The following is a 70,950-nucleotide window of genomic DNA, read 5'->3' as shown; positions in this document are numbered from 1 at the left end:
TCTATACAGGTGTGCACCACTTAATGACATGGATACGTTCTCCAATCCCCATTGTTATGCAATTAGTTTGTTAAGTGAACGTTCAGCCCAATCTAGTGCCTTGTTGTGTAAACAGATGCTCCCTGCCAGACACTTGCTGGCTGCACAGGCTACTGGAGATAGAGTACCTTTTCTTTGCATTAAGAGCCTCTTTGTTTTGCTTTGACCACCCTCATTTATGTGGTCTATCATTAAGCAGAAGGTTGTTCAGCAGCACACACATGGATGGATGGATGGATGGATGGATGGATGGATGGATGGACAGCCATCCATCTATCCATCCATTTTGCTGAGATATGTCCAAAGAGAGAAAAAAGGGCAGGAAAGGTTGGGAAAGCGTGTATAAGACCTGGCCCATGCAGAGATCCAACCCTTCCCTCCCCACCGCTGCCCAACCCCAGTCCTGCCCAAACCACCTTCTGCCCTTCGCCTTCTCTCCCCACTTACAACATGCCTTTGCCACCAACCTACCAGCACCAAGGGAGGCCTCCGGAGCTGCTGCTTTGAACACAGCACACGGGCCCATTTTGCAGCAGTGGCCCAGCAGAGGCGGCCTGAAGCATGCAAAAGCAACCCAGCATTCAGCAGGAACACTAATACAAAGTCACAGGTACCCAACTTGTCTTTTCTGAATATTTTTAATGCAGCACTTAACACCTTTTCTCGTATGCTTTCAGAGTGTTTTGAAAGAAAGGCAGTTCAACTGTGAGCCCATTTTAAACCATGGTGCAGAAGGTAGGTGATATTGAATTATAGCACAATCGTATCTAAAGGTCCTTACTAGAGGCTATGTAATGGGAAATACATTATTCAACCACTGGAAAACCAGCCATCCACAAAAAAAAAAAATGGTTTCAATCAGCAACATTACCTGAGTGCCCAATCCTAATGGCCAGTTGCACTACTGGAACTCACACCTGAGTGTGGCTATGGAGGGAATATCATGATGAGCTCCTCCACTTCAAAATGCAATACTATACCACTGTGAATACTACTGTACATGAATTATAGGATCCTTTTGTAGGGAGACTGACTGATTGTATGTGGAGCTGGGGATAAACTGAGAACAAATACTATAGAGAAATCTCTTAGTTAGACCTTTGAATTGTTTGAGAAGAGGAAGAGGTAAGTGAAGGCCAAAGTAAGAAAAACTTCAGAATGCCACCTCAGACCAAAATATACTAGGCCCGATCCAGATGTAACCCTGCTAACTGGGTAAGAGGCACTTATTCAAGTGGGCGCTCCTCTTTTATTTAGCAGGGGGAGAGTAAACTGGCCCTCCTCACTCCAGCAGTGTCTTTTCTAGAGGCTGTCTGCTGGTTCTTCTGCATCTTTTTTTAAATTTTGAGCCTTTTTGGGACAGGGAGACATTTTCATTTTCTCTGTAAACCACTTGTGAACTTTTCATTGAAAATCGGTATATAAATGTTGTTGTTGTTGTTGTTGTTGTTGTTGTTGTTGTTGTTGTTGTTGTTGTTGTTAATAATAATAATAATAATAATAATAATAATAATAATAATAATAATAATAATAATAATAATGTAACTTGAGGGCCTGGAAACAGTGATGCATGCTGGGAATTTCCTCTTCTTAAAAGCTCTCCTGTTCTTTTCAATTGATGCACTTGTTCTATTTGCACTGAGCTAATGTAGCCGTTGAAACAAATGGGTCGTCCAGTTACATAGCAGTACCAAATGTACCATTTAGCACATAAAGAACTCTGGAGCATAACCATAAGACACCTGTGTGAGCAAAGCACAGATTACAGATTATGAGGCCAAATTACACCGGACAAAAATGTATTTAACAGTTTCCCAATGTGCCTTTTCTCAAAACAAAAAGCAGCCAGTGGAATCTGTGACCTTGAGTAGAGAAATGATAAGGTGGGAAAAGAGAGTGACTGCTTAAACTTTTTCCTTCTTGTGATTTTCAATTCAAAATCACTCCCTCTACCAAGGTGCTTTTCCACCTCTAAGGGAAAAGAATCCTGCATGTTTCCCCCATCAGTGAAAAAGCAGCTGGAGGAAGGCAAAAATGACAGGAGGAGAAGGGATGACACAACCCCCATCACCCCATTTCTCCTGATTATTCTAGCATTTCCCTCTGGCTGAATGTCAAGGGAAAAAGCAACATTGGGAGACTGTTACCTGCATCTTCCACTACTTTGGCCCTATGGGACATCATGTGCAGAAGCTTATCAGTATTATATGACTTCCAGCATTACAAGTCCCACTTAGGGTGCAGCGATGTGGTGAACTTCAACATATAAACATGGCTTCGCATAAGCAGATTAACATGTGGAGCCCCTGCCCTCACTGTCTGTCTGAAGTGGTTGGAGTCCTAAGGCAAAGCCAGCCACTGGGCTCCCCATGATGCCCAGTCACCCCTTGAAGACGTATTGGGCCCCTCCTACCACTGCCACTAGTACGGAGGGCTCAGGTGTGCCGAGCCAGGGGTGGACACAGGCACATGCAAGCCCACAATTTAATTCTCCGAAACTCACTGCCCGGTCAGTAGACCCTGCTGCATCCTGTTGGAGAGACAGTCACAGAGCTCTCCATCAGGTAAGGGAAATTTTGTTTCCTTGCCCAGAGCTAAGCCTCTGAAGCCACATTAGGTCTACTCAGACTTGTGCCAGCTATTTTGCTGGTGCAAGTCCATGTGAACCTGAGAAGGTGGATCAAGTCTGGAAAAAGGGGTAGGATTTTGGTGGCATGGCTGCTGCTATTATCACCCCATTCCCAGCCTCAACAGACCCCCTCTCCAAGTGGAATTTCAAACATGGGAAAAGAAGACCAACAAAAGATAAAAGGAATGTTTGTTCTTCAGCTCACATTCACATCTCCCATGTCTCTCTGCAGGTTGATTCTGACCCAGGCAGACACATGCAGAACCAAAGCGCTGTGGAAGAGTTCATCTTGTTGGGATTCCAAGGACAACCTGCCCTCCTCTTCACTGCCTTCCTGACCATTTATCTGGCTATTCTACTGGGCAATGGTCTGATTCTGGTGGTGACAACATGTGACTCGGCCCTACGTACCCCCATGTATTTCTTTCTGCGCAACCTATCAGGGCTGGAGATATGTTATACTTCAGTTCTCCTTCCCAAGATGATGGCCAATCTGGTAACAGGGGACCTCACCATTTCCCTGCAAGCTTGTGCTACTCAGATGTTCTTTATTCTTTTTCTGGGTGCAACAGAGTGTTTCCTGCTGGCAGCCATGGCCTATGACCGCTATCTTGCTATCTGTCTGCCTCTCCGGTACATGATGATCATGAACCACAGGGTACGTGCGAGGCTGGTGGCTGGCTCCTTTGCCATCAGCTTCCCTGTGCAGCTGGTGCAAATTGGCCTCATCTTTTCTTTGCCTTTTTGTGGTCCCAATGTGATTGATGACTTCTTCTGTGACATTCCACCAGTACTCAACCTTGCATGTGCAGACCTGTTTCTCAATGAGCTGGCCGTCTACCTGGAGAATGTCCTCTTTGTTATAGTCCCCTTTTTCCTCATCCTGGCCTCCTATGTGTACATCACCAGAACCATCCTTCGTATGCCATCTAAGACTGGCAGGCAAAAGGCCTTTTCCACCTGCTCATCCCATATCACTGTGGTTAGTCTCTTCTACGGCTCTGCAATGCTCGTGTATCTGCAACCCAAGACTCCTGACAAGGTGGTCTCTCTGCTTTATACAATCATCATTCCTCTCTGTAATCCCCTCATCTATACCCTGAGGAACAGAGAAGTGAAGGCTGCTCTCAGTAGGCTGTTTGGAAGGAAACCATCCTTTGAAGTGTCCTCAGAGATAACCTGATACATCAAAGAAACTATCCCCTGTCCCCCCCTTAAACATCGTTAACCTTCCTGGGATCCAAGCCATTATAGTCCAAGATAGGAATCCTGGAAGGACCAATATGTGCCACTATGCAGTGGATGAAGTTTCCCCCCCCCCCTTTATCTTGATGAAAATGAACATTCATGTCACTATTTTATTTTTAATATAGTAGACTTGATGTTATCATGGTGTATGACTGCATTTGGGGAAATGTTACAGACCTTGTACTTTTAACAAGCTACTATGTATATTCTTTTAACAATGATAGTAAATGGGACTTACTCCTGGGTAAGTGTGGGTAGGATTGTAGCCTAGGATTGCTAAAGATTTTCCTGCTTGATGATGTCACTTCTGGTCATGACATCACTTCCGGCAGGTCCTGACAGAGTCTCATTCTAAAAAGTGGGTCTCCATGCTAAATGTGTGAGAACCACTGGCCTGCAGCCAAGGGGAGATGTGGAGTCCAGCAGATCAGAGAGAGAAAGCCACTGTTTGGGGGAGGGGGGATTCACCTTAACCTGCTTGTGTTCCTTGCCTGTGATGAATTCAGAACTGTGACCAATGCCACAGGAGAGGCACTTGTTGGGGAAAGGATACAGAATCAGAGAAGTTGAATCAGGAAAGTCAGTGGAAAGGTGATATCCCATTCTCAGGCGCTGATAGGTCATTTCCTGTTCAGGGGATGTCTAATCACTGGTTCATTAATAAAAAAAAAATTACAACAATTACACAACTCCTCTAAAAAAATTACACCAAATTAAAATGAACAATTAAAAAGGCTTCCATGAAAAAAACAGAAGCTACATCATTAAAGAGGTGAGTGTAGTAATGCTGTACTGAGGGCATTATAGGGCATATCAAAGGGGTGTGTGTTACAAACTTCTTACTTACTGAGATCCCCTGCCCCACCCACCCTGAAATTAGTGTCATTTCCTCTCTAGTAATTTGCATCCTTCCTCAGACAAGTTCTTTTTCTCTCTTTCACAACTCAGAAAGCTAGGGAGAAAGGAGAGGTGAAATACAAACTTCAACAGGAATCTTACACCCCAGCACAACAATGAGAAAGAAAACCACTAATTTGTTACAGAGCGACACAGCCAGGAAGTGGAGAGGGGAAGGAGAGAATTTGCTGGAACTGTGACTGGAGAAAAGACTAAAGTTCCACAACAATAGTACCTGCCAGGGCTCTTGTGCTCCTTTTTTTCCAAAAATGTCAGAATAAATTAGGTCCCAAAGGGAACAAATGAAGAAAGGAAGGAAAAAAAAAACAGGACAACTACAATTTGTTGCTGTCATGTCAGCACCCATTAAATCCCAACAACATTGCATATACGCCTGAGGGATCAGATGTGTACACCTGAGGGCCAGGCAAAAATGGGTTAAAAGAGTATGGTCAAGAGATGGCAGTTCCAAAGCAAAGTGCTTGTTTGAAAACACCATTAGTCTGATGAGAGGACAACCCATGTGCAGTAGAATTTTGCAGGCACCACCCACTGTTTCGAGCCTATTTTCACATTTCCAACTTTTCCCAGCTATAGGAACTAGAAACTGAAATATTGTTTTAATTTATTGCAAAGCTCCTTATTTTGCTTGGAAATCTTGGCTTTCCCTCTCTCCCTCCTCCCCTGCCATCACAAGCTCATTTTCTTCCTATATGTGCCACAGTCTTCTTTCAAGACAGCATTAGAGCAATCAATAATAGGAGTCTCCAGAGTTGGAACTTGCCTTCAGGCCATGCTTGGAGACTCAAACCCTCAGGTCACCTTAGAGCAACAGTTTCCTCATCTATGCCCAAATACACAGGCAGTATCCTGAAAGTTGTACCCACCAAACTTCTAACCATGCAATAATTCTCACCTCCCCCCCTGAATACTGAATCCTGTTGGCTTTCAGTAAGAGAGTCCTAGTAAACATGACTTTGGGTGTTAGTAATCTAGAACAGAATTTCTCAATGTTTGTCCACAACCGTATCACTTCACATGGTCCACTTCTACCACCAGAAGTAACCAGCAATGACATAATCGCCAGTTACTTCTATGTTGGGAGGCCAGACGCGATGCAACAAACACCAGTTAAAGGCTCAGGGTGGATGGGAGGGCTTTTTCGAATGTGGAAAAGCATGCTTTGCAGCTCTGCCTGCCAAGTCTCCTACCTCTGTTAGTTGTGTCGTGTTCCTGGTGTCACTGCTGGGCTATATGGGTCACATAAGTAGCACCAGACACCACCTCAAGTACTGGTGGTACTTGTACTACTGGTTGAGAAACACTGACCTAGAATGTATACCTATTTTGTGAGGCTGTTCCCTTTTCTCTCTTTTGATGGTGCCTGCTCTTTCACGGTCCTCAGAGGGTGGTGCTGTTCTTCAGTTGTCTGGCTCAAGCAGTTTCCATGTGACAACTGCTCCATATCACAGGTGCACTGCATGGAGGAGTTTTCCATGCGGATTTGCTCTGCACCAATACGTATAGAGTGATACATAATGTACATTAAATATTGTATTGGACAATAAACAGCAGAGGATGGAAGATGGTGACTCTCTCCCTGCAAACAACTTCTCTCTTTCAAAAATCAAGGTTGAAAAGAAATGGGTGGAATAAAACAAGGGCAGGGGAAAACTTTGGTGATTCAATGTGCAGTACAGTCATTTATTTTGAAGATTCAGGGCTTGAAAATGCATCAAAGCACAAAACACAAGCCTTTGGTGTTAAAATATCCGAATAAAACCACAAAACAGCACATTTGGGGGTAAAAATATCTGAATAGAGCCACAAAACACCACATTTTGGGGTTAAAATATCCAAATAAAGCCACAAAACACCGCATTCTGGTGTTAAAATATCAGAATAAAATCACAAAACACTGCATTTTAGTGCTAAAATATCCAAATGAAACCACAAAACACCACATTCTGGGGTTAAAATATCTGAATAAAATCACCAATACAGCAGGGGACTGGACCAGATGACCTTGTGAGTCCCTTCCAGCTCTGACTCAAAATAGGAAGCAGGGCAAGAGAGCCAAAGTTGCTTCCCAGGAAGAAAGGGTACATTATGAGGCAGCTCACAAAAGATGGCAGTTGCCCATCAGCCCAGGTGCTGGCACAGAGACTTTCAGTTGTGCTCAAGGAAGGAAAGTGGGGAAGAAGCCTGGAAAGGGAAGAGAGCTCACTAAGGGACCTTCTTTTGTGACTTGATGGTCCTTGATGGCTCAGCCCTGGCCCTAAATGGATGCTGCTGTTGTTTTGTATCCTGCCCAGGGGAGTGGCAACAAGCTCTGGAGGCCGGTTTCTCCACTAGCAAAGACTCCTTGACTAAGTTCAGCCACGGAATTGGAGGGTTGGAGCCATGGGCAGCTAGGGTTGGGAATCTTTTTGGGGCACACTGACTTTGTTTATTTTAAGTCAGGAAGCTCACAGGATGTGGCTTGTGCTTACATGTTCAAATGTGCTATGTAAGCAAGGTGAGGCTGCTCATCGACACAGTCTGGTTTGGGGTTTTGCCATCATATACACATAGGTATATGTTTGTTATCTACTGTTGCTTCAATTAAGGGACAAGCTGACCTCTTCATTATTACATTGTTGTTGTCTTATATAATTGCCTATTGTTGCTTTAATTAAAGTGCTGTATTAGCTATTTTAGACAAGAAGTATAAATGCAGAATGAGCCAAAACTGCCTTGGGTTTGCTTTCAGAAGGCTGCAGTAGGCAAAGGGCACAGAGAGCATCCTTGGAGCACATGACCCAAAATACAGTTGGAAATGATGTGAAAGAACTTGCTTTGCTTGATAAGGAATAGTTGGGACTGATATCTCTTTTAATATTGGAATTTTGACATGCAAGGATCATTGCCTGCATGCGGAAATGGGTGATGAGTGGGAACTCTCCACTGGCTCTATGGACTGCAGGTGAGAGATTGTGGTCAGAGGAGCCAGGAGGTCCCAAGAAATGGAGTGAGGAAAGCTAATGGAGGCTGGGAAATTGAGGTGCCAACAACACTCTCCCAGCCCCCTGGTGCAATCCATCTTCTGCTAGGGATCCATTTTGTTGCTGCTGAAAATGTATGTGATAGAGCGAGAGAGCCTAACAAATTAACGGAGAGAGCTTCTATATCCCAGTCCAGCACTCCTTCCATGAGTTGGTCTGTGCTATGTGGTGAACATAAGAGCCAAGGTTGGTTGGTTTTGTTTTTAAATAAACCATCACATTCTAGACCAGAGAGACGTCTCCATTTGTCAGACTGGGTGCCAAAAATAGTCTTTCTCCAAGTTCTTATTGGTTTCTTCAAAACTGAGATAATAATGGTAAGGTGCTGACCCAGGGGAGCCTATATTCTGTTCTTTTTCTGAATTTGAAGACAGGGGAGTGACTTTTGTCTCTCGTGAGCAAGGTCATTGAATGGCAATGACCAGCTAAGTTTGAGTGCGGGAATTCCTAACTGTCTTCATGCTGCTGTCTCAAATTGCCATTTACACACTTGGGCACTGTGGAAGAAGCACAACCTGAAGGACTGCCAAAATAATCTCTCTCTTTTTTTTTTCCCATACACAAGAGTCCTCTAAGGTGCATTGTGCACAATCGATTCATTGTGGTTGACCTGCAGCATCATGTTTCATTTGTTGCGAGCTGTCCACCCTGTCTGGGGCAAATGATGACTCCAGATAAGGAAGCTTCATACAGTCAGTGCCCTACAATTTTAGGAACCTCTCCAGTTGTTTTTTTAAAATGTGTTTTTCCCTCTTCAAGGATTTGTTCGAAGACATGTTTTTCTGTACTGACACACACAGCTACCCTCACTGTTGGCAGCAACAATTTCCTCACAGTTCATAATTTGTATGTGGGTGGGATGTTGTACTTAACGACTCAACAGTATCCTTACTCAGAATCAAAAATGATGCAAACGTGTTTCGCTATTGGGTAGGGGTGGCCAAATGCTATAGCCATTTGCTATAGGGTGAGGGTGGTCAAACCCTTGCTATAGGGCAAGGGTGGCATGTGGCTCACAGCTCCTGAGCCACACGTGGCTCTTTGACATATAACGCCATTAGTTATTTGATTTTTCTCTGTAAACCGCTTTGTGAACTTTCGTTGAAAAGCGGTATTTAAATACTGTTAATAATGATGATGATGATGATGATGATGATGATGATGATGATGATGATGTGTGGCTCACAGAAATATGTTGACTGAGCTCCTTTTTTGTATCATAATTAATATACAAAGTAAATAAAAAATTTTATAATAATTTATGGGGTATCAATTGAGAGTGCACTGGATTAAAATGAAATTTAATGTTAATGGTGAATAAATATATATAAGAATCTTAATGCTTCTTAAAAATTGTGGTTCAGAAACCTCTCTTGTGGCTCTCAAACATCTGAACTGGCTTACCTCGATGGTCTTATATTTTTCCCCAGCATAAACAGATGCTATATTGTAAGTGCTCCTGGTGGAAGTGTGGGGACGGAGGATGTTAAGTACCAATATTGGCAAAGGATGGAGAACAGACCTCAAATAAGTGATAACAGACTGGGGCTGTTGACAGGGAAGTACCAAATATGGTGTGCAATGAGAAGTATTGTTCCCTTCAATATACCAATAATGAGGCAATTGCTATTGCCTTAGATTACAATGAATGCAAAAACTTGCATTCCAATGGCGTGTTCCTGCTACACTACTAAAACTGCTTGCATTTCGTATTCCTGTTCAAAGACTCTCATGTCAGTTACCTTATGCGTGGTTATCTATGTCAAAAAGGCTTCTAACTTCATCTTAGAAGGCTTCCAAGTCCATCTGTTATATTAACCCAATTGCTATTTCTCTTACAAACCATTTTTATTTAATTTGTTTTGGTGGTTGTTATATTTTAAGTCTGCACCACTGGTGAACATGTCACCTCACAGAGTTACATAGGTAGATCCCTTCTCCCGAGGAGTATACAATGAAAAAAAAAATTAGGACACTGAGTTTTCAGCTGCACTGAGTTTCTGCTTCCTGCCCAAATGTGCCCAGTGGCTTCCCCTCATTACTCTGAGGAATGTGGTTCTTCAGGCACCTTGGTGTCTTCACTGCAAATGTGCTGAGGTGTTCCTTCTGGGTGGTTGCCACTTTTCCAGCCCACAAACTCTTTCCTTCCTCCTGTGTGTTTTCCCCCTGCACAATTTGCATCAACATCACCTTTTCAAGGTGACTAGTCCAATCTGTGTTCCAGCTGGGAAGGGAAAGCATTGCATAAAGAACTAATTATAGAGTGTATGGACTGGAAAACCTCAAGTGATTGATCCAGGTTGGACCTGCTGGGAAGGGAAGAGGTGTTAAGTGTTAGAAGGGAGGGGGAGAGTAGAGTAATCATCAAAAGCAACCCCTTCCTATATTAAGAATATCCCATCACCCAGGCTCCTTGCTATCAACAAAAACATATAGAGGCGTGGAGGCTGGTAAAGGTTTCAACAGAAGTATTTTACTCACAGTTCAAAGTTGCTTACATAATTCACCTGAAGTTACCAGAGGTCCTACTACTTTAGAACAGAGAACCCTAGAGCTGTTCCCTTTGTGTGGAAGTCTGGTGAGGTTGGCCCGGTGGGCATGGAGCCCTAACACAGCACATCCTTCTCCTGAGATGGTCTGAAGAGAAGAGAGAATGTGAGAAGGAGGGGAGGAAGGAAATAGTGTTAAGGACTCCCATCTCCTGCAAGAACCACTGAGGAGCGGTTGAAGAGTCCTGCAGGCAGTGTTGTATTCAAATCCCACCATTAAGTGCCCAACAAGGTATGTGGTGGAAGGAACTGTTATCTTTGGTATGCCAAAGAGCAGACAGCAAAGCCAAGAGACTGCCTTAGATTACTATGAATGCAAAATTTACACTTCTTGGCATGTTCTCTCTAGGAGTACAAAGCCTGCATGCATATTTGCATTATATTCTTGTGCAATGGCTATCATGTGAGTGTCTCCATGAGCATTGCTCCAGAGAAGGAAAAACATTAGAGATGAGGACAGTCCTCATCTTCAAAGAGCATTTTCAGTGGCTACTTCATGGCAGTATGTTGGCAACCTTCAGACTCAGAAGACTATGGTATCGCGCTCTGGATGGTGGTTCTGGCACAGCGTCTAGTGTGGCTGAAAAGGCCGATTCGGGAGTGACAATCCCTTCCACACTGGAAGCAAGTGTAGTGTGTCCCTGGTCTGTCTCCCTGGCTGTGGGCCTTCCTTCTTTGCCTCTTTGCCTCAGACTGTTGGACAAGTGTCTCTTTAAACTGGGAAAGGCCATGCTGCACAGCCTGCCTCCAAGCGAGCCGCTCAGAGGCCAGGGTTTCCCACTTGTTGAGGTCCACTCCTAAGGCCTTCAGATCCCTCTTGCAGATGTCTTTGTATCGCAGCTGTAGTCTACCTGTAGGGCGCTTTCCTTGCACGAGTTCACCATAGAGGAGATCCTTTGGGATCCCATCCATTCTCACAACATGACCGAGCCAACGCAGGCGTCTCTGTTTCAGCAGTGCATACATGCTAGGGATTCCAGCTTGTTCCAGGACTGTGTTGTTTGGAACTTTGTCCTGCCAGGTGATGCCAAGGATGCGTCGGAAGCAGCGCATGTGGAATGCATTCAGTTTCCTCTCCTGTTGTGAGCGAAGAGTCCATGACTCGCTGCAGTACAGAAGTGTACTCAGGACGCAAGCTCTGTAGACCTGGTTCTTGGAATGTTCCGTCAGCTTCTTGTTGGACCAGACTCTCTTTGTGAGTCTGGAAAACGTGGTAGCTGCTTTACCGATGCATTTGTTTAGCTCGGAATCGAGAGAAAGAGTGTCGGAGATCGTTGAGCCAAGGTACACAAAGTCATGGACAACCTCCAGTTCATGCGCAGAGATTGTAATGCAGGGAGGTGAGTCCACATCCTGAACCATGACAGTAACAGGCTGTCATGGCAGTAACAGGCTCTAGAAAGGTCCTGTGGCATCCCAAAGATGATCAAATGTATGCTTATGTGGAAATAAATTTGTTACACTTTAAGGCAGCAATTTTGAACCTTTTTTCATCTCAGGGCACACTGACAAGGTGCTAAAATTTTCAAGGCACACCATCATCTTTTTTATTATTGACAAGGTACACCAAGTTGCTGGTCGGGGGGGCTAACATCCTCCAATGGCCCTAATAATAAAAGACCCTCCCCCAAATTCCCATGGCACACTTGCAGATCATTCACAGTTGAAAATCACTGCTTTAAGATGCCACAGGACTCTTTGTCATTTGCACCTGCAGTGTGAATCTGGCTTAGCTGGTATGCTAGTACAAACATAACATATCAGCAACTCAAACATCAGATCAGCAAATTCTTATGCTCAGAATATTGGTCTGCCCTCACCAAGCCAGGTGATGTGAACTCACCTTTAATTTAAAAACAAAAACAAAAAACTATAGACATAAGCATCCATCTATATATGCACTCATCCTTCACTTTTCCTCCTCACCAAAAATCACAAACCTCTTGGGTGACCAAACATTAATTAAGGGCTCAAATCTCCTAGTTCCTTATTCATTCACAGCTATAGTGGCAATGACTGGAGTAGGGGTAGCATATCGTAAATAACTTGTGCAAAAATGAAGCAGTTGGTTAGACTTAGTGCTTGGATGTCTGGTGAGGAACAGTCTTCCAGTAAGGGTTTATCCCTTGCAGTGTCCCGCCTAGGACTTTACTTGGGGATGCAAAATCCTCAATTATTTTTGACACAACTTGTAGTGGCAAAGAAAATATATAAAATTTTCAACTTACTCCAGTTCAGAGAGAATTTCCAGGACAACTTACAGCACAATCCTTTGCATGTCTACTTAGATGTAAGTCCCACTGAATTCAGTGGGACTTACTCCCAGGTAGGTGTGTATAGGATTACAGCCTTACTGAGCAGCAACAGCAGCAATCCTAAGCATAAATTTGAAGGGAGCAATCCCATTGCACTTAATGGTACTTATTTCTGGGGAGGCATACTTAAGATCTCACTCATGGGGAAGGGCACTGCAGGATTTTAATGGAGGTGTAACACTATACAAAGTGCCATGTGGAATCTGTGGTTAATTTGGCTTCCAGCTGATTTTGCATGAGCAATGTCTCTGCAGCACTAAAGGGCTCTAAGGAAAGAAACCAGGAGAGGAAGCAGAAGGGGAACAGAACTGGACATCAGAAGATAGGCACTATCATGGATGGCTTCATTCTCTGCTATCGTGTGTTGAATCCAGTCCGTGTAGGAGGCGACTCGGGTATAGACTCCAGGACGGTTAGGCTCTGAACAACCTAATCCAAAGCTGACCACTCCAGCCAGGAACCAAGTGCCATTGTGCTTGCAGGCAAGGGGTCCCCCGGAGTCACCCTAAGAGGTAAACAGGAAGGAAACAAAGACTGTCACTCTTCGGAGAACACTGTGTTGGAGCAATGAGTCATAGCCAACGAAAGTTTGTCATGTTTAAGCATTACTGAAATCGACGAGACAAATTAGTTAATGACTCTCATTAACCTTAACGACGCTTCGTCAGAATTCACTTTCTCTGGATATACCCCAATGTGCCTTAATGACTAAAGGGGTATAACCAGCCCAAGTCTCTTGATGCCTGACAAGTCAAATGCTGCCTCCCTTTACTGGATGATGTGCCAGCTGCTGTTCCTCCCACACTCTAGTGTTCCCCTCCACACTTCCTCTTCCTCCTTGTCCTGCTCTATTTTCCAATCCAGGGATAAGATAAGAGAGAAGGAGAAAGAGGAACAGTGGAGGAAAGCAGACAGGCAGGGATGGGTATCCCTCACCAATCTGCTGCCTGGGGTGACATGCAGCGGCACTGGTACAACTTCCACTACATCCCAAAGGAGAGTTTGGGCTGCTGAAGGTCTCCTTGGGGTAAATGGACATTTGTCCCCTTGCCCCAGCACCCGCTATGGGTCAACTCAGACCTGCACCTGCTCAGTTGCTGGTGCAAGTCCACGTTGACCTGGGAAGGTGGATCAGGCCTGAGAAGAGGGTCAGGATTCAGCATGTGCTGCTGCCTCTGATCCTGCCCTCCTCCCCACCCTGTTCTGCCCACCCTTCCTCCATCCTTCTACCTTCTGCACAGGCTTACCTGCTCTGGTGGGTCTCCAGCAACCCACCTGTGCATGCAGGAAGGCTCTGGCCTTCCTGCTGATGCTCCAGCAGGGCACACATAAAGCATGGAACATACTTTATGGCTGCTTTGCAGCAGCCAGCACCAACAGAACACACATTCCATTAGGATTGGGCTGTGAGTCATGGATGGGTCAGCCCTGGGTATAAATCCACCTGTAATTCTTCCATCTAAGGAAAACCAATTACAAATAAAAATTACGGGTGTCTACAATGTCATTTAAAAACATGAACCCCCCCATATACCCTGTGTGTGTGTGTGTGTGTGTGTGTGTGTGTGTGTGTGTGTGTGTTGTTCAGAGGCAAAATTGAAGGACAGGGCACATAGTATAAGCTGTCCTGTAAAGAAACAATGGAATAAAAATATATAACAGTTTTAAAAAGGAAGGGCTCCAAAAGAACCACAGGAACCAAAAAGGTTTGTTACCTGTATTGGTCTTAAAGGAGGAGCCAGTTGTATTTTCCAGCTCTTCCCATTTTAACCTTGTTATCTGCAAGTCAAAATCAGTCATGCTGTTTTAGTTTGGCTGATTTTGTTTGGCCATTTTAGAGGTAAGGTGAAGACTGGAAAAAGATATAGACTGAAGAAGGGCTTACCAGAATGATGACATAAAATCTGTGGACCCAGCTGCCTTTCAGAATCCTGAAGTCAGCTGTCAATGTCTTCTGATAACACAGGGCCCAAGCCAGCTTTCCAGCATCAATACAGCCATGCCAACAGGGCGTACACTGCATCTTGTGTAGGGGGGACAGTCATGGAGTCCTCCTCACAGTGAGAGAACACTTCTCCCCTTACCTTGGGGCTGCATTGTGGCTACATCAGCATTGGAAAATTGGATAAGATTGGGCTCATAATCTCCAAAATGAGGTGCAATCATGATTCATGCCAATTGTATTGTCTGACAGCCTACGATTGTGGATCATGTTTTGAAGTAGTAGTTTATTGTATGTTTCACCTCAGTATTACCTCCAATTAGATTAGATTATACTGCTTCATCACAGCTTATGCTGGGCTGGTTATAGTCTGTAATTCAGGATCTAACCAAGATCCTGAGAATCACACAGGAATCACACAGGAATCCTATATCTATATAGGATTCTTGCTGTTCCAAGCCATGCTGATTTCTGGAGCTGAGCTGGTGTAATTTGCTCAAGGCCAAAAATGTTGAGATGTTTCTTCAGATTTGTAGGCGCTGCTCCAAGTTATTATTATTATCATTATTAAAAATATTGATATACTGTACTGCTTTTCAAGCAAAGTGGTATGCAAAGTGATTACATAACAAAATAAGTATTTTGTGGTTATAGTGTTATGTGATTATATATGTATTTTTGATTCTGTGTATAGTCACTCTTTAAAAAGCTCAAAGAGTTTTTTTTTTGTTTTTTACCAAACTTTGGGCTCTGTGGTTTTTGTTCTTTGTGGGATGAAAATATTTAAAATATCAGGATTATACTTTGTCAGCCTGGCCAGGAATGAAGGTCTGTCTTTGTAGGGCATGATCTGAAAGCCAGGGCTAATGTATCCTTTTCAAAAATACACTAGGTGCATTGCTGTTATGTCCAAAAACAGCTCAAGGGAGTGAAGTCTCTTTTGGATAAGCGAAATTTTGAGATGTCATCTAATACAGAAACAAAGAAATTTGGTTTCTCAACAGTAGTATGTTCCAGGACTGATTCCAAGTCCTGGGTTAGCCCTGATCAGTCTTAATCCTCAGCCCCCCTGTAATCCTAGTTGTAAACTGCTTTCCACCACGACCCTGTCAGCCACAATATTCCCTCTGACAGTCCCCCCCCCAATCCACCACTCCGACCCACATTTCTTACCTGGCAAGAGTCCTTCTTTCCTTCTGCAAACCCAGCACAGATCATGTCATTATAGATCAGTCTGTAGCCGCCTGGCAGAGTCTCGGTTTCAGAATCGGAGTCATTATGATACATGGTGTCACACTCATCCACGTCTATGATTGGCACTTCCACCTTCCGGAGGGTCCGACTGAGAAAGGAGGCTGGTATAAGGAACGTGAAGCATTGAGATCAATCATAGGCCCAGAATCACTTGGTACAGATTAGTTATCCTCGTATAGTCCTGAACAAAATTAGGGCCAAATCCTGCTCAATTTTCAAGTGCTGGTGCAGCCACTCCAATGGGGCGTGTGCTGCGTCTTGTGGTGGTGGGGCAGTCACAGAGGCCTCCTCAAGGTATGGAAACATTTGTTCCCTTACCTCAAGGCTGCATTGCAGCTGCTCTGGTGCTGGAAAGTTGGATGGGATCGGGCCCTTAATGATGAAGAGCCTTGCCAGTGGCGTAGCTAAGGAGGTGCAGGGAGTAGCAGTTGCATCGGGCAATAAGCTTTAGGGGGGCAATAAGCTGAGCTTGATACTAGTGGCCAAAATTGTGAAAAAAATTGGTATGTACAAAGAATGCCATCATATAATATATCACTGGAAAGTTAATTTAATGCAGACTGCAATGAAACAAACCTCATTAGAATATCTGTATTCTATCAAACGTTAGGGCCAATGAACCAGAAAATGAAAACATAACTGCCTTATGGAACAAAAAGTGGATTTCCTTAACTCAGAAGTGACCTATGAAACTGATTGTTCTGAGAGCAAATGAAATGTTATTATGATACAGCATGGAACCAATAAGGTGTTAATATGAGTCAGCTCTCATTTTCATGTATCATAATACAGTTACCCTGCTAACTGGGTAAAGAGGCACTTTTTCAAGTGGTGCTCCTCTTATATTTAGCAGGGGGAGAATAACTGTCCTCTTCACCCCAGCACAGTGTCTCTAACCCTGCGGTTTTCAAACTCTCTGGGAGTTTGAAACCCGCAGTAAGTCTTTGTGGGGGCGGGGGGGAGGCAGCAGGGGGAAGGCAGCAACGCGATCCCCAGGATTGCGTCGCTCAGGGGGCTGCAGGGACTGGGATACACTCACCAGTCCCTGCAGCAGCCGTCCCTGTGTGCGGGGAGCCCTGTGTGAGCACCTGCAGGGCGCCCCAGATCAGGGAAAGGGAGAGTGGAGGGATCTGCTCTGCCTCCACCAAAGCAGAAGCGGAGCGCGATCGCCCCACTCTCCCTTTCCCTGACCTGGGGCGCCCTGCAGGAGCTCGCGCAGGGCTCCCCGCACACAGGGACGGCTGCTGCAGGGACTGGAGGGTGCACCCCAGTCCCTGCAGCACCGTCAGGAGGGAAAGCGGAGCGAGCGTGCTCCGGTTCCGGTTTTGCGGAGCAGGGCGCGATTACTCTGCTTTCACTTTTCCTGACCTGGGAAGCCCAGCCAAAGGTTGTGCAGGGCTCCCTGCACTCCTGGGAGGCTGCAGGAGGCTTGGGCAAGTGCACACAAGCCCCTGCAGCCCCCCTGAGCGGCGTGATCCTGTGGATCACGCCGCTGCCTTCCCCGCAGAGGCCAGGACCCACAGGCTGGGGCGTCGCGATGCCCCAGTTTGAATACCACTGCTCTAACCAATAAGGGGAATACTTTTTATTTATTACTTAGGGCGCAATGCTAACAGCCCTGGGTCGGCACAAGTCCCATGCATCAGCCCAGAAGGATTGCAAACGTGCCATAAGGCATGTTTGCGCCTCCTTGAGAGTCTGCTGGGCTGGCTCATGGATGCACACCAGTCTGCAGAGGCTGAATCTAGCCTCCACGCTGACTCCGCTAGGGAGCCTTGTGTTGGTTGAGCTATGCCAGATCCCAATCCCCATTCCCAAGTTGCATGGAGTGGCTTCAAGCTACCCCTTGAGGTGGCGCAAGTCTGAGGAGACCCATAAGGGCTGTAGTGGCTTACTCAGGGGTCAGGGGAAGAGTTTCCCCTTACCTTTGGCTGAGCCACTTTGGAGCCCTATCTTGCACTGGATACAGTGCAGGCCTCCTGACCTACCTGTTCCAGTACAAGATGGGATTGCATTGCACATGAATTAAATTTGATTTTGTCATGGGGAGGGGGTCTACAAAATCTTATTTGACCCCGGGTAGCAGATAGATACCTTAACTATGCCACTGGCTGGGGGGAGGCAGCAGAGCAAGTGAATGGCAAGCTTCAGGGGGGAACAGGAAGGTTTCCCCCTGATTTTCACTTTTTAAAACGCCTGGGTATGACATCACTTGTGGTTGTGACATCACTTCCGAGACACCATTTTGAACTTGCAACAGGCTACATGATCATTAGCTACGCCACTGAGCCTTGCAATACTCTTTATTGTTTTTGCTGCAAAAGGTTCACATGGCTAAACCCTCTGAAAATTAATGATGTCTCGGAAAGTCGTAATTGCCGGATTCAGAATAAAGATTCCAGCTTGGATTATGTGGCTGTATTCTGAATTGAGCACCCTTTCCACCAAAAACGTATTTTCCAGCTCAAAATTTAAAAAGGAGATTTCCATGTTTGGTGTCCGTTTTTATCCATGGGGGATTCATTCCAGGACCCCACCCCCACCCCGATATGGTAAGGGAAACTGTGGATATAGGATTTCCAGGCACTTCCTCTTTGATAAGCAAACAGGAAGTGTCTTTCAGAGGCCGCTGGGAGGCCTTCTAAGGCCTGCAGAAGCCTCCACGGACATGGTATTCGTTAATTCCAGGGGGTCACACTGTACTGAGCTCCTTGTGAGTCATAAGGAGGCTAATAGGGCTTTAACTCTTTCTGGCAGGAATGGGAATCCCTCCCAGGGCAAAGAGCAGGCAAGGGAGAACAATCATTCTGGGGGCACAAGCTAAAACCCACTTCACTCCACATCACAGTGTGAATCCTGATCACCCTCCCAGCTGCTTTTTAGCAAACTTAAAGTAAGCACATGAAGGTGTGAGGCAATTAACTATGCATGTAGTTTGACCGGAGCCAACTTGGCCCCTAGCCCCATAGAAAGATTTTTATTAAGGTTTACTAATAAGGTCTCTTACTTTGTTTGCATTTTAAAGTGATTGTTAGCCACCTTGGGTGCCCTTCGGGGAGAAAGGCGGACTACAAATCTAATAAATACAAAAATAAATATTTGCCATGCAGGGATATATTCCCAACCCCTTAGAGAGCTTAACGCTGTCCCTATCGCCCCATTCATCCTTCACCCCTTTTCCCTGTCACCCAGACCCCCCAAAGCAAGACCACATCCATAAATACACACCTGAGCTAACACAGCATCAAACTTCTTCTTACCTTCCGAGTAGGAACGGCCCCAGCCAGTAACCCAGCATGCCATCCCCACGGGGGAGGGGTCAGTGTCCAAAGAACTGGGCAGGCAGATTGGCAGGATGGTTCGGGAGAAAGTTACAGGCTCCTCCAGCTGCACCAGTGCAATATCAGCACTGAGGCCATCTCCAGCGTAATGTGGGTGCACGATGATCTTACTGATGTCGGATGAGACCATGCTGGGTGCCGGATTGGGGAGCTCATACTCCCCCAGGTTTACCTTGTACTGCTCTGGATCCAGTGGCCTGTGGGAGTCAAGGAGAAATCAGTATCTTCTGCAGTGGGGAAGTCCTGAGCATAAGTCCTTCCTCACTTCTGAAGTTCAATAGGCTGTCTTTGGAAAGACGCAATCTCTGAGCTTAAACTTCCTCGCGGGGTTGTGTTAGGACACTTACATGGATTAATAATTGTCAAACATTTTGTGTGCTCAAAAACATTTAAATTTGAGTGTTCCTATTCAACTTGACTCAGAAGGCAGTCCCACTTATTTCAGCGGGATTTACTGAAATTTACTGATTTGCTTCCACAGAAGCATGCTTAGAAATTTTGCTTTAAACTCATACATTCTATAGTGAAATGTTTATGGAGTGTACAATGAGCTCAAATGTCCATTGAGCTATACAGTATTTATATAGTATTTCTATTTAAAGTGTTCAGATACCGCTTAGCATTAGGGTCATGGTTTAGAGCAGGGGTCTACAAACCCCAGTCAGGGGGCCAGATGTGGCCTGCAGCAAGCCTCTATTTGGACCGCAGGCAGCCTCTGGTCTCCTGCAAGCCTCTGATCCACTTGACCAAACACAACCAGAGCTGTGCTGGTCATGTCCAGAGGGTGTACTGTGGGCCTAAAAACATGACTTCCTGGTTCTCCTGAAAAATTGTAAGTAATTTTTTGTGCCCTCTGAAGGCCTTAGAAGGCATTCTGGGGGTCAGGGAAATGCTCAGAAAATGCTTCAGGTGTTTTCTGTGATGTACTGGTTCTGAGATATTTACTCCTGTATATTTAAGTAAGCTGTTTGGGAGGTGTAGAATGGGAGTCCATTTAAGTGTGTGCTGTATTTCTGTTAGTGCTTGGAGAAATCCTTGAAATTTGAGCCCATTCATTCATTTATTCATTCATCTTTCATCTCTAATGTATTAAATTTTATATTCTAAAAAAAATTTTCTGGCCCTTGACACTGTGCCAGATATTTGATGTGGCCCTCTGGCCATAATGTTTGGAGACTCCTGGTTTAGAGTGCTTCACATGCATTCTCCCAGGAATGCGTACAACAATCTTTTAACTTAGGTTAGTATTATTATTTGAACAGGGAATTTCCTGGCTCATAGCAGATGCTTTCAACCACTGCACTAACACAGCTAAGGCATAAGGCTAAGACAATTGATGCACCAAAATAGCAAGGAAGTGCTGATTCAGTTGCCAGCACAGTATCATTAACTCTGCATTTTATGCGATGCACAGTTGTAATAATAATAGCAATACATTTGCTTTTCTATTGTCCTTTATTAAACTGTGCAATTTACTTACATTATCTCAGTAATCAAACAGGTATCTCCGGAATGGAGATAAAAAGATAAAATTCAATCCCATTGGCTGCTCCTTAATTGAAGCACACATTTCAGGTCACAGAAACCTGAGCTGATTCACTGTTTACTAATTATGTAATTTTGGCATTAGCAGCCTGCTAAGGAATTGGTCTGTTGTTGAATTACACAGGAATCTGTGTCATGATGCTATCCTTTGGTCTCACCTAGTGGTGGACCAGGGCCTACAATCCCTCTGAGGTCTGCTCAGATAATGTCTCCTCAGCCCAAATCCCTTTTCTACTCACCCTTCAAAGCAATGAGCAGCTGTCACCACCCACTGGGAACTGATGAGGCTTCCACCACAAATGTGTAGCCTGTTTTCTCGTAGACTGATTTGCCACGGCCATTCTGCTTCCACGGACCTGCTCCCCCCAACTATCCGGGGGGAGTGCATTTTCGGCCGGCCACAACCTAAAGAGGAGCAAGAGAATAATAAGATATGGATGCAAGGGTGATAAAGCTGGTGAACATCAGCATGTTCATGCATTCTTTGCCATTCCATAACGATTGCTAGCCCCACATAATGTTCCATCTAAATATGCTTATCACTCAAGATCTACACCAGAGCCCCCTCTGCTGTGGAGCACATTCCTGCACGCACAAACACACCAACATATTCTACTATGTTTATGTGAAACTGCAAATTTGACCTAGGTGAGGGAGAATGGGTGTAAGACTAGAAACAAAATGAAAAAAAACACAGATGCAACAGAGGGATTAAAGCGACCAATTGTCTTCAATTCATTCACTAGATAAACAGATTGTAAAAAAAAATGCTCTCTATCCATTTCAAAATCAGATTAGAATCTGAATTACTTAGCAGGCCTAAAATTTGAATTGTGAAATTTACTTAACAAATCAGATTTTTTTAAAAAAATTTATTTGCAAAGCCATATTATCAATCATAATATGATACACCGCAGCAAATGTGGTGGAATGATAGATAACTGGATAACTGGACAAATAACTGGATCATCTGATCAAATAAAGGGATGGATGGATGGATGGATGGATGATAAGGAGAGGGAGGAAGGAAGAGAAAGACAGAGACCTGGGGAGAATGAATGCATGTAGAAAAGAGTGCCTACTTGGAAAAAAAGGTAAGAATGGATTGAGAAGTATAATAGAAGTAACACAATTAAGAGATGGTTGGATGAAGGAATCTCTGAGTTGAATGTGCTGTTTGATCCATTATCATGTTGTCAACATTACATTATTGTCAACAGAAAACCACATTGTGATAATTGCTTCTCTGTGTTAGGTAGGAGCCTCAGAGGCACGTGAATGGGTGTTTTCAATTTCTGCTCCACAACTTTGGAATTCTCATCCTCTTGTGGGTTCAGGTGAGCCAGAACCTGAGCATCTTCTAGAGATGATGTCAGTCTCTGCCAGATAGATCTTTTTTATGTTTTTAATTTCTTTTCGAGCATGTACCGATGTTGGCACCTACCCTGATTCTAAAGGATGGGGTGGATCATAAATATAAATAATTAAATTAGAACAAATTAAGCATAACTCATGGCTGTTGTGGACAAAAAGAGAGAAAGAGATGTGGAAGGGATGTGGGTGGATGGGTGTGGATACGGCTGATTTAAAAGAGCAATAGCTAGATACAGGAGTGTAATAAAAGCTGAGGTGAACACAGTGACATAGGTAAATGGCAGCACAATTCTGTTTATGTTTACTCACATGCAAGTCTTATTACCTTTAGGGCGCAATCCTAACCCCTTATGTCAGTGCTTTCCAGCACTGGCATAGCGACGCCAATGGGACATGTAATATATATATAATATATAATATACAGTATTTATATACCGCCTTTCTTGGTCTTTATTCAAGGCGGTTTACACAGGCAGGCTTATTAAATCCACGCAGGGATTTTTACAAATTGAAAGAAGGTTCTCTCTTTCATGTACTGCATTCTATAGCTGGGTGTCACTCACGGAGGCCTCCTCAAAGTAAGGGAATGTTTGTTCCCTTACCTCAGAGCTGCATTGCCCTTATGTCAGTGCTGGAAATTACTGACATAAAGAGTTAGGATTGCACCCTTAGTGGAGCTTGCTCCCAAAAGTATGCAAGAGAGTTATGTGAATGGAAATTGACATTTGTGGACAAATTGAGAATACAAGGAATGCTTCTGCTTAGAGGTACCTTGGGCTCTCAGGTGTGCTCAGTCAATGCTTCTAAGACCCTCAAGTTGCACAGCATCTATACAAAGTCCACCCTGATCCCCACCTCTCTCTCTCTCTCTCTCTCTCTCTCACACACACACACACACACACACACACAGAGAGATATGGTGGCAGAGGGAGATACTGGTAACCATACTTAAGAATCACTTTTAAGTGGTCATGAAAACATTTTTGGGGTCTCTCTCCTGAGGCTTCTGCTTTCTTCCCCTGTTTCTACAGCACATATAGATATATCCATTTTCAGGCTGATGAAACTGAGTAGTTCCAACTGCACCACCACCATATTTTCAGAGATAGAGAGAGAGACTTGGGTATTAAATTATGAAAGAACTTCTCAGAAGTGCAGAGAGATACAATATTGGTAACTGTTTGTTCAAGACCTACGCCCCACTTTAAGGTCCAGGGGACCTTTCTCATGTGTCTGTTCTCACCTTTTGGGGACAAACTGCTTTCAGCACCTGCAAGAAGAAAGGAGATGAGTCAGAAAGGCCAAATGGGAGGCTGTGGGGACCAAGAAGATGGCCATCAAACCACATGGCTTTGCACTGATCCTGATTCAGCAAGCAGGTTTGGTAATGAGCCCACAGGAATCACAAACATGGGCAGAGACAATCTGCAAGATCTGGGATGTGGCAGATCAACCCAGGCCACGAAACACCACAGTGGGATGCCAAAATGAGATTCCTTATCAAGTCAAGTTTAATTTGTAAAATGCTTTTCTGTCCCAGTGACACCCAACCCAGCTTAAAACAGCAAATCATAAAGGGCGAAAAACCCTAAAGTAGCAAAATAAATGACTCAGCAATGATTCAGACAACAACAAACATCAGATAATAGTTCCAAAACAAACATCAGCATTCCAACTGTCCATCCCTGCAATGGATCTGTCTCTGAAGTGCGACAGCCAGCAACTTCACTCACTGTAGCATTGCATTACAGAAACGGGAACAGAGCGGTAACCCAAGCCTCCCATGGGCCACAAAGAAGCACAAACTGTTTCGGTCCAGCTGAAAATTTGCCACAGGACTAACCATGCAACACATGAAAATCCTGAAATGTTGTTCACTGAATGGATGAAAAGAGAGAAATCAGGATCATTGTGATTTCCAAACTCTGGAGGTCTAACACCCCGCCACCCTTCCCTGTGCGCACATGTCTTCCAGGGTTAATGTTACCACCTGCATTTTGGCAGGGCTCCTGTGTGCTAACCACCTTTAAGGCAAGCAGAAATCCAACAGGGGAAATCTTACCCCCATCAGAACATCTCCATACCAGAAGAAAAGTGACACTTGTCAAATTTTGCTTGCTGTGAGGCTGATCAAACAGAGTAGCCATGACCACAGAATAAGCTGGTACCTAGAACTAAGAATATAATTTAGACATCCTGGCTCTCAAACCTTCCTGCTCGACCAACCCTCATCTCCATATACCACCCACGAGTCACATCCCTGAGGCTTCCTGCTTTAATCACTACAGCCCACTTCCAAAGAATCCAGGTGTCCGCAGCTCCTATGTTCCCTTGTTGGGACCTGCCCTCTCAAATAATCCTAGCACCCAAATCTTTCCCCCTTGTACCCACTAAACTTCAACTTCCTTCTCAGAGATTGCAGGAGTTCTGCATCTTTCCTTCCAAAGGATAGTTAGGTGGCCCTGGTAGGGCAGAGAACAATCCTGGGGTCTTCCCCTCCCACCTCTGAAATAAGACTCCAAGGCCCAATCCTATCCAACTTTCCAGCGCTAATACAACCACAATGCAACCCCCAGGTAAAGGAAAAAAATGTTCCCTTACCCAGTGATGGTCCTGGCCACTCTGGCACCTGGGGGCATACCTGGAGGTGCACCCCCCACACCCACTGCTTCCCCCAGGAGGCCTTCTGAGGGCTGAGAAAGCCATATTCAGTCTCCTGAGACCTCAGGACCTTCTAAGGCCCCCAAAGGGCCTTTAAATGTCACTTCCTGTTTTCAGCCAAAAACCAGAAATGACCTTTAAAGCGCCTCTGGAGGCCTTAGAAGATCTTCTAAGTACCTTTAAACATCACTTTTGATTTTTAGCCGAAAACTGGAAGTGATGTTTAAAGGCCCTGCAAAGGCCTTAGAAGACCTTCTGAAGGCTGGGAAGGCTGCACATGGGGGGAGACAGTGGGTGGCTTCGGGGCGGCATGGCTGGGGTTCATTCAGTCGTCCACTTGTACTCATGGACCGCCACTGCGCTTACCTAGAGGAGGCCTCGATGACTTCCCCCCACCACTGCGGGGTGCAGTGCATCAGTGCAGAAAAGTTGGATAGGATTGGGTCCTGAGAGTTGTTTCCATATGCCTAGCTGTTCCACACACACACACACACACACACACACACACACCCTCTTCTCACCTGCCAGCAACAGGAGTAGCAGCCCAATCTGTGAGCAGCAGAGACTCAGCATGGCTCGAGCAACCTTGGAGCATGCAGCTCTGAGGCCACCCAGGGAAGGAGACAGGAGAGAGTGCTAGGCTGGGATTCTGAGACCAAGCACCTCTTGGCGGGATTGATGCATCAGCAAGGGAGCAGCCTCTTGGCGTCACTTTAGAACCAGGAGGCTGCCAAATCACAAAACCTGAGCTGTTGGGTATTGTCCTCCACACTCCACCCCCAGCCACTCAGTGGGGCCAGCTCACCTGCCTACTCACCAAGAAGGCAAATTGCTCTAACTCTGCTGCTCTCTGGGTGGAGAAAGGCTAATAGCTTTACAGTACATGAAGGGAGCATGTGCTCTGTGTGGGTGTGCGGTGTCTCAATCGGTAGAGTTTCCCGAAAGGGAGGACAACAACAGAGTTCCTGCATCTTTACAGTGGTGCAAACCAGAACATTTCCAGCTGGTGCATTCCATTTGCCATTCAGGGAAAAAAGAAAAGTGACACCCACAGAAATTCCCTCTTCTGTCCACGCAGCTATGCGTGGCATTTCGTCGCCTTGCCAGCAGAAACTTGAAAGCCAGTTAGGAAAGCGAGCAGGGAGGGAGTCCCACCAAACGTTCACTCTTCTGATCCGTTTCACCCACACGCATCCCTGAGGAGCGGTATGGAAGCTGTAGCTGGACAAACACACAATCTGTTTTCATTGCCAGTTGTGGGCCTCCTCCAAGACTCACTCTGACCCACGGTAGCTACCACAAATCGTATGCATGCCAGCTTGCAAGCAGGTCTGGGCTGGCTGTGATCAAGTTAACCAGGCAATCATTTTGTTGGGCAATGTTTGTAGGGGCACCAGACAGTTTCTCAGTATCATCTAGGTAGGGGCCTGTTTTGTAGCCACAGACACAGAGCAGAGGAAGAAGTGCTTAACCCTTTGCTTCTGCACTGGATTCTCACCAGAAATCCCTCTCCAAGTGCCCATTTAAACCTAAAGGCATCATTTGTTACAGTGGTGCTTGCAGAGTTATACAGTGGGACTTCCTTATCCGCGGGCTTGGCATCCACTGATTTCAGTATCAATGGATATCAAGCCCACAGCTGCAGAACTTCAAAGGACCCCCAATGCAACCAGAAGTGTCATGTCCGGAGGCCTTCTGAGGCTCAACTGCAGATTTAATTATCCACAGAATTCGGTATCCATGGGGGTGGAGGGTCCTGAAACAGATCTGCAGCGGATACCAAGGGTTTACTGTATAGCTTTTGGGCAATTTGGGGCAGGACAACTGAATGGAAGTAAAAGGCTACATACCCATGATCCCAACGCATTTCATTCCGCTTGAAGATGTGGACACCAGATACGATTAAGGCACTGCTGCTTAACCCTATCTGTCAGGGGTAGACAGACAGAGGGTTGTGAGCCACATGCAACTGACATATGGTGTGCAACTCTCAGAAATATATTGGCTGCGCTCCTTTGCATCACGTATAAAAGGCAAATAAAAGGTATGCATATAAAAGGTAAACAAACATCTGAAGTTTATTGTATGTGGCTCTTACGGAATCAAGTTTGGCCAACTCCTGCTATATGCAAGAAGGAAGGTTCTGGTTACTCTTCATTAAGGGAGAGCTACTCTAACAATGCTTAAAGGGACCCTCTTCTTTATTAGCACGCATGGTCACGTGTGGCAGTTGTGTGAACCACATAGTCCCCAGCTCAAGTCCTACCCCAGCCATGAGCTCACAGGCTAAGTGGCCTTAGTCAAGCCACTTAGCCTCCACCCCCATTATTAGTGCTAACTATATTGATCTACCTTAAAGGGTTGTTGTAAAGATAAGGCTGCAATCCTAACCACACTTTCCTGAGAGTAAGCCCCATTGAACAAAGTAGTACTTACTTCTGAGTAGACCTGGTTAGGATTGTGCCCTTAATGAGATAATTATGTGAAGTGTTTTGAATATGCTTATTTCTTATAAGAATTATTTCTTATAGTTTCTTATAGGCACTTACTTCTGAGTAAACGTGCAATCTTATGCAGAAAAATGTCAAGCAGTGTGTCCCTGGGCTGTTGTTCACATGCTCTTGGGCATGTTTGTCCTGCTTCTTACTTATTCCAGAAATGTAGCATCAGTCAACTTGCTGGAGACACTGTAGCTTTTCCAGTTTCTCCTGCATCCTGAACTCAGTCCCCGATCTATCTCCTCTGGGCCTGAGATGCACATCCCAGTCCCCACTTGCCTCCCATGGGAGCAACCAAAAGCCTGAACACTGGAAAAGCCGGTTTTCCTGGAGTTGTGTGGTAAACAGCTATTACCGAGCTGCTGGGATTCTCAGCAAGCACTGCAAGGCAAATGAGTCACACCAAGACACTTCCAGAAATTGACAATCTACATCAGTGCAAAAAGACCTACATCTTCTAAGGCAGGCACTCAATGCTGGGATTGGTTTCAGCCCTCCAAAACAGCACAATACTTTGGATATAACGCATTACCAATGTGCCCTTTCCAAGCCTAAGGGCCCAATCCTAACCCCTTATGTCAGTGCTGTCCAGTACTGGCATAGCGGTGCCAATGGGACATGTGCTGCGTCCTGCAGTTGGGTGTCACTCACGGAGGCCTCCTCAAAGTAAGGGAATGTTTGTTCTCTTACCTTGGTGCTGCATTGCCCTTATGTCAGTGCTGGAAAGCACTGACATAAGGGGTTAAGATTGCACCCTAAGTCAACGTACCAGTACTGCCACTCCTCACCTCTGATGCTGTAGGCCACCTCTCCTCTACACTTCCACTCCATCCCCCACTTCATCTTCCAATGCAAGGAGTAGAAGAACAGTGGCAGTGAATGAGCGGACAAAAGTGCTGCCTGAGGTGACTGGCTCAGTTGGCCTCATGGATGGATCAGCCCTTGGCCCTTTCTCTATAGATCAGTTTCACAGTCAACTTGACACAAAGGTGAACATATGAAGCTGCCACTCAGACCATTGGGCCATCCAGCTCCAGGGCTGCAGAAAGGAGAACATTTTTAACAAGGGCCCTTTGGCACCTGCACATCTGATCTCCATCCTCCCCAATCCTGCATCCCAGTTGCCTTAGCAACCAGGAGGTGTTCCAGGGCATTTGGGAGCAACATGGGTTGTTCTTGTCCAGTTCCCATAGAGTACATCCACCCCCTAATACTGTAAAAGTCTGGGTGCCAACCCTACTAGAGGCCCCTAGTTTAATGTCAGGACTCTGGGGAGTTATACCAGCAAACCCACCCTCTCCATGGCCCTCTCTAGCTTAGCATTGTTTATTATGACTGGCTGTAGCTCTTGGGGGTCTCAGGTGGGGTCTTTCTCAGCCCTACCTGGGAAGTGAACTTGGGACATTCTCCATGGAAAGGCATACTGCTGAAGTACAACTCTAGGGATTCTCCCCCAACCCCTTACAGTTCTTCTGTATTTTACACATTTGATGACTCCCAAGGTAAATCCCTGATTAGCTGACTGGGTTTATGTGGTAACACTTCCAGGGGGACGGGGCCATCTTTAAGCCAGTTGGACCAATTGAGCCCGGCGCCTAAGGGGCCCCAGTGCTAGGATAATTAGTCTTGTATGCAGTTTTATCAATTAAAATATGCTTGGATCCATCTGGTTCATGAACTCACATGCAATTTTTAAGTCCACATTTTGATTGCTTTCCGTTCTTCCATAGAGATATAAAGTCTATAATAAATTTTATTTATATCTCTAAGATTCTACAAGCGTTGGCTGTGAATCTGCCCCCCTCCCCCCCCAAAAAAGGTTTCCAGTTGGGCCCTGCAGCTCCTAAGGCCAGCCTTGCTGGGGGGCCAACCCTGTTAGGCTGTTTTCAAAACACAAAATCAACCAAGAGTGTATTTGATGCTTCGATAACTGATGAGTGCCTAGCCCACGGTAGGTTCTCAGTTGCACCCCCCTCCCCCCACCCACACACATCCTATGGAACCAACACTACAGCAAGATACAAATGGTTATAGACCTTTGAAGATACAACTGCTGCAAATACCCCAAACACTTGCTGCTCAGACAGACTGTGACTGCCCAAAGCAATTATGGAAAAAAGCACATTTATTGGTGCTGCTGTCCTAAGCCACATAGATCTGATTTTCTGTCCCTTATTAACTGTGTTCAGGAGCAGAATGAGTTCTTACTTTGTTACACTGCAGGCACAGGGCCAATGAGAAGCTGAAATGGTGCCATATGGCTGCCCTCCTTAAGCCTCTGGGCAAGCTGATATTGGAATTTTTTTCAATTGTTTTTCAAATACACTGAATTATTCCATACTAGAAAGGGAACCGCTGCATAGCATAATGTTTTGATAACTATCAGCCTTTTGCATGACTTTCGGCCCAGTCCTATCCAACTTTCCAATGCTGGTGCAGCTGTGCCAACAGGGTGCATACTGCAGGGGGGGGAGAGTAGCCATGGAGGCCTCCTCAAGCTAAGGGGACAAATATTCCTTTACCTTGGGGCTGCATTGTGGCTGCATCAGTGAACATCAGAAAAGCCCAGCTGGATCAAGGCAAGAGCCAATCTAGTGCAGTCTCCTTTATCTCACAGTGGCCCACAAGGAAAGTGGGAAAAATTGAATAGAATTGGCAGTGGCGTTGCTAGGGGGGTGGGGGTGCAGGTAGCACCAGGTGACGCACATGGGGGCGTAACACCACTACTGGCCAAAAATCTTAGTATTTTACAATAATGCCATCATGTTATATATCGTTTGATGTGTATTTTCATGCAGAATGCGGTGGAACAGACCACATTGAAATATCTCTATTCGATCAAAAGTTATAGCCAACAAAACAGCAGGGATGGGGCAAAGGAGCATCACCACACCCACCAACCAGGACGTTGCCCCGCCCACTGCATGGGAGGGGGTCCATCATGGGGGTAATGTACTGGCCTCCTGCACCGGGTGACACAAACCCTAGTGACGCTGAGAATTGGTCCCTTAGATACTCTTTTTGTGTGTCTCTGTTCAGACTGTGTCCAGAGTAGTTACCTCCATCTCTCCACTCCAATCACATCATGACAACAAATGCATTGTGAGATAAGGCATTTTGTCACAAAAGTTTTTCCAAATTGGGCATAGGCATGGACATAGGTAAGGGGGGAGGGCCAAAACAATGCATGCGTTGCCTTGCTCACAATTCTGTTCAAGGCACAAAGGAGAAAGAAAAAGTGGATCACATTACTTTGCACAGGGTGTTTGTGATCCGTTCCCAACTCATGTCCACTGGGGGAAATTGGCGCAGAAAGAAATACAGCATGAAGTGGGACAAATGCATTCTGTGGCAAGGAGGACATCCCCAGTGCCTGCTGAACTAAAAATTCTATATAGTATCACATTTGCTAATGGATTCTTAACTCAATCCAGGCCTCAAAGATCACAAAATACAATTAAGGTTATTGAAACAATATGAAGGGATGGAATGTTTTTTTCTTTTCACTTTGGAAATTAGCCACTGAGACAGGAGGAGGGCAGGGCAGACACAATGCTTGGCGGTTAGTGATGGCTCTTGCTAAATTGCTATCCACTTACTGGTTATACTGGGGTTACTGGGAAACTGGGTGTCTTCCTACTGCCACCATTAAGGCAAGGAAGTCCAGGTAGAAGGAGACAGTTCTACAGCCCAAGACTATGCTTCCTAGAGCTGCTGTAGACAGCAGCGCCAAAATGGCCATCGCTGTATCCTGCTGGGTCAAGGAAGCTACAAGAGGTCTCCTCAGGGGAAGGGGACATTCTTCCCCTTACCCCGAGTAAAGCCCCAGCCCCCACAATGGGGCTACTCAAGTCTGCACCAACTAAATTGCTCAGAAGCCTGACACTGGGCACAGGATGCAGTGGAGGAGACCTCCGTTGGTCCCACCCCCTCCAATCCAGCACTCAGGCAGCTCTCTGTTCATGAATAACAACCCAACCTTCAAATCTTTCTTCTTTGCACAGAGCAAGAGAGAGAGAGAGAGAGAGAGAGAGAGAGAGAGCAAACATGTTTTTCCTGAGGGTGAAGAAACTTGGAGGTGGACTTCATGACCTTGATATTCCTCCTTATGAGCTGTAGATATTTTAGGTATCTGCATAGGACAGACAGAAATTTTTTCTTTACCCAGCATGTAATTAGTTCGTGGAACTCTTTGCCACAGGAAGTAGTGATGGCATCTTGCCTGGATGCCTTTAAGAGGGGATTGGACAAATTTCTGGAGGAAAAGCTCATTACAGGTTACAAGTCATAGTAGGTATGTGCAGGCTCTTGGTTTTAAAGGCAGGCTGCCTCTGATTGCCAGATGCAGGGGAGGGCACTGGGATGCAGGTTGTGTCTGCTGTCTTGTGTGCTCCCTGGGGCATTTGGTGGGCCACTGTGAGATACAGGAAGCTGGACTGGATGGGCCTTTGGCCTGATCTGGCAGGGCTCTTCTTATGTTCTTTATTTTGTCTCCGTTTTCTGTTCTTATTAACTAAATATAGTGATCACTGTAGTTTTGGTTTTTTTCTCCCTTTGTATAGCATCCCAGTACAGTGTTAAAAGATTTTCAGTGTTTCAGACTTCAAATGGGAAAATGCAAAACAAGAACTCACTGGGAATAAATGCGACTTAGAAAAAAAATCCTTAGTATATGAATTGAACAAGTTTTGTTCCATTTGTTTCTTGTGAAAGAAAATAAGTTGCTGCCACCTACTGCAAGGTTTAGGTACAGCACAGGCCAAAAAAAAAAGTGATTATTGAAAGAATCTACTTGGATCTGAGCATGAGATGAGTCTAGCAACAGTTATATGAAGGAATAACAGTTATAAGGTGAATATTGCTTTGAGAATAAGTATAGAATTGAAGTTCAAGGATCACTGATTCAAAATTTGTCTGAACAAACAATGGTGGAATTCCGAGAGTGGAGAGAGAAATGGGGGCACTTTCATGATCAGAAAAATTTCAGCTATTTGCCTGGGATATTTACTGTCATATGAACATTGAAAGCTGCCTTCTTCTTAAGCTGCCTTCTTTATACAACATCCACCTGAAACTACTGTCAAAATAATGACATTCCCTTAAGAAAGAAACAAGGAGGTGAAAAGTAATGAACAAGCTATGCCAGCTGTACCTAGACAGTAACCACTCTCTCTTAGTGCAGAGGATCAATCCTGTTGCTAAAGTCATAGGTAGCCATGCTGGTCCCTTAAGCTGGACAATAAGGCCAACTAATACCTCCGAATGTGGGAAGAAAAGAGCAAGCTTATGGAATTTCTTTAGCATCTCAGAGCACAATCCTAACTTGTGCTGGAACAGGCAAACCAAGTGGCCTGCGCTGTATCCAGCACAAGTTAGGTGCCTTCTGGAAGTCACCTTGGGGTAAGGGGATATTTTTCCTCTTACCCCATGTCAGCTCCAGTCACCCCTATGGGGCCACTTGGATTTGAACCAGCAATTTCGCTGGCACAAATCCAAGCAGCCCATGTAAGGCTGATCGGGCCAGGAGTGTGGGGGGGGGTAAGATTTGGCCTGCACTGCCGTGGCCAATCCCACCCCCCTCCTGGGCCCAATCTGCCTCCTGTTCTACCCTCTCACTGCCATAAAATGCCCCCTCCCCACCCTCCAGAATGCCCTCCCATTACCTTCTCCCACCTCCTGAACCAGACAGCCTCGGCTGGTGCAAATGTACCCTGTTCAGGGCTGGATCTGGCTTCCAGAAGCTGGCATGGGCCTCTATGCCAGCCCAGCCAACTCCCAAATTGGTGCAAACGTGCTTTAAGGGCATGCCCAAAACACTCCAGAGCCAGCACAGGGGGCCTGCATCAGCAGAATGACAGGTTCGGCCTACTCTGTTAATTATTATTTATTTTTTTGCATCCCACCACCTTCCCCTCCCTCCTTCATTTAGAAGCAACATGGGAAGAGCAATGTTTGCATGCAAACATCCCAGATTCAAACTCCTGGCATCTCTGAGTAGGTAACAGAAAACCTTAGAGAACTGCTGCCAGTCTGAGTTGACAAGACAGATATAGGCAAGCCAATGGTATCAGGTAAGCCTGACTCAGTATCAGGAAACGTCCTCCAAATTCAGCCCAACCACTTGTAGTTGTGTACTCTGGATTAGTTCACCTGGGGTGTGAATTGTAATGACTCGTCTGAGTATATAACTGTACTGTTTTGCATCTCCTGGAAAGAGATTATCTCCTGAAGAGATAATTATGTTATCAGATGATGGTGTTGAAGAGAAGCCAGTTGCAGCTATCAGCTACCTTATCTCACACCAGGCAAAAATGGCCTCGAAAGGCAAGCTGGATCATCCGAGCAAAGGTGATTTTAAATTGCAAAAGCAGTTATCTAAAGGGTTCACATCACAAAAGGAAGGGGACTTTGGTTCCCTCTCCCAAAAGGGCTCACAATCAGAAAAGAAACACATCAGACACCAGCAATAGCCATTGGGAAGAATGGGGACAATTGGTCACCCCTCTGCTAAATATAAGTCAGCCTCCCAGTTAGCAGTCTGTTCATAGAGACAATTGAGTCAAATGGGTCAGTAAAATGTGAAAAAACATTATTGAACCTGAAGAAGTATTCTTAATTCTGGACACCAGGAGGCAGCATGGAATAGATAGCAACAATGGTAGAGGAAGCAACAGGTGAGAGCAGAAAAAGGAAGTAATCTCTCACATTTATCCATATAAAGACTTTCCCTTTCTCAACTGAAATTGAATTCCTTTTATTTCCCACACAGGGTGTGTCTCCTCAGAGGCTCCTGCTTCCTCCCCAGAGAGTATCCTCAGCCATGCCTGCGTGTGGCCTTATCACACGCTCTTGAGAGCCAGGTACATAAGAACATAAGAATATAAGAACAGCCCCACTGGATCAGGCCATAGGCCCATCTAGTCCAGCTTCCTGTATCTCACAGCGGCCCATCAAATGCCCCAGGGAGCACACCAGATAACAAGAGATCTGCATCCTGGTGCCCTCCCTTGCATTGGCATTCTGCCATATCCCATTTCTAAAATCAGGAGGTTGCACGTACACATCATGGCTTGTACCCCATAATGGATTTTTCCTCCAGAAACTTGTCCAATCCCCTTTTAAAGGCATCCAGGCCAGATACCGTCGCCACCATCCTGCAGCAAGGAGTTCCACAGACCGACCACATGCTGAGTAAAGAAATATTTTCTTTTGTCTGTTCTGACTCTCCCAACACTCAATTTTAGTGGATGTCCCCTGGTTCTGGTGTTATGTGAGAGTGTAAAGAGCATCTCTCTATCCACTCTGTCCATCCCCTGCATAATTTTGTATGTCTCAATCATGTCCCCCCTCATGCGGAATTCATCACGGGCAAGGAGCGCATGCAGGCCAAGGTGAGGACGCACTAGAGCTCTGCCATCCTCTCCCTGAAAGTCAGCTAGGCTCCAATTCTCTCCCCTCAACTATCACCACTTTGCTAAAATCTTGAAATGCCACGTGTTCCTTCACATACCTGCTCCTTACTCCAATGAGTGTATACACACAATTTAGAATTGGAAAGCAACCATGAAACCTGAGTAAGGATCTCTCTATCTCTTTCCTATGAGAGCACTGAGGATGGCCTTCAAGAATGTCTTCTGTCTCAGCCATTTCCTCCTGGTGTTTTCCAAGACAGCCTTTTTAATGACTCATGCAACTGATAATGTCCAAGGTTTTACATCTAGCTTTTGTTGGATGCATTTTGTATTATATTTTGGAACAACAACAACAAAAATCCTTATGGTTTCTTTTTCTTATGTTGCCCAGAAGCCCTGCTCCCTGCCCCGCCATTCCCAAGGTTGTTCTCTTACCATAGGTTCTGCAATCTTTGAAGATTGCCCTGCAGCCAACCATGACAGGGATCTCTCTGCGTTGGAGCTTGCCTTCTGGAATGGAGGCCAAGGTTGTGGGATCAGGCCCTCAAGTGATCTTTGAGGGTCAGCGTTGCCTCATCTATGCCCAGATCTATGGACAGCATCAGGCAAGTAACTTTTTTCTAACCATTAAACAACCTTGCCCGCCCACCCCTAATTCTGAAACCCCAAACCACAGTGAGGAAGTTCTGTTCTTGTGCTCTCAGTTCACTGGAGCCAATACTGTCTGAATGCAGCCCTCCAAAACGAGGCCTTTCCATCTCTATACTCCTATAACCCATCCATACTGTGATACTCTTCTATTCTCCCTTTTCTTCTCCTACAGTTAGCAGCCACAGAAGGGATTGTTGAGCTCAAGTACAACTTCCAAGGCCAGACTGTAATGAAGACTATGACGTTCAAGCTCAGGAGACTGACAGGTGGGGCAATCCAGTCCCCTCTTAATCCCCTACCTAGTGCCTTAGCCAGAGATTTCACACTTTGTAAACTTTGGCTGTGCCAGCCAGAGTTAAATGGACAAAACTGCACACCATGCACTGTTTCCTGTCTTTGTCTGCAGAGCTTCAAGGGGGAATCCTGAAGGTCGAAGGTTGCCCCTGCTATCTGTGTCTGAGGATGCTCATACACTGAGTAGCTGCATCTCCTATCAGTGCTCAGATAGGAAACCCTTGCAGAGCCCTCTGTGCATATGAGTTGCGTGCTCTGTGTCTCATCCATTCATTGGTGCTTTGAGATATTTGCAGGCTTCTTTTTGCACCCAATGATAAACCACCTTGGAAAGGACTCATTGGAAATCTGGTATTAAAATGTATAGATCTATAGACCAAAGCTTTCATCCGGCAGCATTTCCTGGTAACTGCATTTGTTTCAGTGGCAAAGCTAAGGGGGTGCAGGGGGTAGCAGTTGCACTGGGCATCAAGCTTTAGGGGGGGCAACAAGCTGCGCTTGAACCTAGTGACCAAAATTGTGAAAATCTTGGTATGTATAAATAATACCATCATGTTATATATCATTAGAAAGGTAATTTAATGCTGAGTGCAGTGAAGCAAACTGCACTGGAATATCTTATTCTATCAAAAGTTATGATCAATTAACCAGAAAATGAAAACACTGCCTTATGGAACAAAAAGTGGATTTTCTTAACTCAAAACTGACCTATGAGACTGATTGTTCTGAGAGCCAATGACATTATTATGTTATTGACAAGTTGCAATCTCATGTTATCATGATACAGCATGAGGTATTAATATGAGTCCGCTCAAATTTGTTAATTTGTGTTGGTGTTAATATGAGTCCACTCAAATTTCCATGTACCATAATACAGTTACTCCTGCTAACTCGGTAAAAGGCACTTTTTCAAGCAGTGCTCCTGTTATATTTAGCAGGGGGAAGAATAATCATCCCTCAGCATCCCAACACAGTGTCAGGGGCACACTTCTTATTTATTTACTTAATTAAATTTGATATTGTCTGGGGGGAGGGGCTACAAATCTTCTTTGATCCCAGGTGGCAGATAGGTGCCTTAGCTATACCACTGACTGGGAGGAGGCAGCAGAGCAAGCTGGTGAAGAGCTGCTGGGGGGAGGAGGTGGGTTCCTCCCAATTTTGACTTTTTAAAAAGCCCAGGTGTGACATCATTTCTGATTGTGACTGTTGGAGGAATTTCTTAAAACCAGTTTCCTCTTTAGGGGGGAAGCAGAGTAGCTTCAGCAGCAGACCCCCCCTCTTGCTGGGAATCAACCCAAGGGAGCCTCCCACACCCGGCTGACTGCTAATCAAGAAACACAAACAACATTGGCTGGTTGAAGTTGCAAAGGAGATTCATTTACTCAGGATTCATTGGAAGTAAGGTTACAGCATCTGATTGAGATCAGAGGTACACTAACTTAAAAGATAACAAGGCCCTGAGGCTGCCTTGTCCTGCATGCCATGTGGTCAAGATGGCATCACCAGCAGAGCCCTGCTGAGTGCCATCTTGTCTGCTCAGTGGTCAGTGAAGAAGAAAGCAAGAGGGCGTGCTCGGAGTGAAGGGAAGGTTAAATAGGGGGGGCAGAAGGGGGAGCTCAGCCTTGCAGACTTTGGGGTTCCAATAGGAATAAACATAAGGGGGCCCATAACGCTCTCCAGCAAGGGGGGCAGAAGCGGGAGTTCAGCCTTGCACACTTCGGGGTCCCACTGCGCTCTCCAGCAAGGGGGGCAGAAGGTGGAGCTCAGCCTTGCAGACTTCAGGTTCCAATAGGAATAAACATAAGGGGAGCGGAGTTGTGCTGAGGAGGGTCAGACTGTACACAGTGGTTGACAGCCACTGTCAGCCCTGTTGGAGGAATCTCTTAAAATTGGTTTCCTCCTTTAGGGGGGAAGCAGAGTAGCTTCAGCAGCAGACTCCCCCTCTTGCTGGGAATCAACCCAGGGAGCCTCCCACACCCAGCTGACTGCTAATCAATAAAAACAAACAATGGCTGGTTGAAGTTTCAAAAGAAAGCCATTTACTCACAGTTCCAATAGAAGTATGGTTACAGCATCTGAATATGTTCAGAGGTACACTAATTTAATAGACAACAAGGCCCTAAGGCTGCCTCGTCCTGCATGTGCCATGCGGTCAAGATGGCATTGCCAGCAGAGCCCTGCTGCATGCCATCCCAAGGGGTCAGTGGTCAGCAAAGGAAAAAGAAAGAAGGGAGCGTGCTCGGAGGAAGGGAAGGTTATATGGGGTCTGGGCCACACCCCCACACAGGTCATCCAAAAGGGACAGGTAAAGTGTTGTGACACTGGGTCATCACTTAACCCTTTCAATGCACAGTATCCTGCCACCTCTTGGAAGCAGACAGAGTTGTACCAACTCCAACAGTGACATCACTTCTGGGGCAACATTTTGAGCTTAGTACTGGGCTACACGATCATTAGCTATACCACAGAGTAGTTATGCCTGCACTGTTACAAAGTCCTGAGTGGGCTTGTAAGTGTTTGCTAGCCTAATATCTCCCAAAAAGTTAATCTGGTAAACCACAAGAGATTGTAGTGGGGAAAAGAGTAGAGGCCTTACAAGACATGAGTCAACCTGCCCCAGCCTTATAATCTTCCTCCCCCAAGAGGGCTGCTGCTCCCTACTGCCCCCAGGTACCTTCCATATCAAGCCTTGGCTTCCTTCCAGAGTATTCCATGTGCAGTGATGAGAAGAGGGGAGAGAACAGTTGGGTTAGATCTTGACCAGTTTTCATAGTGATCCAATTTATTTAGAATATTTCTTTATTTAGAATATTTATGTACTGCTTTTCAATACAAAATTTCTCAAAGTGCTTTAGCTAATAAAGGACTAAGAATAGGGTTTCTTGTTTCAAAAGGGCTCCCAATCACAGAGAAAAACCCAGCAATTAGCCATAGGAAACAATGTTATGCTGGGATTAGTAGAGACAGTTGCTCACTTGACTGTGACCCCTGACGTGCACAGAGCACTAGCATGGCATCAGACCCTTAGGGGAGGGAAAGATAGCGCTGGCCTATCCATGAGGACAACTGGCCGGACTGGAAAAGGGGGGAACCAAGAGAAAGACAAACATCAAAAATAGGCACTTGGAATGGTATCCTGGTTTTGACCTATTTTGCAGCCTCTGACAGTAACAACCACATTGACCTTTTGCCCTGATACTAGGGAGAAGTAAAACTGCAGTTGCTGAGAAATGTAAATTTAGTGGGTATGATGCTTGAGGCAGAGACAATACTCTGAAACATGGTGGTGGAAATAGGGTGAGAACAGGAAAAGTGGTGGTGAGAAACACTTTCACTTGTTTTGAGAACTTGGTGTTTTCCTCTTGTTGCCTTGTGCTTGCTGAAGGAAGCTTCCCAGGTATGGGGAGTGGGCATCAGAGGGTCTGAAGCAGGATCTGATTAAATGAAATGCTGTCTCAGGAAAGACAGCAAGACTGCTCTGAATAGGTGCTTTTGCATCTTGCGCTCTCTCATCCGGGGCTGCATATTAGGAAGAAAGGTCTCCAGCCAGACTTGCCAAATTTGTGTGGATTTTTGGCTGATTGGTTCACACCAGGAAGTGGACTCTTGCTGCCCCATTAGGGGGCAGCTGGTCAGTAATCTGGCCTTCAGCTCTACTTTTTGGGGCTGTGGAGCCCTTTGAAACTCTAAACCCATGATGAAAGCTATAAACCCATTCTCCAGAAAAATGCATAGGAAACATATACAGGTGTGCACCACTTAATGACAGGGATACATTCTCCAATCCGTTATTATGCAGTTAGGTCATTAAGTGAACATTCAGTGCAATATATTGCCTTTGTTGTGTAAACAGACACTCCCTGCCAGACACTAGCTGGCTGCACAGGCTACTAAAGATCAATTACCTCTTCTTAGCATTAAGAGCCTCTCTGTTGTGTAAACACTCTGCTGCAGGCTATGGGAGATGCAATTGCCTCATTGAGACCACCTTCATAACTGTTCTTGCACTCAGTTCACAGACCTCCTTTACATCCATCCATGGACCCCCCCCCAACAGGAGTGTCAAACATAAGGCCCATGGGTCATTATGGCCCCAGTTATAATTGGGCTCTCCCATATCTTAAAATTATGAACAAGATCTGCACATTATCTCTCCTGCCACTTACAACTGATTAGTTTCTATGTGAGAGCAAAGTTCTTATTTCTGGCCATCATCTGCTTAATGATGTCATGTCTTGCTTAATAATGTCACTTCCAGCCCTCAGCAGGCACCATGAATGCTATGAAGCCCACTATAGGAAACGAGTTTGACACCCCTGCCCTAGACCTTGGTGGCCAACCTTTCAACTTTAGGGTTCCTGAACCTTTAGCAATTGTGTAGAAGAGGGAATTTAGCAGGTGCAGCTCATCATCTTTTCCTCCTCTATGGGACTGACAAAGGTCCAGGAGCCCTAAAGTTGAAAAGTTGGTCATTCCTGGTCTAGGCAGGGTGACCAGATACAGTGGAGGACACAGTGCCTATACCTTGAACCATTGTATAGCAGAGGGAATTTTGGCAGGTGCAGCTCAACATGGAAGGGTTTTTAAAGTTCCGCCTGCAAAATTCACTCTGCTATACAATGGTTCAAGGTATAGGCCAGGGGTGTCAAACATAAGGCCCGTGGGGGGGCGGTGCGGCCAGGCGTAAGCTTTTTATCCGCCCCTCAGGATCTCAGCTGCTGAGCAGTGCTGAGGTATTACTGCTATAAGGACAGGCCATGTGAAAATTGGGCTGTCCCATATCTTAAAACATGATCAAGATTTGTGTATTTTCTTGTCTGTCATTTGCAGCTAATGAGTTCCAAAGTCAGAAAAAGTGCTTATTTTTTTGTTATGACGTGTTTTTGACATCATTTCCTGCCTAATGACATCACTTCTGGCCCTCAGCAGGCACCACGAATGCTGTTCAGCCCTTGCTATGAAACGAGTTTGACACCCCTGGTATAGGCACTCTGTTGTAGCTGGTCACCCTGGGTCTAGCGCAGGAAGGTTCTCCCCCTTCCCTAGACATTAACATACACCCCTAGGCAAATTTCTCAGTTGACCTGAGGATGATCCATCTCAAGTAAGGTCCTCTGAGGGGGGAAAAAGGTTTTAAAGGCACAAGAATGCCTGATGGTCGAGTCACCACTTCTGCAGAAGTCCCCTCCGCTCCCTCTTCCGCTCAACCCCTGCTTCTCCCACGCCCCACATTCTCTGGGCTGCTGCTACTCTATTGACTCTCTTTGCGGTGCGCGGTGCCCAGAGGCAAGGATCAGCGATCCAAAGGCGTGGGCGACTCTGTCAACAAAGAGCTCTTCTTTCCCCAGGTTCAGGCATGACTCAGCATCTTCCCCTGCAGTGGACTCCTTGGTCCTTCCATCGGGGAGATCTTTGCTGACTCCCTGCGCTGGAGGCGGGGCTGGCTGGGGGCACCTCCCCTGCTTGCCAGGTTCACTTTCTGTTTCATCGAGCGACTGCAGGGAGAGAGCGACGCTCTTGCAGGTGAGCAGATCTTTCCCTCCGATTTTCCCTTCCCTGGAGCAGCAGCTTCCTCTCCAGGTGGAAAGTCCCCTTGCAGTCCCCCCGCCGCCTCCTCTGCATTTGGGGGACCCCTGCCCAGCCCAGCTGAATCCCCAGCTGCATTCAGACTTTGCTTCCCTACGTCGATCGCCCTGCACCCAGTTTGCTTTCTTCCTGCCCCCCACCCTGGCCTCTCAGGTTGCACCAAGAGCACCCCGATCAGGGTGACCAGACGCCCTCTTTTTCCAGGGCATGTCCTCTTTTTTAGCCTCGTGTCCTGAAAAAGAACTTAAATGTCCTCCTTTTCCCTGGGAGCAACCCCTGCAGGCAGCGCAAACCCTTCTTGTAATTAATAAATTATATGTGATATAGTTTTAAATTGAATAAGTAACATAGTGTTTAAATTAACCACATGGAATCAATATGCAAGTGTTTTTAGCTTTTCTTTTGGCATGTGCTACATTTTTCTTGGATGCCCTACATTTTGAGGTGCCTGGTCCTCTTTTTCGGTTATGACATCTGGCCCTGATCCCTGCATTATGCTGTGTGTACAGGGTGGGAGAGTAGCATTGTTGGCCTCTCTCCCTGTGTGCCAACACAAAGATGCGGGGCAGGGTCCCTGCAGCTGCTGCCTGGAAGTCATCTGATCCCTGCCTCTTTCTTCTTAAGTGGATTTCCTATTGCCTAAGAATTTCTACTGCAGCTGTTCAGTGATGACTGTTCAGTGATGAGGGATCCAGGCTCAGATGGGGGAAGGTTCTCAGTCTGTACTCCCAACATGGTTTCTTCCAGGAAAACATGTTTCTAGATGTTTGTGATTCAAAATCAGAACTGCAAGACAGGAGGTTATGCAAAAAGTGCTTCTCTGCTCTCCTATTAGCTGTTCCCCCTGCCAAGTTTTCAGTTATGCAGGGGATGGATACAGTGGATAGAACAGTGGTTTGTGTCACAGTAAAGGCAAAATTGGACAAAGTATAGGCCTCTGCCTGAAGCCATGTTAGCCAGATTCAGCTGTGGGAGGTGTGATTCAGCTTCTCGGAGGGTTGTGGGAGCAGCTGCCCCTCATCTCTAAGAGATAGTGGTTCCCAGAGTGGCTTGATTGGCCAAGGACACCTTAACTGGGAATCTGTTCCAGCTGCAGGTTTCAGGCTGGGAAGGGTGACCTTTAGTGAGCAAGTTGCCAGAATGCATGTCCACCACTAGAACATTTGACTGGTTCTGAATTTTAATTGGTTGTTGAACTCAAGTTTGGTGTAAGAATTACCAGTTAGCAACATCGTTTGTCTTAGTTCTTCTCTGGCCTGAGCTTTGACTACTCTGGTCAAAGATGGACAACCCTGACCATGGCAGGGTCAGCTGATGGACTGAGATTTATTGATGTGAGACTTTTGGTGAGTGATAGTATTAGCGTTGGAAGTTAATATCTATTATTTTAATTTTGGTGTATGCTCTCTTTAAATTCCCATTTCTAGCTGAGAAGTTAGAAATTTCTAGAAATTTCCCATTTCTAGTTGGAAGTTAATCTCTATTATTTTAATTTTGATGTGTATTGTATGCTCTCTTTAAATTCCCAAATCTATGCCTATGTGAAGTGCCTGTTTTATTTTCTTTCTATCCTTTAATAAATCCTATCTATTTATAGCTGTGTGGATTATTGGAACCATGGAAGGGGGAAACGTGGTAAATGGAACTGGTTTCCAGTGACATGGTCCTAAGCTACCCTGATGGCGATTAAGTGTGCCTGGCACCCGGATGCAAGTGGACTCTGGCTGAGAAGTCAAGGCTTTGGAGGGCAAAATTGACCTGTTGGAATGGTCTGAGAGCTCCTCAAGTTGAGAGAGCAATTGGTAGTAACCAGAAGCTGGTTGAGTAATTAGAGGGTGATTAGGTTATTGCCCTGCTAATTGCCTGACTTGTGAAAAGCTTCTGCCCTCATGCCCGTCACACTTTAGTCTGATCCAGTGGAGCTTTTCTTATGTTCTTAGTTTTATACCTAGTGTGCATGGAGCTGATGTTCTGTGCAGCACAGCTGATAGAGAAGAGCACTGGAAGCTATACAGCTGCAAGACTTTAGTCCTTTCCCCAAGCAAACAACTTTTCTTGGGTATGCAGCTCTGTTCTTAGTGGGAAGCCTTAGTGGGAACTGATTCTCAAGTTGTCTATGGGTGCAGTGCCCCCCCCCCTGCAGAACTCTGATTTCTCAGGTACAAAGTACAGGCTTTGTTTCCCAAATTTCCAGAAAAAGACAAATTAAAATTTCTTAGCTATTTTAAATCATTTGGCTTTCACTTTCCATTTTTATGCTTTATTATTTATACAGGTTGGGCATCCCTTATCCAGTGTTTGGGAGCAGAAGTGTTTTTGGATATCTGATTTTTTTGCCCATGTTTTGGAATACTTGCATATTGAGAGATCTTGGGGATGGGTCTTAAGTCTAAAAATGAAATTCCTTTATTTTTCGTATACTCCTTATATGCCTTGCCGGAAGGTTATACAATATTTTGAATAATTTTGTGCATGAAACAAGGTTTGTGCACGAAATACAATTAGTGATTGTACTTTTTTAGGCAAAAAAAAATGTTTTTTAAGTCATGTTGGTCCTCCAAAAAGTTCTGTATTTTGGAATATTCCATGTTCTGGAATTCTGGATAAGGGGTAGCATGGTGGCTTCAGAGTTCATGGTGCTTTTCACAGGTCTTCAGTCATTTGCTCCTACTGCGCTAGCCACTGATCCTTTCTCCCTCTCCCCCATCTTCATACTCTTCAGTGTCTGGCACACAATCCACATACCTGGATTTGCAGGCCTCAATCCTTAACAGTGCCCTTGCTTCCTCATTGTACCCTGCCACTGGAGTTCTTTGCCTTTCAGCAACCACTCCTGTTCAAAGTAACAAGAAGGTCACACAAACCAAGATGAATTTCTCCACTGCAAAAACTATGGAGAACAGCCAAACCGCTTAGACAATATGCAGGCTCTGCACAAAATGCACTGTCAGCATCACAGGACCTGCCCACAAATTCACAATGGAAGAGCTGAACATGCAAGGGAAGGGCCGCAGAGCAAGAATGCCAGAGTGAGGGCTGTCTGTTTAAAACAGACCTTTAATACTCTATTGGAAAGAGCCAGACAAATGCTAAAAGCTAAAGAACTCCAGTGGCAGGCAGGCTGACAGGGAAGACAGACATCTTTCCAGTACACAGGTCCCAAACCACTTAAGGCTTTACAGGTAGTACTCAGAACCTGGAGTGGTGCTTGGACACACACTGGAACCCAGTGCAGTTGGTGAAGTGGTGGTGTGATGTGCTGAGATTGACAAAGGGCCCAAAACACCCTAACTGCTACCCTGCGGTCCAGTGGAGTTTCTAGACAGTCTTCAAGGGCAGCCCCAAGCAGACCGCATCACAGTGGTGCAAAAAAGTAATGGCAAAAGCATGGATCACAGGCACCAAATCTGCTTTCCTTGGGAAAGGCTGCTGCTGGTGCTCTAGCCATACTATCCTGGTCTCTGGAGTGTCCTGCTCAACCAGAAGCAACGCTGCAAACTTGATTTTTCAGTGGGGGGGGGGGGTGTGAAACACTATCCAAAGCAGGTTGTAAACACCTCTGAGTCAACTTTCCTACTAACATCACCTTTGTCTTCCCACATTACATTTCAATTAGTTGGTCTGCACCCAGTTTGCTAGAAAAGCATCTTAAGCTAGTTATTTATTATTACCATATTTAAGAACATAAGAAGAGCTGAATCAGACCAAAGACCCATCTAGTCCAGCTTCCTGTATCTCACAGTGGTCCACCAAATGCCACGGGGAGCACACAAGACAACAACTGCATCCTGGTAACCTCCCCTGCATCTGGCAATCAGAGGCAGCTTGCCTCTAAAATCAAGAGCTTGCACATACCTACTATGACTTGTAACCCATAATGAACTTCTCCAGAAATTTGTCCAATCCTCTAAGCGGATGGCATCCAGGCAAGATGCCATAACTACTTCTTGTGGCAGAGTTCCCCAAACTAATTACACGCTGAGTAAAGAAATACTTTCTTCTGTCTGTCCTAACTCTCCCAACACTCAGCTTTCGTGGATGTCCCCTGGTTCTGGTGTTATGCGAAAGGGAAAAGAGCGTCTCTCTACCCGCTCTGTCCATCCCCTGCAAAAAATTTTATGTCTCAATCATTTTCCCCCTCAGGCACCATTTTTCTAGACTGAAGAGGCCCAAACGCTGTAGTCTTTCCTCTTAGGGAAGGTGCCCCAACCCAGTAATCATAATATAGTAATCATTTATAGCCGGCCTTTCTCCCCAGAGGGGAGAGAATATTTATAACTAATATTCAGTAATATTAACTCATATTAGTACTGATGCAGAGTCTATTAACAGTGAAACACAAGTGTATTAAAAGAGCTGAAAAAAAATAAATGCTTTCATGTTGAAGAAGAAAGATTGCCAGGTATGGCTAGCTGGAGAAAGCATTGAATACCAGGTATGGTGGGGGAAGCAACAGATGCAGGCAGAAGAAGACATTGTTTGATAGATTTGTCTACATTACAACTTTCCTTTTCTCAAATGAAAAGAGAAACAGAAATGGAATTCTTTCTTTTTTTACCACAGACTGTACCTTCTTCCCCTGGATTCCTGCTTCCTCCCCAGAGGTTATCATCAGCCATGCCTGAATGTGGCCTTATTACATGCTCCCAAAAGCCAGGTAAGTGATCTGCTTGTGGTTTCCTGACATGCCAGGCCTAACGTTCAGCTAACCTCTGCTCTTCATTGCTCCCTTGCCCCAGTGCCTTTGCGAGGCATCTCTGTGGATGTGGTGGTTCGAGGCTTCGTGGCTGACGTGGTCTCTGAGCTTCGCTACCAGAATGAGGAGAAGTCCCCAGTGGAGGCCGTGTTTGTTTTCCCTCTGGATGACGAAGCTGCCGTGTACGCCTTTGAGGGCCTGATTGGTGGGACACGGATTGAGGCCCGGATCCTAGAGAAGAAGAAGGTGGGTTCTTCATTGCACTGCAGAGAGAGAACTTACCTGATAACCCCACCATTCTGATTTGTGATGCTTGACATTGAAGCATTGCTGGGGAGGGTATGGCTTTGTGATTCTGGCAAGGGCCAACCAGTCTGCGTGGCCAACTTATCTTGAAAACAGGAAGAACATGTTTCTCCTACCTTTTCTTCAGTGCAGATGTTTGCACACCTACCCAAAAAAAGTGTGACTAAGGAGTCACAGCAGATTCATTTGATCAACGTAAGTGTCCCTGTGTAGGAGTTCAGCATGTACCGAAATCACTGAGCTAAACCTGATAGGACTTAAAATGTGTGATTGACCATTGTATGAATACTTCCATTGTTAGTTTTCTTTTGTCCCAATTCTATGGGCAGGATGCCATGATGAACCTTGTGATCTATCATCACATCCTGCAGGCCATTGGTGCAGCAGCAGCTCCAGAGAGCTACTGCCAGCACAAAGGCTTAGAGGCTGTGTGCAGGTGCCGGCAGATTGTGGACAGCATTCCCAGTAAGGGGCCCATGCATGGGCTTCTCCTACAGCTTCACAGTGTTGCAACACTGCCTGTGGACATTTGCCAATGACGTTGTTGCTGAACTGCTGAACTCCATGCTGTGTTAGGAACAATGCTCACAGAACTACCACCAACCCAGGGAAGATGGGGGCAGGATCTTTTGGACTGGGATTTGCAGGGCAAATCAGGCTGGGGGCATGTCTGAAGTAGATCTTGCCAGCAGCAGCAGTGTCCATGAGATCCTATGTTCTCAGCCTGGGCCCAACACAGTTCCTTGGACCTACCATATTTATGTCAGCAAAATAGCTAGTGTAGCCCAGTGGGGACCAGGGAGCAGTGGAGGAGGTAAGTAAATATGACTTTACTTACCTCTGTGCTGCTGACTAGGCCTCCGCTTGCCGACTGAGGGTAGGATTGGGCTGTTATGTTATAGAGCCGCATCTTTCAAAAAACAATGCTTATCACCAGCATGTGCAATATACAAGGTTCAAAAGAATACAGGTTCAAAAGAATACCTCGTATATAGGTTCAGAAGAATACATGCTATCGGCAGTAAGAAAAATAAATACCTATATGCGTTGCATATGTATGCTCTTGGGCAGGGGTGCCCAAACCAGGGGCCATTTGTAGCCCTCAGGGACTCCCAATCCAGCCCGCGGGGTGCCCACAATCTCCAATGAACCTCTGGCCCTCCAGAGACTTGCTGGAGCCTGACATAGTGTCAGAAAGATGATGTGGCCCTCCTGTCAAAAAGTTTGGACACCCCTGCTCTCTGGTGTTATCTAACCATTTTTGTTCTAAAACTCTCAAGGGAACTTGTATTGCAACCTTTCTTGGGATCTCCTCTCCTTGCCCAATACACTCCTCCTCTTCTTTTTTTCTTCTCCCCCACCCCAATGCAGGCAGAGCAGGAATATGAGGATGCCCTGGCTGAAGGCCGCGAGGCTTTCCTGCTTGAGAGGCAGAAGGAAACCAGTGACATTTTCAGCTGCAGCCTGGGCAACCTTCCTCCCGGTGGGGAGGCCACCCTGAAGCTGCGCTATGTTCAGGCATTGGCTCCAGAGGCTGACGGAGCCGTCCGCTTTGTCCTGCCCGCTGTGCTGAATCCCCGCTATGATCCCCAGGGTAAGAGTAAGCCTTGTGTACCGGAAAATGAAGCTCCTTCACTACCACCCATTCTTCTCTATGCTGTCTGATGCGATATGAAGCAGCTTCCCACATCCCTCTAGAGCAGGGGTATCCAAACTTTTTGGCAGGAAGGCCACATCATCTCTCTGACACTGTGTCGGGGGCCGGGGGGGGGGGATTTACATTTCAAATTTGAATAAATTTACATAAATGAATATTTTAGAGATGGCACTTATATGAATGAATGAATTTTACTGAGCTTTTTTGTAATACACATGAGATCCAGAAAAGGGGGGTTGTTAAAATAATTCCTGACACATATAACACACCTCTCCCTTGGGAAAAGTACAGAACAAACTTAAGAGGAGTCAGAGTGGGCTTCTCCCCCCCCCCATGCAGGAGCATGTTTTTACTCTCACTCTCCCCCCCCCCCCAATCCTGGCAACAAGCAGCAGCAAAGGAACACAGTCAGTCAGGGAGCTGGTGGGCACCTGTCCCCTCAGGACAGGAGTTTGTTTCTCCTCATTCACACAGAGAAGGGAGCTGCCTGTCTCCCTCTCCCGGTCCCTCCCCCAGCCTGCACCCAGCACCAAACAAACTTAGAAGCAGGCAGAGAGCTGTGTGCATTTCCCCATTCACAAAGGGACCTCTACCTTCCTCCCTCTCTGCCAGCAACCCCAACAAGCAAAAGCAGTAGGTTTCCTCCCCATTTGAACATCCCATGAGTTCTTCCCTGCAGCGCCCGCCTCCAACACCAAGCATTCACTTTCCTGGGAGTAAGCCCCACTGACTCTGTGGGACTTACTGCTGAGTAGACATGCTCTCCAGCTGCAATCAAACATCCCCACAAATTCTTCCCTGCAGTGTCCATCTCCAACACCAAGCACACACAGCTCATTTGGATCCACACTTTCTTGGGAGTAAGCCCCACTGAGTCTGATGGGCCTTACTGCCGAGTAGACATGCTCTCCAGTTGCATTCAAACATTCCTGGGACTTCTCCCCTGTAGTTCCAGCCCCTGACCCCAAGCACACTCACAGTCCAATCGGATCCACACTTTCCTGGGAGTAAACCCCACTGAGTCTGATGGGATTTACTGCTGAGTAGACATGCTCTCCAGCAGCATTCAAACATCCTGCGATTTCTCCCTTGCAGCGCCCAGCACAGGCAAGCAGCACAAATAGACTAACAGTTTCCTCTCCCTCCTCAGTGCCTGCCCCCCCAAGCCAAACTCAAGCAGCACAAACAGACCCAAGACTTCTCACCCCCATCCAAAGCATGCACTCAGCTGCAGCCTCCCCAACCTAATGGGAGGGTTGTGGATGGGCGGGGCTCCTGCTCTTAGCCTTTTCCTTGCTGTCCCTGCAAAGAGCAGTCACATTGGAGAAGAGCAGCCGCCTCGGTGCAGCGAGGGCTCCAGTGGGTTTCCAGCGGGCCGAGTGCCCATTGGAGATGGGGGCTCCCTGGGGGGTCAAATTGGGGCCCTTTGCAGGCCCCAAGTGGCCCGGGGGCCGGGGTTTGGGCAGCCCTGCTCTAGAGACCTAGAAGGAAAGGCACAGGTTGGGATGGGAACGTTCTTCTAGGCGCGCTAGTTTTTCATTCGTATCCTGAGGTGTGGTCAGTGAGGTGGCAGAGTGGATTCCCTTGCAGCTGAGCGACTGCATGCGTGAGACTCCTTGGTGTTCAGAAAGCCAGAAAGGAAAGGAACTGGCAGCCCTCTGTGATACTTGAAGTGCTACAGTCCGCTCTTCCTTCGCTGGATCTGACCACTCCATCCTGCTCCCTGTTAGACCAAACCTCAGGATAGTTCCCACCACCTCTTCCATACTAGGTGGTCCTGCCTCATGGTGTCTCCACCTGCCACATCTGCTCTACTTGGGTGTTTCTACTGACTGTTGTTCATTGCCAGTAGGCGCTGGAGGGAGGGTGGTTTTTACAAGAGGATTTTGCTTGTTCTGTCCTACAATCACAGGCTTGACTTATGATTTTCGCTTTATAGAGTCTGCAGGCAAAGGTATCACCAAACTCATACCACGAAGGTCCAAGGGGCAGCTTCCCTACTCACTCAGTCTCAGGGCCACACTGGAGTCCCCATATGCCATCAACCGTGTGGAATCCAAGTGCACCCTTACGCCCCTAAACTATGTGGCACAAGACCGTACCAATGCCCAGGTAAGGGGACTGATGCACCAAGCAGAGGGGTTTGGTGTTTGGTTCTGAAAATAGGTGAATTTGCTCTACTAGGAGATCAACATGCATTGCCCCCAGATGAACGCTGTCACCCAGTTTTACATAGCCCAGGGACAGAACACAAGCATTACAACACCACAGGAAAGAGGGGATCAGGAAAGGAGAAGAACATCCATTCATTTTGATTCAGAGCAAAAACACAGGTATAAAGGATGGGAGCCAAGGAGGCTTTTCACAGCTTCAGGTTCGGACCATGGACCAGGGGTGTCAAGAAGGTTGGATACAGCCCATGGAAGCTAAATATCCAGGCACCATGATGATTGGGTGGGTTTTTGGCCATGGCTAAATGTTGCAGTTATGCTGGCCGTTCACAGTCAATGGTTGCTGTTCTCACCTGGTCCCATCCCCATGTGAGACCTGGGCTTGGCGGAAGCATCTGATTGGCTCTTTAGGTCTCTGGAAGCACCTGATTGGTGCTCAAGAGATGGCAGACTTCCAGATGGCAGCAGCCTAGACAGCTGACAGTGTAGCCGAAGAGACCACTTGCAGTGAAAGAATAATTTGCACAGATAATGTTTTAGGCCTCTTTTCAGTCTTAGTAATAAACTTGCTCCTTTTGTCTGTTCAACTTTTAAAGTTCAGAGTTTACAATTGTAGGTCAGTCGTTACTGGGGGTCACAGGGGTCCCACCCTGTCTCTCTTTACACCTTGGGCTGCAATCCCTGAGCTTGAATTTAAAAACCTGCTTGTTTTAAAAAGAAAAGGGAGAGCCAGAAGACAAAAAGGGGAACTATTTTTAGATCCTCACTGGAGAAGGAATGTGTCCCCTGCTTGGATGTCTAAATAGGGAGTGTTCTCTGTCTTTCGGTTTGTGTAAACAGAAACCCACAACTCCTTAAACAAGAGACTACATAGGGAGGCCTCATCTGCTTGCTAAGCAGGGCTATCTCTGGTTAGCTCCTGGGTAGGAGACCTGCTTAAATGGTTTCATTTTTTTAAACCTGCTGAGCTTTAATTATAAGCCAGTAGTCCCCAAACATTTTTGCACTGGGACCCATTTTTTCTAAATGACTCTGTATTGGGACCCACCTAAATTTACCTGACTTTTAAAAAAGGAGGTCTAGAAAGAAATAATATTTTATTTATTTATAACTCACAATAACCAGAAAAAAATCCCTCAAGCATTTATCTCCCTATATTTGCACATGCTTGCAAACTGCAGGAGCTGAGCTTTTTGGCATGCTGAGAAGGCTTTAAAATGGTCAAGGCACACCATCTGCTTTTTGACAACTGACAAGGCATACCACACTGATGGCCAGGTTCTCACATCCCCAATGGTCCCACTAATAAATGACCCTCCCCCAAATTCCTGCAGCACACCTGCAGACCATTCATGACACACCAATGTGCCACAGCACAGTGGTTGAAAACAACTGAGCTACAATTCCTGATTTTTGAATAGCCTCAGGGCTTGAGGCAATTAGTTATCTAATCTTTCCATCACCCTTTGGTGACCCACCAAAAATCAGATCATGACCCACGAGTGGGTCCCAACCCACAGTTTGGGAACCACTGTTAAAAGTTGATAGTTCGACCCCATGGAAAAAGAAAGTCCTTTCTTAAGCCTGGTCTCCCTGCAGAATGCAGATGGCTTCTGGCCCCTTGGCAGTGGGTTGGCCAGTGTACTAGACCTGAGTGAGGCTGAAATCTCAAGCAAAACAGTTGACCAAGTACATGTGTGGCAAGACCAGCATTCTTGCGTAATGATGTCACACCCATAGCAGTCACCATGAATCCTATTCAGATCTCTGTAAGAAATGAATTTGACATCCCTGCCATGCACCAATAAGCACACACATGAATAGGGAAATATGCTCTCAGTCTAATCCCAAACTCACACAAACAATAGGGATTGTTGGTTTGTTTTGGATGGTAGGGTGGTTTGTCTTTAACCAGACAAGTTCAGAGCTTCTGCATGAAAAAGAATTACATGTGGGACCTTGGTATCCACTGATTTGACTTATCACTGATAGGAAAGTCCACCTTTAAATGCCTTGTAACAAGGCAAAAAAGCACCCAAATCCCATTTCCTACCTTCACGCTGTTAAATGACACAGGCCAACACACATTTTGCTTCCTTAAGCGTTACACCAATTCCTGGGTATATTTGGGGCACTGATTCCAAAAAATGGCATCTGTTTTGCCCTATCACGTCTAGTTTTGGAGATATAGTATAGCCTCATTAGTGAATGGTTGAAGCAGCTTCCTCATGAGGAAGCCATGGTGTAGGCTTGGTGTAAATGGTGCAAATTCATATCAAACCACCATAAAGTTTGGGAAAAACTTTTCTAACCCTCAGTTTTATAGGCCTGTGTAATTATATTTTTATTCCATTAGATTTCATTATTCACCCCATGTAGTGGCTGAATATGGAATGGTGTCTATACCAATAAAGGAGCAAGAAATCTGGACCTAGGTCTTTTTCCTCTGATCTGGTATCCGCTTGCTTTTTTATTTTTAATCTACTAGAGGTTCCACAACAGAACCCTAGCAGATAATGAAGCATGACCTGTACATGCATACCAAAGGCCTCTGTGCCCAGAAGATGGGCTAGACTCCCATCTCTCTGGTATCCAGTTTCCCATATGGAGGGAATTCCTTTTGTACTGAGCAGCAGTCAGTCTTGTCGCCTTCTTCATACACCTAAAATGAAGAGCTCCAGAAAATATTCTACCATCTTATTTCCTGTCTGAGTGAACAAATAAGCAAGATGACCATGAACCAAACTTTACACGCTATAGAAAAAGTGAAACCCACAAACAGATGGTGGTGCAGATCCAAAATGAAAGCAAGGAAGGAGCAAACAGTCTCTCAGGCCAGCATGTTCTATTCCATATGAATACAAAACCACACAGCTAAGATTTCTGAATCCTGTGTCTGGACCAAAGTTTCTCATATGACTGAATAAGATTGGGAAGCAGATGTGATATTGACATATCAGTCTGGCAGACTGGGCAGAGGTGAAGGAACCTGAACAGTGAGTCATGCAGTGACATCTGTTTCTTTCCCTGGTCACTTTGGGAATCCTTTTATTCTTTAATTCATTTATTTATCACGGGGCTTTAGATATTTCCTAGAGGTGCTTGTACTTTAGGAATTGATGCTCCTGACCCTGAGGCATTCTGTAATCTTGTCCATCCCTCAACTTTTCTTCTCCTGTCTGTTCTCTTCTTCTTCTGAAGATCTCCTTGGCTGAAGGACACCAATTTGATCGAGATGTGGAGCTGCTGATTTATTACGAAGAAATACACAAGCCCAGTGCTCTGCTAGAGATGGGGAAGACAGGGGCTGCCTCAGGTGAGCAATGCTGTGGTGCAAGAAGGAAGTGGAAGCTGGAATGTAAGAGGTGTTGGGAGGCCAACTTGTGCTAGAATGAGGTCCTAGGTGCAGTGCTTGGTGCCTTGGGAGGGGTGACTGAAGATGATCCACTGCTCAACCCAAAGTCCTCACCGACGATGCCGCCAGCCCACTGATGTCCTCTAAAATGCCTTCAAGAAAGTGATTTGGATGCCTGTCTCCTTGCATTACTTCTCTCTTGCATGTTCCCTTTAAAGAGGTCAGGAAGTGTGGAGCATGCTTGGGGTGTGCTTGCCATGTCCTGCACTCCCTTCTTTGTTTAAAGCAGAGGTGTCAAAGCCATTGGCCGAATAGCATTCATGGTGCCTGCTGAGGACTGTAGTGACATCATTAAGCAGGAAGCTACATCATTAAGCAGATAATGGCCAGAAATAAACACTTGGTTCTCGTATAGAAACTCCTTAGCTGCAAATGACAGAAGAGAACATGTGCAAATCTTGCTCCTAACTTCAAGGTATGCAAGAGCCTAATTATGACACTGGGAGAGCCCGATTATAGCAGGAGTGGAAAAAGGCTTCAGGGGAGGGGGCGCATTTGGCCTACAGGCCTTAAGTTTGACATCCCTGGTTTAAAGGGACCACATAAGGAGAAAGTGGACTAAATTGCTATCTTTCGATCTATTATGGAAAGCAGATTGCAGTGTCCATGTGGCAGCCCACTTGGTGTGAAAATAACCCCAAATCCATTTGCTGCTCCCCGTAACCCACCGTAAAAGAAAGTTTCATTATTTGTGTCATTCACGATCCAGTTGTGTACAAATCTGGGTGTGGAACTGACTACTGAATGTCCTTTCTCTGTGCAAAAAACAGGCTCTCTGATGGGGGATCCAGCACTTCTGCTCACCCTGTACCCCAGCCTCCCTCCATCAAAACCTGCCCTGAACGCCGCTGGGGAATTCATCTTCCTTCTGGATCGCTCTGGCAGCATGGGTTGCAACATTGGGGGTGGCCCAAATTCACCCACACGCATTCAGAGTGCGAAGGTGCGATGCCAATTGACACATGTTAGTGTGTTTGAAAGGATGATCTGGAGGCTGCTATAAAAATGTGGGTGGGATATTGAGAGGAAGGAGTCAGGGAGTGTAGCATGGAAGGGTAGTAGCAGATGGGTCCTTAGACTGGGGTCTGCTGCATTGAGTCTGAAAAGAAAAGCCCAGATGTCCAGGGTGATTCTCTAGCTTTTGTCCTCCCCTCCCCACTTCAGGAGACCCTCATTCTTCTACTGAAGAGTCTTCCTCTGGGGTGTTACTTCAACATCTATGGCTTTGGATCACACTACGAGTCTTTCTACCCGTGAGTGTCAAAATACCCTGCCTTTCGCCAACCGCTGTCAATTTCCGGTTTCCCATGTTCCTGCCTATTGCGAATTTGCATTAATGGAAAAGGAGAAAAGGGATTGTTGCTCAGAAACAAGACCGAGCCTTTGCAGATTGGATCCACTGTTCCTTTACTCTTTTATATGCTCTGCAGGAAGAGCATAGAATACACCCAGCAGACGATGTCAGAATCCCTCCAGCGGGTGAAGGAACTGGATGCTGATTTTGGGGGCACAGAGATTCTGCAGCCACTCCAGGCCATTTATAGACAGCCATTCCAGGAAGGACATCCTCGTCAGGTAGGAGAAACTCTGTTGGGAGGTCATTTCGTTTCTGTAATAAGTCAAAACAAGACCAAAAACATGAAAAAAGAGAACAGGAGAATCGTGATTGTACCTGGCCTGGGGTGTTTGTGATTTGAGGCCCGTACTGGGGCATACGAAAGCAGAGGGAGGCTGCAGCATGCTTAAGCTCTGAGAAATGGAGGCTCCTAGCTCTGTGGTCACCTCTTAGGAAGGAGAAGCTATGATCCTGTCTCTATCTGTCCTTCCAGCTCCTGGTGTTCACAGATGGAGAGGTGGGGAACACAGATCAGGTCATCTCAGAAGTTAGACGTCACAGCAGCTCCCACAGGTAGGAACTGAGAAAATCTCACACACACCCCGTTCTCCATACTGTGTTGTGGTCCAGCTTCTCTGACCATGTCTCCTCTCCCCCCCCCCCCGCACAGGTGCTTCTCTTTTGGCATTGGAGAAGGGGCCTCTACAGCCCTCGTTAAAGGCATTGCCCGAGCAGCTGGGGGCAGTGCAGAATTCATCACGGGCAAGGAGCGCATGCAGGCCAAGGTGAGGATGCTCGAGAGCTCTGCCGCCCTCTTTCTGAAAGGCAGCTAGGCTTCATTTCTCTCCACTCGGCTATAGTTTGTTTACTGAAATCTCCAACATGTGTGTGTTCATGGGCCCTTGTCATCCCAGCCCCTTCTACCAGAGAACTTAGCTGCACATTTTGGGGGTGAAGAAGAAACCTGAGTAAGGAGCTCTTTCTCTTTGCAGCTTCTTTGACAGCACTTAGGATGACCTTCTTGAGTGTCCTTTGTCTGAGCCCTCACCCTCCTGTGGTGTCCCAAGACAACCTTTTAAAAGCTTTGTGCATCGAGTAGTACCCAAAGTTTTACCTCTAGATTTTCCAAAGGAAGCATTTTAAAATATTTTGGTGATGGGGGAAAATCCCACCCGTCTGGTTTCTGTCCAGAAAGAATGCTTTCTGAACATTAGCACAATATCCCATGCATGCCAGCTGTGCGACACATTTCTGTCTCTGGCCCTGTACATAGATTGCATGTGTACCATCCGATTCTCTGGGCAAGGCATGGAAATAAAAACTAAAAGGTTATCTTATTCAGCCACTTCTCAGGCTTCAGGATTCTGCTCACATCATTTCAGGCATATTTTTGCAGCCATCAGGGCGAGACACTTTCCTTTTTGTTGCCCAGGAGCCCTTCTCCCTACCCCTCCGTTCACATGATAATTGTCTTTCCTCAGGTACTGCAATCTTTGAAGAGAGCCCTGCAGCCAGCCGTGACAGGGATCTCTCTGCACTGGGACTTGCCTTCTGGACTGGAGGCCAAGGTTGTGGGATCAGGCCCTCGGGTGATCTTTGAGGGTCAGCGTTGCCTCATCTATGCCCAGATGTGTGGGCAGCATCAGGCAAGTAACTCTTGCTAAAGCTTTAACCAGTGAGCAACCTTCTGCACCCACCCCTAATTCTGAAACCTGTCAGTCCTCTGTGAGGAAGTTCTACTCTTGTGCTTTCTGTTCACTAGAGCCAATGCTGTCCAAAGGCAGCCCTCCAATATGATGTCTTTCCATCTCTATTTCCCTCCAACCCATCCATACTGTGACACTCTTCTGTTCTCCCACAGTCATCAGGAGCTACAGAAGGGTCTGTTGAGCTTCAGTACACCTTCCAAGACCAGACTATCAAGGAGACTATGAAGTTCCCACTCCAAGCTCAGGAGACTGGCAGGTAGGGCACTCTAGACTCCCCTCTCAGTCCAATGCCCAGGTACCTTAGCTAGAGATATGACACTTTGGAAACTTTGGCTGCACCAGCCCTGGCCAAAGTGCAAAGCTGCACTCACTGTTCTATGTTTCCTGTCTCTCCTGAATGTCTAAGGTTGCCCTGCAATCTGCATCTGAGGATGCAATTCACAGTTCATACACTGAGTAGCTGCATCTCATCTCACCATTTTTCAGATAGGAAACCATTGCAGGGCCCTCACTACATTTGAGTGATGTGCTTTCCTAACCAACTTTCCAGCACTGGCATAGCTGTGCCAGTGGGGCATGTGCTGCATCCTGCAGTTGGGGGGCAGTCACGGAGGCCACCTCAAGGTAAGGGAATGTTTGTTCCCTTACCTCAGAGTTGCATTGCCCTTATCTAGGCAGGAGGCCTGGTCTAGAGGGTACAGCCTCTCTTAGCCTGAAGATAACATCGGAAGGTCACCAGTTCGAGGCCACCAGCAGCTCCCTGAACGTGGAGACCTTGAAGCAACTGACAAGCCGAGCTATTCCATCTGCTCTTTGGTGTGAACAAAGAAGCGTCTTGGCTGCCCTCCATGTGAGAGATGAAGGAGCTGCTTGTCAGCCTGCGTGGGAGGCAACTGAAGGCCAGAAGTGAGACCAGACCAGGAAGATCCATCTGAAATGTTGTGTGGTTCTTGAAGGAGAGAACCTTCTATGATTGTAAAAAATACTAAGGCTGGGTTCCAGGTGAATTGGATGATGAGAGATTATCTGAAGGTTTATGTCTGGAGAGCCATGGTGACTGTTTCGCTAGGGATGCCACAGCTGCACACTGGCAATGTGACTAAATATTGTGCTAAATATTGTCTGCCATGAATCCAACCTTGGTACAGGGGCTTTGCATACATAGATCAGGCACAATTAGTTCCCTTCCACTGCCAGTGAAAAACTTGTTTATGCAACATCAGCAAATGTGAACATTTCAACATAACACAGAGCACCTGTAGTTTTATATAAGGATGCTAATACTGTTGAGAGCCCAAGGAAAGGCCTGTGGACTTCAGATGGATAAGCTGTCCTAAGTGTTCCCCCTCCCCATTTATTTCTTTCCAGACTCCCAGTTCACCTCCTGGCAGCTCAGACCCTGTTGCAGGAATTGGAGGGGGCTGACGAGGAGGAAAAGCGGCGTTTGGCATTGGAGACCAGCCTGAGCTCGGGGGTGGTGTGTTCCCAGACAGCCTATGTGGGGGTGAACACCGAGCTCGGCAAGCCACTTCAAGGCGCTCTCGTCCGCCGAGACATCCCGCTTGCACTTTCACAAGGTAAGCTGCTCCCAGTCACTTTGGGCCTCTAGAACTCAAGTAAGTTCTAGATGTATAAGTGTATAGGCGAGATAGACATCTGGGAACAAGAGCTGAAAACTTTCTGCTAGAAAGCTGATGATGGAGTGTAGCAAATGTTACCTCTGGGCTGAGAAGAGAGGAATATGCCAGCTGCTTTGGCACGGTAATGTCACCACACTTGCCAGTTTCATTAACTGCATGTGTACCTTGAAGCATATACACCCACCTAGTTTCTCCCACTTGAAGCCCCGTTAACTTGGAGAACTCGTGCCCTTGATCATTGGTCTGCCTAGAAGAGAGCAGGTTGCCAGGCCGCAGGCCCCTGTCGGGAGTAGTAATAAAGTGATGTCTTTTCTATGCTCATTTTCTAGCTGACTCGGGGGACAAGAGGCTTCCCCTGTATCAGCTATCAGGACCTCTCCTGTGCAGAGCTTAGTGCAGGAATGGCATGATACAAGCAAAAGAAATAACAGGAAACTGTCTAGTTTGTGTGTGGTTAGTTCTCCTCATTCAAAATGTATTTTCCTCCTTCCCCAGGTTTCTACAGTGCTCCCATGCCACGGGCATGTTTTTTAAAGAAATGTGTGCTTTCGGCCCCAGCGTCAATGATGTGTGCTAGTCCCCCTAGATTTCACTCTTCAGGTAACAGGAACTTGCATCCACTGGTGGCTGTATGATATGAGTGGAAGATTCTGGCTCTGAATGCTGTATTGAAATGCGCATGTCTGTGGCTTTTTTTAAAAAAATGGAGTTCCTGATTTTTATAACTGAAATAATTATGGGATGCTTGGAATTAGCTGGCAGTGCCACTTCTTTTAATGGTGAAGTTTTTTAATTGGAGCAATAGGCAGAATGCAGCGTTAGTTCTCGAATCAAAAGGTAAACATGATAGAGGAGACAGAGGCCTGAGAACTGGGTCCTTGAGTATTGGTGCCTCATTTAACCCTTCTGATTTCCAGTTGTGTACCAGAAACCAGAGATGTCTTGATAAGTGTGAGGTCAAGAAACTTGCTTTTAGACATGGAGCATTTACATCTCTGGAGAGCTCCATGTTAGCAGGCAGAGAGTTCTAAGCCATCTTTAGGAAGATTGTCAAGGTATGCTGTAGACAGATGAGCCCGAAATGCAATGGTGAAACAGATCACATTCTCAAAATATTATTGAAGTAAATTAATAGTTTTCTTAAAACTAAAAATAGGTTTTTTTGTGTTGTTGTTTTTTTAAAGCATCCAATTGAGATATATAAAAAATTGAAAACAGATATGATTGTGGAACAGATGAGGGTGCAAAAATACAAGAACTGGCCAGGTAACCAACATGGATTACAATGAATGGGAAACATAATGAAGTGCAGAACAGCCATCAAAGAGCTGATTGTATAAACCAGTGGTTCCCAAACTGTGTGCCATGGCACCTTAGAGCACCACAGGATGTCCCCGGATGCTCCTCCTATCGGCTCTCCTTGGTACCGCCATCTCTGATCTCATGGGATTTTGTGAGATCCAAGGTGGCAGTGATTGGCTGATTCAGAAAGAAGAGGCTGTGGGACCACCGTGACCCTGGTAAGTTTGGGAACCACTGGTGTAAAGTGATATGAATTCATGGAAAATATGAATACTGATTCTTTAAAAGTGAGAGAGAGAGAGTAAAAGAGAACAGAAGGAGAAAATAATAAACTTCAGTGACAACTCACGTGGCATTTTGAAGGTTCCTGATCAGGGCCCTGTTGTCAACCCATCTGGTCCTTCTATTGCCATCAGTCCTTTGCTTGCCAGCTTACCGAAAGGTCTTGAGGGACATTATTCTCTGGGTTTTCAGCACCTGAATCCACTCCACCCTCTGGTAAGTTGGTGCTCCACAAGAACCTCGGGAAGACTGAAGTAGAAACAGAGAAGCTCTTCAAATGAAATGGGTTTTATCTGCAGAGGCCACCAGAGTAGCAGCCTTTCTCACAGGGTCTCATTGCCGCTCCATTATCTGTGTTTTTTTTCCTCACCATGCATTCAGCAGCTACATTTGTGCCAACTTCAGCCAGCTAGAGCTAGACAATAAAGTCCAGAGAAGCTAATTCCCTTCTGCTTGGATTTCTTCACAGGTGCAGCCTTGATGAGCTTTTCAGCTAAAACCACAGTAGATCTATCACCAGGTAATGCATTGAAAGGGGCTAACGAGGGGTGGAAGTTCCAGGGAACCATAGATTAATGCTATGACAAGTAAATTGGCAGAAAGCCAAAGTCAGCTACATCAGCAATTTCAGACCACTCTGTGTGGCTGATTTTTCTGTAGAGTTTAGAAGCTTCAGCAGGCCACCTATTGAGGGGAAGTGGCAGGTGGGAGAATGAAGACCTTATTCCAGAGGTTCCCAAAGTGGGGCGTTATAGTGTGTTTTGGGGGGCATCATGACACATGCACTGGCCAAGCTGCTCAGCAGTGCAACGTGCTGGATCACTGCATGGAGGTTCAGAACGGTGGGGTGGGCTTTCTGCAGAGCTGCAGAAGAGCCCACCCACCCTCTCTGTGTCTTTTACACTATTTTTTAGGGCTTTTTTGTGTATGATCCCAAATTAAGTGGTGCTAACATTGTCACATTAGCACATTGTCACATCATCGCCATTTACTTCTAGAGCTCGACAAGGGCATGTAGGCCAGGTGAGTTTGGGAAGCACTGTGTTAGTCTGAACATTACACCAAGTCCCTGTCAGCTTCCAGCCGAATCCAAGGTGCCAGTATTGACCTATTTTGAACTGTCCCCTGGATCAGACGAAAGTCCTGTCTAGTTCACATTTTTATACCAACCTTCCTCCAAAGGGCTCAGAGTTCCTTCCCTGTACATAGTTCCTTCCCTCTTTTGGTCTTCACAACAACTTTGTGATGAAGATGAGACTGAGAGATAGTTGGTCCAAGGACACCCTGGAAGCTTCATGGCTGAGCCAGGGATTTGAACCTGGATTTTCCAGGTCTACCTCCAGAATCACTACACTATCCTGGCTCTCAGCATTCTGTCACCAGCAGTAATTTGGGAAGCTCTCAGGCAGATTGCGAAGGCAACAAGGTCTCTCTTGTTTTGTCCCCAAGCAACTTCAGTGCTAATTATGCAAATTCCCCTTAGTTATCAGAATAAATAATTGACTAATGTATCCGTAGCTTTTGTCTAACACTTTCTTTAAAAAGTCATTTAAGAGAGTGGCTTCATCTTGTGGTTATGAACTTTGATAAGTTAACTAAAAATTGCGGTAAAACCTTGATGTTTCTCTCCATAGATGGCTTCTCTCATGAAGCCATCCATGTAAGAGTTCCTGAAGCATTCCACCCAAAATAGATGGTTGGCTGATTGAAGATGAGATGAGACACAGTCCTGCTGAATGCAAAGGAATGCAGCCAGAAGAAATAGTTCTAGTTATCTTTATGCATTGGTGGATTCTGAGTTGTCAGTCAAGGCAGATGAGAACATTTCCATGTCATTTCTGGCTTCCAATCCTAAGGCCTTCTAGGAGTACAAGAAGATCAAGAGTTCGACTCCATGGAAAAAGAAAGTCCTTACTTAAGCCTGGTCTCCCTGCAGAATGCAGATGGCTCCTGGCCCCTTGGCACTGGATTGGCCAGCATACTAGGCCTAAGTGAGGCTGAAATCTCAAGCAAAACACCTGCCCAGGTACTTTGGGGCCAGACCAGCATTTGGCACTTGACTGAATGCTTGTGGCAACTCCTGTGTGTATGGTGGGACATTTTGCACTTGAATGGGTGACAGTTTGAAAATGGCAATTTTAAGATCGTGCTTTCCTGGTTTCACGGCAGGCAACTAACAATTTCTGTGCCTGAAGGGATGGCCCAGTGCAGACATAAGACAGTTTAAGGCTCACCAAAATTTCTCACCTAAATGTAAATTACAATTCCAGAAGTACATTCTGTTGGAGGAAATTAAAAATAGTTTCATCTTTGGGGGGAGGCAGAGTAGCTTAAGCAGCAGACCCCCCCCCCCCCACTTTGGTTATCACCCAAGGGAACCTCCCTCACCCGGCTGACTGCTATTCAATGAAAAAAGAAAGAGGCAATGGCTTGTTAAAGTTGCAAAAAAGAAGTTATTTACTTACAGTTCCATTGAGTGTATATTTACAGCATCTGATTAGGATCAGAGGTTCAGCTAACACTTAAGAGAGAGCAAGGCCCTAGAGCTGCCTTGCCCTGCATGCCTTGTGCTCAAGGTGGCCTGGGCATCAAAGCCCTGGTGTGCCTTAACAGGTCAGAGGACAAGAGGAAGTGCTCAGAGGAGAAGGGAAGGATAAAGGGTTAGGGCCACACCCCACAAGGATCACAGAGAGAACAGGTAGAAAGGTCAGAGTCACTGGGTCATAGCTTGACCCCTTCTGGACAGCATCCTGCCCCCTCTGGACAGCTGACGGAGTTGCATCAACTCCAACACATTCACCATGGTTTTGCTTGGGAAGTGAAGTGCTATCTATGGAGGGCGCTATGGAGGGAGGGAGAGAGCAGTGATGCCTTACAAGCTGAAAGACGGTCATGTTAGGGAGACTGGCTTAGCCATGGCTTGCTCAGTACAGATGAAAGGCAAAACACTGGTTAAGAAAAGCAAACCACTTCATTCTTACATCTGCACTGGACCTTTAAGTGAGCAGGACTCCATGTCTGACTTCTCTTCCAACTTCACCACAAGGTGGTCCCCGATGCCTGGGCGACGGTGCTGGCCATCCTCTGGCTTCACTCCAACGCTGCGGAGCAGATGGATGAGTGGCAGCTCTTGGAAGCGAAAGCTCTCCGCTGGCTCCATGCAACTGCAGGTGAGAGACTGTAGGCAGCCAGGCTGTAGGCAACCCTGTTGCCCTGCCTTGAATGGCCGTTTATGTGCATTGGAATTCATGGATTTATTTATTTGCAAGTTTATTTATTTGCAGCTTTCCAGCAAAACGTAGTTCACAAAGCAGTTTAAAGTAAATAAATGTTTCCCTTTCTTCATGTGACTGACATTGTTAAGAAAAAAAAGATACAAAAGAGCCACTAGCAACGGCCACTGGAAAAGTTTCCATGCTGGGGCAAAGAGGGAGAGCTGCTCTCCTCCTGTTAAATGTAGTGGGCACTTCTTTGTGTAGTTAGCAGGGGTATTTCCTCCTCCTTCCTCCTGTCAGCTTGTCTTTTCCATTTCCAAGACATGGACCAGTGGGTGTCTTTTCCACTCAGTTCCTGCTGTTTGGTGTCTCTGCTATGCTGAAATCATGTCTCCTTTTAAGAATTTTACTCCCTGAGTTGAAGCAGACACCCTTAGCACTTACCAACCCCTGCACTTACCATGAGAAGTTGTGCCGTTGTCCTCACTGACAAAGGACCTGCTGAGCTCTTGTTCAGAGACGAACATGTGGCCATTTGGGTGGTGCTGGAAGGCTGTAACTCTGTCTCTTTCTTGCAGGACCGCAGTTGGCTGAGTGCGTGAAGGCCGGCAATACCCTGCTGGGAAGTAGTGTGAGTCTCCAGGCTTTGGGGCTCTGAGCTCCACTGTGCAACCCTCTGCCTTTAACTGGAGTTTCTGCTTCGCTTTGGCTTTTCTTGCCAAACTGGACCTGCCTGCTTCTCCACAGTTGAATCAGTACTGTTGGAATTATGTTGTCCCCCTTAAACTCTTCCAAGAATTGTGCTCCCACTTTCCTATGCTGGAGCAACACACTCTTAGCACTCATTGCCTTTAATGACCCTTTGGGGCTCTGAGCTCCACAGTGCAACCCTTTGCCTTGTACTGGACCTACTCACTTCTCCACAGCTCTGTTGATGCTGCAGTTTGTTGATGCCTGTAGTGCCTTAGGGTGAGTAGCAAGGAGTAGAAAGCAGATCATGATGATTCTTAAGCAAAAGAACTTAAAGATCTTAACACAAAGTAGTTATGCCTAAACTGTTATGAGATCCTAAATAGGCATTCTTGCTTTCAGGTGTGTGGTAGACTAAGATCTCCCATATAGTTGACCTGGAAGACCACAGGAGATTAAAGCAGGGAAAAGAGAAGAGGCCTTGCAAGACTGGAGTCAGCCAGCCCCAGTCCTAGTGTCTCCCTGGCTGCTGACTTGCCTATATTTTTCCTTCCTCAAGGGGACTGCTGAGTCCTCCAGTGCCTGTCTTAGCAAGGGTCAGCTTCCTCCCTGAGCATGCCATGTGGAGTGGAGAAGAGAGAACAGTTAAATCTTGGCCACTTTTCAGAGTGGTCCATTTTAGGGTCCAGGTGGAAAGTGTGTGGCATAGTAATGACAGTGGGCATAGTGAATAAACTTCTTATATGCAGTGGCTGGGATAGATGCCAAACATGGCATGCAATGGAATGAACCGCTTTTGTTCCTGTACCAAAGTAGAGCCCAGTAACTGGGTCAGATTAAATGATATGGAAATAAATGTCTGCCAGGTACTCCTTTGTTTGTTGGGGGGGGGGGGGGAGAGAGAGATGGAAAACTTGTGTCTTTGGATCTCCTCTTCCTTGAGGAGCTTGCTGTTTGGTTCCTTCACTTGCTTTGTCAGCAGGGTCAGGGGTGGGGCCTGCTGACAAGTCCTCTTTCAAGATGCACACTTGGAATGCATGAACTTTTTTCTTTTTTGACTTGGGATAGGATAAGACTCTGCACTGGCTCCTTCTGAGGGTAGTCTTTTTAGTGGGACTGTAGCCAACACTCCCTACATCTGAAGCATATTTTCTATCTATACCCCTCTAGGTTGTTGTGCCTTTTTTTACAGGTTGGTATCCACTGACTTGATATCAACTGAATAATCACTCTTCTGTGCCACCTGTGAGTGTTCAGAGTGCTTTATGTACACAACCTTTCTGTAAGTGTACAGTAACCCTGTGAGGCAAATTTATTCTCATATTGCCAAAGGGGTGGCTGAGAAGGGGGAGGAGAGGAGGGGAGATTCCAGGGGAAGATAGAGGGTAGCTCTCTTCCCATTTAATTCAAAAGTAGAAGTTTCTGGGGGGGGGGGGGGTAAAAGGAACAAAGAATGGACCTCAAAATCACAGTTGGTTTTTTTCTTTCAAACGGAGGCCACACCTATTAGTTAAATACTGGAGTAAAGTCAGGGTGGGACACTGGTTACAATGTGAACCCAGAAGACCCACATTCAAACCCCCTACTCAGCCATACCACTTACTTTGGACTAGTCTCTCTCTCTCTCTCTCTCTCTCTCTCTCTCACACACACACACACACACACACACACACACACACCTCTATCTCACAAGTGTATTGTGCAGGTCAAAAAAGAGGAAGAGGAGCAATATGTGACACTATGAGCACACAGAACAAAACTTTGGTCTTCCTGCCAAACTGGACCCACTTCCTCCTCCACAAGAGTATCAAACCTTCCTCCTTTTTGTATTAATGATCCTCCTGTAATGCAAGAGAAGGGGACAGAAAACAAATCAAGATCCACCATTCACCTAGCTGTGGTGAAACCTTCCAGTGCCTGCTTGAATACCCATTACAATGTGTAACAAAATTTGAATGATTTCATGTTTATCTATTTTGATGCAAGGATTTCAAAAATGCCACTATTTTTAGCATAGCTTCAATAGTTACACTACTGCATAATCTATGCAGATTTATTATACAACGTGTACTGTATTACAATGCATTATTAAGCAATAGGATCAATACAAACACAAAATTTAAGATTACTTAAAATGTTTTGATGATATTAAAAAAAACTAAGATTTCTGTTGGAATCAGCGCCTCTGAGTTGTATAACATTAAAAATTCAACAAACAATTTTTGTGTTACAAAGTGTTATTTGGCTATAGCCTGCCTAAATACTTGATTAGGCAGGCTATAGCCTGATTAGCAAACCATTTACTAGTATATTCTTGCACCACTTACATACTCAGGATCTCTTAACACGGTGTAGTTCTGCCTGCACTGTTACAAACTCCTACGTGGGCTTATAAGTGTTTGGTAGCCTAATATCTCCCCAAAAGTTGATCTGGTAAACCACAAGAGATTGTAGTAGGGGAAAGTGTGGAGGCCTTACAAGATGAGAGTCAGCCTGCCCCAGCCTAGCATCTTTCCTGGCTGCTGACCTGCCAATAATCTTCCTCCCCCAAGAGGGCTGCTGCTCCCTACTGCCCCCAGGTGCCTTCCATATCAAACCTTGGCTTCCTTCCAGAGTATTCCATGCGCAATGATGAGAAGGGGGGAGAGAATAGTTGGATCAGATCTTGATCACTTTTCAAAATGCTCCAATTTATTTAGAATATTTCTTTATTTAGAATAGTGTTTCTCAAACTGTGGGTCGGGACCCACTAGGTGGGTCGCAAGCCAATTTCAGGTGGGTCCCCATTCATTTCAATATTTTATTTTTAATATGTTCGCCTTGATGTTTCCATGATATCTGACTGCATTTTGGGAAATGTAACAGACCTGTACTTTTAACAAGTTACTATGTATATACTTTTAACAACGATAGTAAATGGAACTTACTCCTGGGTAAGTATGGGTAGGAATTCAGCCTAGGATTGTTAAAAATGTTCCTGCTTGATGATGTCACTTCCAATTCTGACATCACTTTCAGTGGGTCCTGAAGATTCTCATTCTAAAAAGTGGGTCCCAGTGCTAAATATGTGAGAATCACTGATTTAGAATATTTATACACTGCTTTTCAATATAAAATTTCTCCAATGCTTTAGCTAATAAAGGACTAAGAATAGGGTTTCTTGTCTCAAAAGGGCTCCCAATCACAGAGGACAACCCAGCAATTAGCTGCAGGAAACAATGTCATGCTGGGATGTGTAGAGAGAATTGCTCACTTTGCCATGACCCCTGACATGCCCAGAGCATTAGCTTGGAATCTGACTGTTAGGGGAAGGAAAGCCAGAGCCGGCCTATCCATGAGGACAACTCCCTGGACTAGAAGGGTGGGGGGGCAGAAAGATGAGCATAAAAAATAGGCACTTTGAAAGAAATCCTGGTTTAGACCTATTCTTCAGCCTCTAAGGCCCAAATCCTAACCCACTTTCCAGCACTGGCATAGCTGTACCAATAGGACGTGTGCTGCATCCTGCAGTTGGATGCTGCTCAAGGAGGCCTCCTCAAAGTAAGGGAATGTTTGTTGCTTTACCTTGGAGCTGCATTGCCCTTATGTCGGTGCCGGAAAGTGGGTTAAGATTGCACCTTAATGGTAACAACCAAAATGACCTTTTGCCCTGATACTACAGAGAAGTAAAACTGCAGTTGCCGAGAAATGTAAATTTAGTGGGTATGATGCTTGAGACAGAGACAATACTCTGAAACTTGGTGGTGGGAATAGGGTGGAAATAGGGTGAGAATAGGGAAACTTGGTGGTGAGAAACACTTTCACTTGTTTTGAGAACTTGGTGTTTTTCTCTTGTTGCCTTGTGCTTGCTGAAGGAAGCTTCCCAGGTATGGGGAGTGGGCATCAGAGGGTCTGAAGCAGGATCTGATTAAATGAAATGCTGTCTCAGGAAAGACAGCAAGACTGCTCTGAATAGGTGCTTTTGCATCTTGCGCTCTCTCTCATCCAGGGCTGCATATTAGGAAGAAAGGTCTCCAGCCAGATTTGCCAAATTTGTGTGGATTTTTGGCTGATTGGTTCACACCAGGAAATGGACTCTTGCTGCCCCATTAGGGGGCAGTTGGTCAGTAATTTGGCCTTTAGCTCTTAACTGTTTTGGGGCTGTAGGCTGCTTTGAGACTCTGATGAAAGCTATGGACCCCCTCGATAGAAAAGTGCATAGGAAACATATACAGGTGTGCACCACTTAATGATGGGGATATGTTCATCCCTGTTATGCAATTAGGTCATTAAGTGAACATTCAGTGCAATCTATTGCCTTTGTTGTGTAAATAGATACTCCCTGCCAGACACTAGTTGGCTGCACAGGCTACTAAAGATAGATTGCCTCTTCTGTGCATTAAGAGCCTCTTTGCTGTGTAAACAAACACTCTACTGCAGGCTATGAAAGATGCAATTGCCTCATTAAGAGCATCTTTATTATGCTTTAACCACCATCATATAAGCAGACAGTTGTTAAGGGCAGGAGGTCTGGTCTAGAGGGTAGAGCCTCCGTCTGCCTGAAGTTAACATCCACAAGGTCGCCAGTTCGAGGCCACCAGCACCGTGCGACCTTGAAGCAGCTGACAAGCTGAAGCCGAGCTATTTCCATCTGCTCTGAGCGTGGGAGGATGGAGGCCAGAATGTGAAGCCAGATCGGAATGAAACACCTTGAATGTAGTGGTTCTTGAAAGAAAGAACCTTCTTTCAATTGTAAAAATCCCTATTTAATAAGGGATTTAAATAAAAGCCTGCCTATGTAAACCGCCTTGAATAAAGTCTTGAATAAAGACCAAGAAAGGCGGTATATAAATACGTGGTGATGTTGTTGTTGTTGTTATTATTATTATTATTATTATTATTATTATTATTACATACAAAATTGTTCTTGCGCTCAGTTCACAGACCTCCTTTCCATCCATCCTTGGACCCCCCCCCCCCCGAACAGGAGTGTCAAACATTAGGCCCATAGGCCGGTTACAGCCCCCGTTATAATTGGGCTCTCTCGTATCTTAAAATTATGAACAAGATCTGCACGTTGTCTCTCCTGCCACTTACAGCTGATGAGTTTCTGTGAGAACAAAGTTCTTATTTTTGGCCATCATTTGCTTAATGATGTCATGCTTAGTAACATCACTTCCAGCCCTCAGCAGGTACCATGAATGCTACTAAGCCCACTATATGAAATGAAACCCCTGTCCTAGATCCAGGTGGCCAACCTTTCAACTTTAGTGTTCCTGGACCTTTAGCAATTGTGTAGAAGAGGGAATTTAGCAGGTGCAGCTTGTCACCTTCTGCTCCTCTATGCAACTGTCAAAGGTCCAGGAGCCCTAAAGTTGAAAGGTTGGCCCCGCCTGGTCTAGGCAGTGGAGGACACGGTGCCTATAACTTGAACCACTGTATAGCAGAGATTGATTGATTGATTGATTGATTGAGACCTTTATTGGCATAAAACAATTTCCAGGAGATAGAAACAATGGACAATATAAAATGCACACAGTAAAAACATGAACGTAATTAAAGAACATCAAACATTATACTACTGTACTCAGGGCACAAGATAAAACATGTGGGAGGGGGGAATTATGGGTTATCCCATTTTAACAAATTATTGGGAAAGAGAAACTAAACTCTAGCACAGTGTAACTCCTGTGTATAGCAGAGAGAGTTTTGGCAGGTGCAGCTCAACATGGAAGGGTTTTAAAAGTTGCATCTGCCAAAATTCCCTCTGCTATACAATGGTTCAAGGTATAGGCCAGCCATTTTCAACCACTGTGCCATGGCACACTAGTGTGCCACAAGTGGCCCACAGGTGTACCACAGGAATTTGGGGGAAGGTCATTTATTAATAGTGCCAATGGGAGATGTGAGCCCCCCACTGTCAATTGTCAAAAATCTGATGGTGTGCCTTGACCATTTAAGTGGCTTATCAGTGTGCTATGAAATGAAAAAGGTTTAAAATCACTGCTGTAGGCACACTGTTGTAGCTGGTCACCCTGGGTCTAGGGCAGGAAGGCTCTCCCCCTTCCCTAGACATTAACATACTCCCCTAAGCAAATTTCTCAGTTGAGCTGAGCACGATCCATCCCAGGTAAGGTCCTCTGAGGGGGGGAAAAAGTTTTAAAGGCACAACAAGCATTCCAGATGGTCAAGTCACCACTTCCGCAGAAGTCCCCTCCGCTCAACCCCTGCTTTTCCCACGCCACCCATTCTTTGGGCTGCTGCTGCTCTATTGAGTGTCTTCTCTGGGCCCAGAGGCAGGGCCTCTGTGGGAATTTTATCAGGGGGTACAAAGTTTCTTTTGGGCCCCTTTGCAAAGGGAGAGGGATGAAACAGAGCAGGGGAGGGTGGTGACGGACCAGTAGAAATAGGGGCAGGGAGGGGCAAAACAGTGGGGGGAGGTTAGAAACAGCTGGAAAAGTCTTTGGAGCCCAAGTTTACCAATCCAGGAGGCATCAGCAGTGTCCCCAGCATCCTGTGCAGGCAACAAGTCTGAGTAGATGGGAAAACGGAAGATCCCAGGAAATTTCTGGGCCTCCTCCTTTGGCTCCTCGGCCCGGGTACAAATTACCCCCTTTACCCCCCTCTCCTAGACCCTGCCCAGAGCGATCCAAAGGCATGAGCGGCTCTGCCAGCTAAGGGCTCTTCCCTGCCTCGCTCCGGGCGTGACTCAGCATCTTCCTCTGCAGCGGACTCGTTGGTCCTTCCATCGGGGAGATCTTTGCTGACTCCCCGCGCTGGAGGCGGGGCTGGCTGGGGGCACCTCCCGGCTTGCCAGGTTCACCTTCTGTTTCATGGAGCGACTGCAGGGAGAGCGCGAAGCTCTTGCAGGTGAGCAGATCTTTCCCTCCGATTTTCCCTTCCCTGGAGCAGCAGCTTCCTCTCCAGGTGGAAAGTCCCCTTGCACTGCTCCTCTGCATTTGGGGGACCCCTGCCCAGCCCAGCTGAATCCCCAGCTGCATTCAGACTTTGCTTCCCTACATTGATCGCCCTGCACCCAGTTTGCTTTCTCCCTGCCCCCCACCCTGGCCTCTCAGGTTGCACCAAGAGCACCCCGATCAGGGTGACCAGACGCCCTCTTTTTCCAAGGCATGCCCTCTTTTTTAGCTTCGTGTCCTGGAACAGAACTTAAATGTCCTCCTTTTCCCTGGGAGCAGCCCCTGCAGGCAGCCCAGACCCTTCTTGTAATTAAGAAATTATATGTGATATAGTTTTAAATTTAGTAAGTAACATA

At 46.0% G+C, this 70,950-nt stretch overlaps 3 protein-coding genes across 3 annotated transcripts; 2 read left to right on the top strand and 1 right to left on the bottom strand.

Moving 5' to 3' along the window:
• The first annotated feature begins 762 nt into the window (after positions 1-762).
• On the top strand, positions 763-3,851 carry LOC136653194 (olfactory receptor 10C1-like). Its single transcript, XM_066630103.1, has 2 exons — positions 763-774; positions 2,901-3,851. The coding sequence occupies exons 1-2, from the start codon at positions 763-765 to the stop codon at positions 3,849-3,851; spliced, it is 963 nt and encodes a 320-aa protein (XP_066486200.1).
• Positions 3,852-12,977: 9,126 nt separating this feature from the next.
• On the bottom strand, positions 12,978-25,411 carry LOC136653192 (serine protease 27-like). Its single transcript, XM_066630102.1, has 6 exons — positions 25,360-25,411; positions 23,421-23,447; positions 21,043-21,208; positions 19,178-19,455; positions 15,837-16,018; positions 12,978-13,226 (listed from the first exon to the last, which is right to left on the bottom strand). Exons 1-6 carry the CDS (start codon positions 25,409-25,411, stop codon positions 12,978-12,980), a joined length of 954 nt encoding a protein of 317 aa, XP_066486199.1.
• A 15,534-nt stretch (positions 25,412-40,945) lies between these two features.
• On the top strand, positions 40,946-64,554 carry LOC136651208 (von Willebrand factor A domain-containing protein 5A-like). The gene is made up of 19 exons (XM_066627397.1): positions 40,946-41,216; positions 45,843-45,936; positions 46,019-46,221; positions 47,653-47,875; positions 49,878-50,050; positions 53,311-53,425; positions 54,295-54,467; positions 54,689-54,777; positions 54,955-55,099; positions 55,354-55,433; positions 55,531-55,645; positions 56,342-56,506; positions 56,722-56,825; positions 57,938-58,146; positions 58,705-58,809; positions 60,263-60,313; positions 61,650-61,819; positions 62,840-62,963; positions 63,587-64,554. The coding sequence occupies exons 2-19, from the start codon at positions 45,897-45,899 to the stop codon at positions 63,664-63,666; spliced, it is 2,364 nt and encodes a 787-aa protein (XP_066483494.1). The 5' UTR covers positions 40,946-41,216; positions 45,843-45,896; the 3' UTR covers positions 63,667-64,554.
• Positions 64,555-70,950: the final 6,396 nt, after the last annotated feature.

Source organism: Tiliqua scincoides, chromosome 5 (assembly GCF_035046505.1).
Source record: "Tiliqua scincoides isolate rTilSci1 chromosome 5, rTilSci1.hap2, whole genome shotgun sequence".
NCBI lineage: Eukaryota > Metazoa > Chordata > Lepidosauria > Squamata > Scincidae > Tiliqua > Tiliqua scincoides.
Note: the sequence above shows the minus strand (reverse complement) of the source record. Positions and strands in the feature narration are given on the sequence as shown.

What these genes read in the sequence shown, in the direction of transcription:
- LOC136651208 (XM_066627397.1), top strand. Translation starts at nt 45,897, where the DNA reads ATGCCTGAATGTGGCCTTATTACATGCTCCCAAAAGCCAG. An exon ending in AGGAAGGACATCCTCGTCAG is followed by an intron (nt 55,100 to 55,353) that starts GTAGGAGAAACT and finishes CTGTCCTTCCAG; the next exon opens with CTCCTGGTGTTCACAGATGG. An exon ending in CTGGCTCCATGCAACTGCAG is followed by an intron (nt 62,964 to 63,586) that starts GTGAGAGACTGT and finishes TCTTTCTTGCAG; the next exon opens with GACCGCAGTTGGCTGAGTGC.
- LOC136653192 (XM_066630102.1), bottom strand. Translation starts at nt 25,411, where the DNA reads ATGCTGAGTCTCTGCTGCTCACAGATTGGGCTGCTACTCCTGTTGCTG. An exon ending in GCTACTCCTGTTGCTGGCAG is followed by an intron (nt 23,448 to 25,359) that starts GTGAGAAGAGGG and finishes TTCTTCTTGCAG; the next exon opens with GTGCTGAAAGCAGTTTGTCC. An exon ending in AAGCAGTTTGTCCCCAAAAG is followed by an intron (nt 21,209 to 23,420) that starts GTGAGAACAGAC and finishes GCTCCTCTTTAG; the next exon opens with GTTGTGGCCGGCCGAAAATG.